The sequence below is a fragment of the Rutidosis leptorrhynchoides genome, chromosome 7, assembly GCF_046630445.1.
Source record: "Rutidosis leptorrhynchoides isolate AG116_Rl617_1_P2 chromosome 7, CSIRO_AGI_Rlap_v1, whole genome shotgun sequence".
Taxonomy (NCBI): Eukaryota; Viridiplantae; Streptophyta; class Magnoliopsida; order Asterales; family Asteraceae; genus Rutidosis; species Rutidosis leptorrhynchoides.
Genome location: NC_092339.1, coordinates 94,201,321 through 94,273,409, shown reverse-complemented (window position 1 = coordinate 94,273,409; position 72,089 = coordinate 94,201,321). Strand labels below are relative to the sequence as shown.

The 72,089-nt window shown below is 32.5% G+C and overlaps 1 protein-coding gene and 1 long non-coding RNA gene across 2 annotated transcripts; one reads left to right on the top strand and one right to left on the bottom strand.

Moving 5' to 3' along the window:
- The first annotated feature begins 52,958 nt into the window (after positions 1 to 52,958).
- Positions 52,959 to 62,550, top strand: LOC139856871 (vacuolar sorting protein 39-like). Its single transcript, XM_071845579.1, has 12 exons — positions 52,959 to 53,651; positions 53,733 to 53,944; positions 54,800 to 54,931; positions 55,051 to 55,194; positions 55,525 to 55,637; positions 55,962 to 56,394; positions 57,829 to 58,158; positions 58,569 to 58,790; positions 59,605 to 59,847; positions 60,326 to 60,769; positions 61,461 to 61,559; positions 62,008 to 62,550. The coding sequence occupies exons 1-12, from the start codon at positions 53,201 to 53,203 to the stop codon at positions 62,206 to 62,208; spliced, it is 3,024 nt and encodes a 1,007-aa protein (XP_071701680.1). The 5' UTR covers positions 52,959 to 53,200; the 3' UTR covers positions 62,209 to 62,550.
- Positions 62,551 to 63,459: 909 nt separating this feature from the next.
- On the bottom strand, positions 63,460 to 66,023 carry LOC139858346 (uncharacterized). Its single transcript, XR_011762904.1, has 2 exons — positions 65,628 to 66,023; positions 63,460 to 63,999 (listed from the first exon to the last, which is right to left on the bottom strand). It is a non-coding gene; the product is annotated as an uncharacterized lncRNA (long non-coding RNA).
- Positions 66,024 to 72,089: the final 6,066 nt, after the last annotated feature.

Here is a 72,089-nt window from a genome sequence, read left to right as displayed (position 1 = left end):
AAACAAAATTGGTTATCCTAGATCATTTCAACTACGGGATCAATTGGAAAAAAATGATATAAATCACATATTTCTAAGATAACATGATATTTTATATATATGTACTTATAATTCAATTTTATATGGTTCAGGATCACCCGTAAGCAACACGAGAAGATTAATCATAAGATCCCATGATTGTACGCAACACGTCATTTGACAACACCGGTACTTTATGTACGCAACACGTCATTTGACAACACCGGTACCATGGGTCAAGATTAATCTCGACCAATACATTTATGATGGGGTTTTACGGGAGTTTTATTTATTTCGTTGGGGGTTATATTTATTCATTGCGGGTATATTAAACATCTAAAAATGAACCATTAAAAATTGAATTACTAACATCGGAATGCTAACTACGGACTAAGGAAATATTCAAAATATTAAAAGTATAACAAGTATATATATATATAACGTTTGTTTTAAAATGAAAACATATTGATATATTATATATGGATAGGTTCGTGATATCAATCGGAAGACCGAGTCAAATTATTTATATCATCAAGACAAGAGTGAGTATATAGTCCCACTTTTAAACTCTAAATATTTCGGGATGAGAATACATGTATTTTATGTTTTACGATATGGACACAAGTAACTGAAAAATATGTTCTACGTTGAGTTGTACCACTGGCATACTTCCCTGTAGCTTGGTAACTAATATTTACAGCGGTATTGTAAACGCGAATCCTGTTGATAGATCTATCGGGCCTGACAACCCCAACCGGACTGGACGACCAGTATTCAACGGTTGCACAGTACTTCGTTTTGTGACTACACTTGGTACGGTGTAGTAAGATTTCATATTAAAGGGAATATGCGACGTGAAAATGTTAAGTATGGTTACCAAGTGCTCAACCACTTAGAATATTTTTATTGAAATGTTTATATACGAAATCTTGTGGTCTATATATATATATTGCTGCGCACTAAACCTATATCTCACCAACTTTATGTTGACGTTTTTAAACATGTTTATTCTCAGGTGATAATTAAAGCTTCCGCTGCATTATGTTGAATCTAAGCAGGATCATGCGTACTCATATTTGTGTCAAAAATAAAACTGCATATCCGAGGACGTGTGTTGTAAAATATGCTAGAAATCGTGTTGTTATTATCATTTGTAAAGTTTGTAAGTCGAAGATTATCGTTAAACGATAATCATCTTTTTATTGTCTAAAGCTTGTAACAAAAATAATGGTTTGGTTTGTAATGTATAATATATGCAGTTTTCCTTTTTAAAAATGTCGCATATAGAGGTCAATACCTCGCAATGAAATCATACGTTATCTAACACGTTCTTATGGTTAAGGACGGGTTATGACATTACGGTTTAGGATTTATGGCCCTCCAATCGTCACTATGTCCATTTAACGTTGTGCAGAAAATTCTGACCTACTCGCACTTAGACCGTGGCTCGGTCAAACGAAGACAAGTTTGCTTCTGGTAATTTTACCACAACTAAAGGACTCATATACGGAGCCATGGCCACTGGTCTCACCTTATTTCAATAGGTGTAGAGGCCGTGGTGACTGACCGAACTCAGCCTTTGTTTTGAACTACTTTTATAAACAAAACTTACTTTACGCCTTATGTTTGATGATGAATGATGATGACCTTTAAGACCTTATTTACATACTTTTAAACCTATTCGGACGATTTACTGACTTAGTACTATTTGACTTAGGTTGAGGACCCGTTTGGACAACCTTCATTACTTGCTTACTTTCCGAGTCATACTTTACCGCTACTTTATTATTGTGAGTTATAGCATTCCCTTTTTACTTTAACTATTTTGGGAACTGAGAATACATGCGGATTTTATGTTTTACATACTAGGCACGAGTACTTAAACTTTATATATGTGTGGGTTATACAACGGCATAAACATTCCCTTTAGCTCGGTAACGTTTAATCATTGGTTTTTGAACCGTGAACGCGAATCTTAGATATGGATCCATAGGGTTTGACATCCCCACTCGGGCTAGTCGCGCTAGCATTTAACGAGTGTTTAATACTTCGTAGACATACGCACTTGCCAAGTGTACTTTCAGGGGGTGATATATTATTAAACGTTAAGTTAGTTACCGAGTGCCCACGGTTGAGCATATACTTAAACATACGGATTTGGATTACTGTTTTGAAACGCTCTTTGTAGCACTGAAATCTCGTGGCCTACCTTACATACTGTTATACTTAAACTATAGCTCACCAACCTTTGTGTTGACATTTTTAAGCATGTTTTTCTCAGGTGCTTAAGGTTATTTGCTTCCGCTGTCGTGCTAGTCTTGCTGTAGACACCCGCTGCTATAGAGTTATCACCGCATGAACTGTTTAACTTGCATTCAAACTTTAATACTTTTGAACTGTGATTTGTAACAACCTATGGGTCACGCACTATTATATTTGCTTCCGTTCATTGAAGCATAATTTTGGATGTAAAACATTTGACGTTGTCTATGACGTCACCTTTTTATCATGAATGCAAACGTATTTTGAAATTGCATATAGTGTTTGACCTTGTAATGATCCTGTTGTTGATGATTCGTACACGATGGTTTTGTACGGGGCATCACAATAATGATAATAATAGTAATCAAAATAATTAGGTGTTACAAATATTTGTTTTAATTACACTAATAGTAATAATGATAGTTACTATAACATTATTAACGATAATACTAATAATTATCTTAATGATAATATAGTAATAATAATAATAACAATAACAATAACAATAACCATTTTTAAATAATGATATATATATATTAATAATGATAATAATAATAATAATAATAATACTAATAATAATAATAATAATTGGATAATAATAATAATACTAATTATAACTTTAACGATAATAACGATAGTAATAATAAAAAAATAACAATTTTTAATGATAAATCCCTTTTATTGATAAAGATAATAATAATGATAATAATAAGATAAAACTAGAACGACGATAAAAACGACGATAATAATAATCATTTTTAATAAAAATATCGAAAATTCAATTGATTATAACTTCTAACCCGTTCATCTAAACCATTCGATATTTAAAGGAAAAGTTCTTAATTTTTCGCTAGCTTTCTAAGGACATGCATATCTTATACCTTATCTCAACCGCAAGTGTAACTAATTCAAGATTCAACCTAACCTGTCTAAGGGCAATATCAAAAATACAAGCATGCATAATCCTAAATACTCGAGCACTAGTCAGGGATACACTATTAGTATGTAAAAGTTAAATTATGAGTACTCACGTATCAATATTGAGATTCAATATTGCAGGAAAGGTACGTAGACGCAACAGAAATGATAAACACTATATTGACCTCACGAGCATACCCATGAACCATACTCAATCACCTCCATAGATATAACCCATAATTTCCTTAATCCTATCCTACTCGAAAAACAATTTCGAAATCACTCGGACAGCACTCCGTCGTAATATTTTATGTATACTAATAATATCTTGAAATAATACGGAGTAAATATATATATGTAAATCGATTGAGAGAGTTTAGAGAAAAATATTTTCAAGTTTCTATGAAATAATGAAACCTATTGAATTCTATTTATAATAGATTTTTGAATTATTAAAGTGAATTATTAAAGTGAATTATTAAAGTATGAATTATTAAAGTAAATTATTAAAGTATGAATTATTAAAGTGAATTATTAAAATATGAATTATTAAAGTGAATTATTAAAGTTAAAGTAAAGTAAAAATAAAGTAAAGGTAAAGTTTAAGTATAGTAAAAGTATAAAACTATGTACGTATAATACGCGTATAAATATATATAATATTAATTTTGTCATAACCCGACCTTAACCATAAGGACGATTACAATAACATATGATTTCATCGCGAGGTATTGACCTCTATATGCGACATTTTTCAAAAACTGCATTCGTTTTTACAATACAAACCATAGCTTTTATTACAAATACAAGGTTTAAACAACTTAATAATGATTATCGTTTAGCGATAATCTTAGACTTACAAACTTTACATGTGATAATAACAATACGACTTCCAACATATTTTACATTACAAATCCTCCGATATGCAGTTTTATTTTTGACACAAATATGCATACTCAAGATCTTGCTTAAATTCAACATGTTGCAGCGGAAGCTTTTAGTTATCACCTGAAAATAAACATGCTTAAAACGTCAACATAAAGTTGGTGAGATATAGGTTTAATGCCGGCAGCGTTATAAATATAGACCACAAGATTTCATATATAAACGTTTTAATAAAAATATTCTAAGTTGTTGAGCACTTGATAACCATACTTAACATTTAATCAACGTTGCATATTCCCTTTATTATGAAATCTTACTACACCGTACCAAGTGTAGTCACCGAAACGAAGTACTGTGCAACCGTTGAATACTGTTCGTCCAGTCCGGTTGGGGTTGTCAGGCCCGATAGATCTATCAACAGGATTCGCGTTTACAATACCTCATGTAAATAGTAGTTACCAAGTTACAGGGAAGTATGCCAGTGGTACAACTCAACGTAGAATATATATATTTTTAATCACTTGTGTCCATAACGTAAATCATAAAATGCATGTATTCTCATCCCGAAATATTTAGAGTTTAAAAGTGGGACTATATACTCACTTTTGCCTTGAAGGTATTTATCACGACTTGGTCTCCGATAGATATCACGAACCTAACCATATATATAATATATCAATATATTTTCTTTTTAAGTAATCGTTACATATATATATATATATATATATATATATATATATATATATATATATATATATATATATATATATATATATATATATATATATACTTTTAATACTTTTAATATTTTCTTAGTCCGTAGTTAGCAGTCCGATGTTAGTGGTCCACAATTAGTTGCTTAAATAAAATAAATAAAGACCCCATCGTATTCGTATTGATCAGAATTAATCTCGACCCATGGTACCATGTTGTCAAGTGACGTGTTGCGTACATAAAGTACCGTGTTGTCAAATGACGTGTTGCGTACAATCATGAGGTCTTATGATTAATCTTCTCGTGTTGTTTACGGGTGGTCCTGAAATATATAAAATCAAATCATAAGTAAATATATATGAAATATCATATTAATTAGAAATATATGATTAATTTAATTTTTCTCCAAATATTTTCGTAGCTAAACTAGCTTCGGATACCCGATCTTGTTTTAGTCATAGTTTCTTCATTACAACTCCGTTTTTGTTGGTTCAACTTGCCACTTCCTTGGACCGAGTCAAATTTAAGAATATGAACTGAAAATACCTTAAGTTGTATTCGAAATCACAGGTTATAGGTTAAACTTTGGTGAAACTTATGAAAGTGATCATTTTCCATCATAAAAACAACATTTAATGATCATTTTTCTAAAAATACTTACACTTTGAGTTAAACCATGAAATTTTTATGTGTTAACATATTCATAAGAAATATCATTTTTCCAGAACATGAACTTCCAATTCAAAGCTTAAGATGGGTTTTAATTATCCAACCCAAAACAGCCTCCAATTGCACTCCGACGACGTAGATTCAGTTTTTAAGATGTTCTTTGTAAAACCAAGTTATATCTTGCTAAGTTAGCATATCATTATGATATATTACAGGTCTTGAAGTATTTTAAAAGTTAAGTTAGAAGGATCTATTTAGTTTGCAAACAAGTTTGAAATCATTCAAACTATGTTCTTGTTGTTAAAATTTTACAACACAAAATAAGATAGCTATATAAATATGAATCGAATAAGGTTATGAACAAGGTTACTACCTCAAGTTACTTGAACAAAGTTACTGTAAAAGATGAGAAAAATCTTAGAACCAAAAGAGTGGTGTAGTTGGATCAAAAGGTTGGAAGTAAACTTGTATTTTTGGAAGGATTATTGAAGTTTTCTTGTAAGGAATTTATTATGATGATTAAGGCTTGTTTTTGAAGCTAGATCTTCATGGTTATTTGCTGAGATTGTGAAGAACACTTAAGGTTCCTAAGAGTGTGTTTTTGGTTAGAGAAATTGTGTAGTAAAAATGAAATTGGAATGGAGTATAAATGGTGGTGAAAAGATGTATAAATTTGTAATATTGTGCAAAAGTCTTGTAATATGCCAAATTGATTAATCATGCATGCTAAGATCCAAAATTGGCTGACTCATGGCTACTAATAAAGTGATTGTGATGTGTATATACTAATAGTAAATACGTATAGGAGCTGGGTATGATACGAGTACATATACTCTAGGTATACATGTAGAAATTTTGAGGAAACGGAACGAGAATTCAAATATAGCTATATTTTGTAAATATACTTATATTGTTTTATGTATATAAGCCCTTTAAAAGTGATTAAATACATATTTATACGATACTTGTATAAGTATTATAGGTTAAAGGTATATATGTCAAATAACGTTACGTATAGTTATCATTTTGAAAACTTAAGTTAGTAGTCTCAAAGTATACTTATAACTTATTGTTATTAGTACACAATAAGATGTTAAACCATTCTTAGATCATGTTAAATATATATAAATACATATATATACACAAACGTATAATTATCGTTTATTATATAGTTCGTGATATCATCGGTCAAATTGGACGGTCAAACGTTGTGTAAAACTCTTTTTAAAAACATAAATCTCAACAATTTAGATTACTTATCATATTGGTAAGGTTTAATTTATGTAAATATTAATCTCATAGGTATAAAATGATTAGAAAAATCTGGGTCATTACAGTACCTACCCGTTAAATAAATTTCGTCCCGAAATTTTAAAATTGTACCTATTTTGCGTTCTCGGGAAACAAATGTGGGTACTTTCATTTCATCTGATCCTCTCGTTCTCAAGTAAACTCGGGACCCCTTCGAGCATTCCAACGAACCTTAACGGTCGGTATGTTGCTCTGCTTGAGTTGTTTAACTTCACGGTCCATGATTTCGACTGGTTCTTCTATGAATTGTAGTTTCTCGTCGACTTGGATTTCTTCAAGAGGAATGGTGAGATCTTCCTTTTCAAGACATTTCTTAAGGTTTGATACGTGAAATGTATTATGTACTCCGGCGAGTTGTTGCGGTAACTCGAGTCGATAAGCTACCATTCCAATACGTTCGAAGATCTTGAACGGGCCTACATACCTTGGGTTCAGTTTACCCCTTTTACCGAAACGTATTACACCTTTCCAATGTGACACCTTTAACATAACCATGTCACCGATCTGAAATTCTAATGGTTTCCTTCGAACATCGGCGTAGCTCTTTTGGCGACTACGGGCTGTTTTCAATCTCTCCTTGATTTGTACTATCTTCTCAGTCATTTCGTGTATGATCTCGGGACCAGTTAATTGTCGATCTCCTACTTCATTCCAACAGATAGGGGATCTACACTTCCTTCCATACAGTGCTTCGAATGGTTCAGCTTTAATGCTCGCATGATAACTGTTATTATACGAGAATTCTGCTAATGTAGATATTTATCCCATCCGTTTCCAAAATCGATCACACATGCCCTGAGCATGTCTTCAAGAGTCTGAATTGTTCTTTCACTCTACCCGTCATTTTGTGGATGATATGCGGTGCTCATATCCAAACGAGTTCCCAGGGCCTCCTGTAGTGATTTCCAAAACTTTGATGTAAATCTACTATCACGATCGGATATAATGGAAATAGGTATTCCATGCCTTGAAACAATTTCCTTTATGTATAATCGTAATAGTTTCTCCATTCTATCCGTTTCCTTTATAGGCAAGAAATGTGCATATTTGGTGAGATGATCAACTATTACCCAAATGGTGTCATAACCCCAGGCAGTCTTAGGTAACTTTGTGATGAAATCCATGGTAATACCGTCCCATTTCCATTCTGGGATTTCTGGTTGTTGAAGTAACCCTGACGGCTTCTGGTGTTCTGCTTTGACTTTGGAACAAGTTAAACATTCTCCAACATATATTGCAACATCTGTCTTCAAATTAGGCCACCAATAATGCGTCTTAAGATCTTGATACATCTTTCCAACTCCAAGATGTATCGAGTATCTTGTCTTATGTGCCTCATTCAATATCAACTTCCTTAATCCACCCAACTTCGGTACCCAAATACGGTTTGCAAAATATCGAATTCCGTCTTCCCGCATAACTAGTTGCTTCTCATACTTCTTCATTATTTCATTTCCTATGTTTTCTTTAGTAAGAGCTTCTCGTTGAGCCTCTTTGATTTGTGAGTTAAGATTCATGCGAATTTTTATGTTCATCGCTCGTACTCGAATTGGTTCCCGTTCTTTTCTGCTTAGAGCGTCGGCTACTACATTCGCTTTCCCGAGATGATAGCGAATCTCGCAATCGTAGTCGTTTATCAGCTCGACCCACCTACGTTGCCTCATGTTCAGCTGTTTCTGATCGAAGATATGTTGAAGGCTTTTATGATCGGTAAACACAGTGCATTTAACCCCATATAAGTAGTGTCTCCATATCTTCAATGCAAACACTACTGCTCCCAATTCTAAATCATGCGTCGTATAATTCCGCTCATGAATCTTCAATTGTCGGGATGCGTATGCTATAACTTTCTTCCGTTGCATAAGGACGCAACCAAAACCTTGTCGCCAAGCGTCACAATATATCTCAAAATCATCGTTCTCTTCAGGTAATGATAAAATAGGTGTTGTAGTCAACTTCTTCTTCAGTAATTGAAATGCACTCTCCTGCTCAGAAGTCCATTCGTACTTCTTCCCTTTTTGTGTTAACACTGTTAATGGTTTAGCTATTCGGGAAAAATCTTGAATAAACCTTCTATAATAACCAGCTAAACCCAAAAATTGGCGTATCTGCGTTGGTGTCTTAGGAGTCTCCCATTTTTCAATGGCCTCAATTTTAGCTGGATCAACCTGAATTCCTTTGCTACTAACAACGTGGCCAAGAAATTGCACTTCTTTCAACCAAAATGCACACTTAGAAAATTTGGCGTATAACTGTTCTTTTCTTAACAATTCTAATACCAACCTTAAATGCTGCTCATGCTCTTGTTCACTCTTGGAATAGATAAGAATATCGTCAATGAAAACGATAACAAACTTATCTAGATACGGACTACAAACTCGATTCATGAGGTCCATGAATACAGCTGGCGCATTAGTCAACCCAAACGGCATAACCAAAAATTCGTAATGACCATAACGTGTCCGAAAAGCAGTTTTCGGAATATCTTCTTCTTTGACACGTAATTGATGATAGCCCGATCTTAAGTCGATTTTCGAGTACACACATGATCCTTGCAGTTGATCAAATAAGTCGTCAATTCTCGGTAGTGGATACCGATTCTTGATAGTTAACTTATTTAATTCACGATAATCTATACACATCCTAAAAGATCCATCTTTCTTTTCGACGAATAAAATCGGAGCTCCCCACGGTGAAGTACTTGGTCGTATGAATCCACGGTCCAGTAATTCTTTTAACTGACTCTGAAGTTCTTTTAACTCAGACGGTGCAAGTCTATATGGAGCACGAGCCACTGGTGCAGCTCCTGGTACTAGATCTATTTGAAATTCTACAGATCTAAATGGAGGTAATCCCGGCAACTCTTCCGGAAAGACTTCAGGAAAATCTCTTGCCACAGGCACGCCATTGATGCTCTTCACTTTTTCCTTCATTTTGACTTTATTAACATGTGCTAAGATAGCATAACACCTTTTCTTCAAGCACTTTTGAGCTTTCAAACAACTAATGAGTTTTAGCTTTGAGTTACCCTTCTCTCCATAAATCATTACTGGCGTTTTATCCTTACGAGGAATGCGAATTGCCTTCTTGGCACACACAACTTCAGCTCCTATTTTGGACATCCAGTCCATGCCGACTATTACATCAAAACTTCCTAATTCTACGGGTATCAAATCAATCTTAAATATTTCTCCGGCTAAATTTATTTTACAATCACGGCAAATTTTATCGGTTTTTATTAGTTTACCATTAGCTAACTCAATCATGTACTTAGCATCTAGAGGTAATGATGAACAATTCAATTTAGCGTAAAAGTCTCTACTCACGTAACTTCTATCGGCACCAGTATCAAATATAATAGATGCGGATAAGTTATTAATGATAAACGTACCCGTAATAAGCTCTGGGTCTTCACACGCCTCTCTAGCATTAATAACAAATGCTCTTCCACGTGCAGATCCATTATTCTTCTCTGGATTTGGACACTGGCCCTTATAATGACCCTGTTTCCCACACCCATAACAGGTAACAGTGGCCAAGGCAATTCTATTTGCATTAGTGGCAGGAGTCTTGGTGCCATTTGTATTTGTAACAGGAATCCGACAATCTTCAGCAAGATGACCCCTTCGATTACAATTTTCGCACACCACATTACAATAACCAGAGTGATGTTTGTGGCATCTGTTACATAAAGGATTTCGTCCTTTGTAACCTGAGTTCGAACCGCTACCCGCACCTTGCGTGGTTTCTTGTTTCTTGTTGGATTGTTGATGATTACCTTCCCACTTTTTTTTGTTTCCCGATGTCTTGACATCGGTGTTCTTATCCAGAATAATCTGGTCCATCAACTCGTTCGCCATGGTGATGGCTTCGTGAATAGTCTTGGGTTTCGATGCTGTAACATTTGCTTTGACATTTTTAGGCAAACCATCTTTGTACAGTTCTATCTTCCGTTCTTCGGTTGGTACCAATTCGGGACATAGCAAAGCTAATTCCATGAATCACTGATTGTAGTTGGTGAGTTCAGTACCAACAACTTTCAGGCTTCGTAATTCAGCTTCCAACTTCCTAACCTCGTTCCTTGGACAATATTCATTGATTAGCATTGTTTTGAATTCTTCCCAAGGAGTATCATAAGCTACATCTCCTCCTACGGCCTTCACATAGTTTTTCCACCACGTAAGTGCACTATCTTGTAGGGTGCACGATGCATACTTGGTCATGTCCTTCTCAATACAACCACTAATTTTAAACACATACTCAATCTTTTTGATCCACCGGGTTAAACCGACCGGTCCTTCTGTTCCACTGAATGATGAGGGCTTGCAACCTTGAAAAGTTTTGTAAGTGCACCCCACACGAGGATTTGAGTTAACTGCAGCACCTCTTGCAGCCTCGACCCATAATATTTTGTCGTTCACTCGTTGATTGATGAGTTCCTGGATTTCTTGTTCCGTCATTCGGTTCAATCGCGCCATAATCTTCAATAAGAATGAAAAAATAATTATTCACATGGAATATTATAGATGTAGTATGTATTTACAGTACATCGTAGCTTATTAATAATATGAACCAGTTATTATTATAAAAGCCTTTTCTTCTTATTAGCGTTTTATAATTATATCTAGGGTAGTACCTACCCGTTAAAGTTCATACTTAATAGCTTAGTACAAAAATCAATTACTACCACCCAAATAATACTTAACCATGGAAAATTATTGCATTTCACACTTCACTATTTTACACATGCTTATCTTACATCAAACATTAAGCAAACCACACTAGTAATATTATACAAAACATTATATGATCCCATGGTTTAAAACAACAGTGCATCATTTAACCCAAAGCGTTTGTGTTCAAAGAAATTGCTTAAAGGTTATCCTGGTTGTCTCCCTGCGTTTTGGCTGAGGAACCGAAGAACTGGATGTCGGAATAGAACTAATAGGAATAGCGGGAATAGGTGTTGAAGTATCTGGTGGAGTTGGTGCCACAACATCCTCTCTAAACTCGGGATTTGGATTTTCCAATTCAGTAGCCTTTCGTTTCTTTCCTCGTTTGAACTTGTCTTTCGTAATTTCCTGTATTTCTTCCTCCTCAGGATCACTTTCCGGTTCCTCTTCAATTGATTCATCCGAAAATTTTGAGTCTTCCCCAAAGGTATCGTTTTTATCATCGGACAGGTTAATGACTGGAACACCATCTGAAAATTCTGGTTCGGAGTCGCTGAATGTGATAACAAGTTCTAAGCCAGACATCTATCACATAACAACTAGCACGTTAGTACCACATAATATTTACATATTAATTTTTTTTAACCAACAAGGATAAGCAATAGTTTTCGAAATCAAACACGGTCAAAGTCCAGACTCACTAATGCATCCTAATAAACTCGATAAGACACACTAATGCAAATTTTCTGGTTCTCTAAGACCAACGCACTGATACCACATGTCATAACCCGACCTTAACCATAAGGACGATTACAATAACATATGATTTCATCGCGAGGTATTGACCTCTATATGCGACATTTTTCAAAAACTGCATTCGTTTTTACAATACAAACCATAGCTTTTATTACAAATACAAGGTTTAAACAACTTAATAATGATTATCGTTTAGCGATAATCTTAGACTTACAAACTTTACATGTGATAATAACAATACGACTTCCAACATATTTTACATTACAAATCCTCCGATATGCAGTTTTATTTTTGACACAAATATGCATACTCAAGATCTTGCTTAAATTCAACATGTTGCAGCGGAAGCTTTTAGTTATCACCTAAGAATAAACATGCTTAAAACGTCAACATAAAGTTGGTGAGATATAGGTTTAATGCCGGCAGCGTTATAAATATAGACCACAAGATTTCATATATAAACGTTTTAATAAAAATATTCTAAGTTGTTGAGCACTTGATAACCATACTTAACATTTAATCAACGTTGCATATTCCCTTTATTATGAAATCTTACTACACCGTACCAAGTGTAGTCACCGAAACAAAGTACTGTGCAACCGTTGAATACTGGTCGTCCAGTCCGGTTGGGGTTGTCAGGCCCGATAGATCTATCAACAGGATTCGCGTTTACAATACCTCATGTAAATAGTAGTTACCAAGTTACAGGGAAGTATTCCAGTGGTACAACTCAACGTAGAATATATATTTTTAATCACTTGTGTCCATAACGTAAATCATAAAATGCATGTATTCTCATCCCGAAATATTTAGAGTTTAAAAGTGGGACTATATACTCACTTTTGCCTTGACGGTATTTATCACGACTTGGTCTCCGATAGATATCACGAATCTAACCATATATATAATATATCAACATATTTTATTTTTAAGTAATCGTTACATATATATATATATATATATATATATATATATATATATATATATATATATATATATATACTTTTAATACTTTTAATATTTTCTTAGTCCGTAGTTAGCAGTCCGATGTTAGTGGTCCACAATTAGTTGCTTAAATAAAATAAATAAAGACCCCATCGTATTCGTATTAATCAGAATTAATCTCGACCCATGGTACCATGTTGTCAAGTGACGTGTTGCGTACATAAAGTACCGTGTTGTCAAATGACGTGTTGCGTACAATCATGAGGTCTTATGATTAATCTTCTCGTGTTGTTTACGGGTGGTCCTGAAATATATAAAATCAAATCATAAGTAAATATATATGAAATATCATATTAATTAGAAATATATGATTAATTTAATTTTTCTCCAAATATTTTCGTAGCTAAACTAGCTTCGGATACCCGATCTTGTTTTAGTCGTAGTTTCTTCATTACAACTCCGTTTTTGTTGGTTCAACTTGCCACTTCCTTGGATCGAGTCAAATTTTAAGAATATGAACTGAAAATACCTTAAGTTGTATTCAAAATCACAGGTTATAGGTCAAACTTTGGTGAAACTTATGAAAGTGATCATTTTCCATCATAAAAAAAACATTTAATGATCATTTTTCTAAAAATACTTACACTTTGAGTTAAACCATGAAATTTTTATGTGTTAACATATTCATAAGAAATATCATTTTTCCAGAACATGAACTTCCAATTCAAAGCTTAAGATGGTTTTTAATTATCCAACCCAAAACAGCCCCCGGTTGCACTCCGACAACGTAGATTCAGTTTTTAAGATGTTCTTTGTAAAACCAAGTTATATCTTGTTAAGTTAGCATATCATTATGATATATTACAGGTCTTGAAGTGTTTTAAAAGTTAAGTTAGAAGGATCTATTTAGTTTACAAACAAGTTTGAAATCATTCAAACTATGTTCTTGTTGTTAAAATTTTACAACACAAAATAAGATAGCTATATAAATATGAATCGAATAAGGTTATGAACAAGGTTACTACCTCAAGTTACTTGGACAAAGTTACTGTAAAAGATGAGAAAAATCTTAGAACCAAAAGAGTGGTGGAGTTGGATCAAAAGGTTGGAAGTAAACTTGTATTTTTGGAAGGATTATTGAAGTTTTCTTGTAAGGAATTTATTATGATGATTAAGGCTTGTTTTTGAAGCTAGATCTTCATGGTTATTTTCTGAGATTGTGAAGAACACTTAAGGTTCCTAATAGTATGTTTTTGGTTAGAGAAAATGTGTAGTAAAAATGAAATTGGAATGGAGTATAAATGGTGGTGAAAAGATGTATAAATTTGTAATATTGTGCAAAAGTCTTGTAATATGCCAAATTGATTAATCATGCATGCTAAGATCCAAAATTGGCTGACTCATGGCTGCTAATAAAGTGATTGTGATGTGTATATACTAATAGTAAATACGTATAGGAGCTGGGTATGATACGAGTACATATACTCTAGGTATACATGTAGAAATTTTGAGGAAACGAAACGAGAATTCAAATATAGCTATCTTTTGTAAATATACTTATATTGTTTTATGTATATAAGCCCTTTAAAAGTGATTAAATACATATTTATACGATACTTGTATAAGTATTATAGGTTAAAGGTATATATGTCAAATAACGTTACGTATAGTTATCATTTTGAAAACTTAAGTTAGTAGTCTCAAAGTATACTTATAACTTATTGTTATTAGTACACAATAAGATGTTAAACCATTCTTAGATCATGTTAAATATATATAAATGCATATATATACACAAACGTATAATTATCGTTTGTTATATAGTTCGTAATATCATCGGTCAAATTGGACGGTCAAACGTTGTGTAAAACTCTTTTTAAAAACATAAATCTCAACAATTTAGATTACTTATCATGTTGGTAAGGTTTAATTTATGTAAATATTAATCTCATAGGTATAAAATGATCGGAAAAATCCGGGTCGTTACAAATTTAAATCGTTATATATATTTAATAAAATAAAATATAAATATCGTTATCTTTATCATACTAGTTAAGTAATGAGTTGTCAAAAGTGGTTCTAGATATTTATAAAAGTTATATACGTTTTAATAATAAAGTTCTTTTTAAACTGAAAACGTTTTTGTACGTTTGAAACTAAATAGATCAATCGAGTCTTTATGAGATTCAATCTTCCACTATCATTTGTCTAGTTCTCAATGATTGACAATTTGTTCTTATTTATAAATTACTTTACCATTTTTCGAATATTGTTAAAATGGAAAGATTTCTCAAATCAACGTGGGCCTTTCAACAGAGACTTGTAATCATAATTCAATATATCTGATAATTCAATCATTTGATCTTATCTTCTAATTCCATTGATAAACATTTTGAAATAGATACAATCATATAAAGTATTTAATCTAATATTTTGTTTACGTTTCAAGTTATAATATATATACACATATACATATATAATCATATTCGTTTAATGGTTCGTGAATCGTTGGAACTTGGTTGAAGTTGAATGAATGTATGAACATAGTTTAAAATTCTTGAAATTTAACTTAACAAATATTGCTTATCGTGTCGGAAACATATAAAGATTAAAGTTTAAATTTGGTTGGAAATTTCCGGTGTCAGAAACATATAAAGATTAAAGTTTAAATTTGGTTGGAAATTTTCGGGTTGTCACAGTACCTACCCGTTAAAGAAATTTCGTCCCGAAATTTGAGTGAAAAGGTCATGAATGATAATAAGTATGTTTTCATGATGCATACGGGCTGAAAATTAGAGTTTTATCATCAGCGAATAATTTGGATAAACAATCCATTTATATGAAGAGTACGAATGAAGCTAACCTAGAAGAGTGAAATGAGTAAGTGTAGATTCATCTTATCATTTGACGTAGATATGATTGATTCCCAGATTTCAAGGGATTTGAAGAAAATCTTCTTAATAAGATTTGACTCTCCGGTAATCAAGGGAATTAGGATTTGCTTTAAATGCGATCGTCCATTTTAATTGTTCTGTCGGAGATTTTCTTATAAATTCACCTCCTTCGTTTCCTTACAACTCACACCTTCTGTTGATGCATTTTATGCAAGTCCCTAGACATCTACCCACGTCCATTGCAGGTACAACAGTTTACAGGCCACCATGATTGCTCGTTATTATCCTATCCGTGATTGTATGTGGTTACAGGAACTGCAGGAACAAGATTTAGATGTTTTACTATGTTAGACTTAGTCAGACGTACGAGTGAAGCCTCACTAGTACGGATGACAGGCTCATACGCACGGTTGATGCTGAGCTAAGTCACAATTACAACCTAAATGAGAAGACACGAGTGAGTGATCACCCGTACGGCTGATGAAGCTAACTCGTACGTGTGATGAATGAATCGTATGGGTGAGTCAACAGCAGGGGTATATAAAGTCTTATGTTCTTCATTTTAGGTTAAGCCTCTCATTTGTTACACAGACTCAGATCTAGTGAGCTCCTTCGATTCTCTCTCAGTCCAAATCACCCAGGTGGTGAATAATAGCTATAGGTGTTGATCTAATCACACTTGTTTTAGTTATGGTTTGACTAAATTAATCAAATAAAAAACTTAACCTATTCACTAGAGGGTTTGATTCACTTATTCCGCCATTGTGTGAGTTAAATCTATTGATTTCTAAGTTCCTAGTCATGTTTCATCACCTTCTATTCTTTCCCCCTCAACTCATATTTTAAAGTATTCATCAATATGCTCCATCCAGTTCTGATTCTCGATATACTTCTAACTTTCATATCGGTCATTCTTCTTTTTCATCTACCGCCGGAAGAATCTATTTACTTCTACTATACTCTTGGGTTTATAGTGTTTCTAGTTCTCCCGTGTCTTTATATTGCTATATGCATCGATATATATGGTTTATAATTTCTGGTTTGTCGTTGGGCTTTATATGTTCCCTTATATTTCAAAGTCTCTGCTTCTGTCTTCTATAATCATTATCATTCACAGTTAATGCTCTCTTTTATTTGCTGCAATTTATACCCCAATTTCTATTTCGGAGTTTTGTCCTTTCGTTTCTTCTTCTTGCGATTAAGCACCGCTTGTAATGGTCCAGAATTCACAGATATGAATTTCGGAATGAACATTGTTAATGTTCTAGGAAGGAAATTGTGATGGCACGATCTTGACTTATCAAATTACTAGAATACCTTGGAAAAGGCCGAATCATCAAGAAATATTTTCTTGATATTTTAGAGGTTAAATAGAATACAAGAGTCGTATAACATGGCACATGATGATGTTATGATCTGTGAATCATCACGTTCCATTTAGAAACTCAGCATGACTTACTGTAATATAATCACATTGATCAAGTGTCATTATATTATACTAATTCATGCTTCAGTTCCCAACACTACTTCAAAATATTCCTATTTTAAACTTGAATGTTTCAGAATTTAGAAACTAAAATAGTTTCTTTTATGATGTAATACAGATAGCGCGAAGAGGTAAATGATTTCAAATAAGAAAAATTAAGAAAATATCTTCAGAAATATGGAGGATATTTATAATGAAAGATATGATGATATTTTAGAATTTCTAATATCAGAGGATGATGAAGAATATTGTCCGCAGGGGTTTAGAGTCAGGAGCAAGGTATTCGTTAATGACTTCAGCAGGTACTGAATCATTTTGATCCTTTAAAGTCAGGTTCAGTCTTTGTAATTTGTCCACAGCCTCCTTCCTACTTTGCTCAATCCGTTTTCTAGTTCCAAAACTTCTATTTTTCTGCGCTTTGCCAGCACACTTCATCATTATCATCCAGCTTTTACCGTTTAAAGTCGTTTATAGTTTTTGATGCTTCATCAGCATTTTTTCCATTTTCGGAGAACCAATTCGTAGTTCGGAGTGTTTTTCAGAAACTTCACATTCAAATTAAGTCCAGAAGATAGACGTTATATATACACATATAACTGTTGGCGTAGACATGCTGCGAGATTTCAAAATACTGATTGCTAATTCCCAATGATTCGTATGGAAATTCTTATTACAAGATGCGAATGAGTAAATGATGGGGTTTCAATGAATAATTATAATGACTTTTTGGAGAGGCTAAAGTCAAAGGGTAATGAAGTTGTTGGTATATCTGCTAATAATGTGGTGGAATATAAAAGGTTCCCTGGTAACGATGGTGTATATCTCAAGGTTATAATAAGGTTAGTCTGACTGAAAAGTCGAAGTTGACTTGCTGGAGCTGTGACAAAACTGGCTACTTTGAATAGGAGTCGCAAAGTTATTTTTGCTAATAAATGCCAAAGAATCTGATACGGATACGTTGTTTAAACTTTTACTTTGGTTTCAAGAGTTTTTCGGGTACATAACTGTGGGTAACATGTGGTTGGATCATCATCTCGATTGCTCATCATTCGAAGTGTCTTCAGAAATTTTCGAAGGGTTTGAACACAGATTGTAATCGTTAACATACATTTGATATTCTAACACAGTTTTGAAGTCAAAATATAGCTTGTGAAAGATGTAAGGATCTAAGAGTGATGATTTTGGTCATATCTCAAGTTGAATTTTGAGATTTCAAAATCAGAATATGTAATTAAATTTTGAATGAGTATGGTTGTTTTGATTTCTATAAAAGAATGTATATTGTTGTGAAAGTAGGGAGTATAATGGATGATTTGCTGAATCAGATTCGAAGAATGTAACATATTAATTGTGAATTTATATATCTCTCGGGTATTACCTACCCGTTAAAAAAATTTCACAATTAATATTTTGTACAAAAGAATTTTATTACAGTCTTTATGAAAATATATATATGTATATTTTCTTCAGATGTAACATAGATTTAATGAGTTAATGTTAAATTAAACTCATTTGATTTACGGTTAAAACTAGAATTGAATATTCCCTAAAGGCTTTAAAAAGTACATAACTTTTACGCAGTATTTCTTTAATGACATTGAAATTATGAATCAATACTTCGTTATTTGTTGATGTATGATGTTCGGTTCGTGGAATTCTTGTGAATTTCGCAAAGTACGAATGATGTTATCTGAAAAGTTTTGGGTACATCGATGATGAAAGTGTAAAATCAAATATATACTTGATTTATTATGAATTGGAATTTGTTGAATTGCGATAGAGATTGTAGTTAACGCTGGTTAAGTTGCGGCCGAAGGATGTACATTATTGTATATTTGTAATATGAATTAACCGAGTAGTTAAGATTCACACACAATAGCTTAGCACGGAAAAATTTATTTCAAAATATATATATATATATATATATATATATATATATATATATATATATATATATATATATATATATATATATATATATATATATGTATATAATATACATATAATTTCTTCAGAGGGAATGAGTTAATTCTTCATAACTCGTTGATACAATATACACGTTATTGATTCGTAATGATGTCCACAGTGATTCTTGAACTGACGGAGTTTGTGATGTTATCGGTGTTGTTGATTCGGATGTTGACTGTACTGACGATGCTGGTAACGCTGACGGTACGGTTGATGCTGTTGGTAAAGCAAGTTTAGCTTGTTAATCACACACCATTTTTGTCAGGGTTTCTACTCTTCCTTCTATCATTTTGATTCGCTTAACTGATTTATGGTTAGGGCTAGATTAGATAATCTCTAAGACTTTAGAGATTACATAATCGCCGCGGAATGTTTCTCCAATGAAGTTATGAATTAATACTTCGTCAGTTATTGTTGTTGGTACTCCTTGGTATCTATGGTGCGTATGACGTTGATGCTCGTGGGACAGATTGTGAAGTTGAGGTTTACGACGCGGTTGTGGTTGGAGGTGGTAATGGTACTGTTGGCATTGATGATGGTGGTACTGGTTATGCTGCTGATGCTGCTGCTGGTGTTTGTAATCTCTGCACTATATTCTCCAAAGCCACTACCCGAGCGCGGAGCTCGTTGACTTCTTCTATTACACCGGGGTGATTGTCGGTTCGGACGAGCGGATAAATAAAATCTAAAATTTGATGTAATATATAATCATGACGAGATACTCTGGAAATGAGCGAGAAAATGGTGTTTCGGACAGGTTCGCCGGTAAGTGCTTCAGGTTCTTCCTCAAGAGGGCAATGTGGTGGATGGAAGGGATCACCTTCTTCTTGTCTCCAATGATTGAGGAGGCTACGAACCCATCCCCAATTCATCCAGAATAGGGGATGAATGATTGGTTGATCTATTCCAGTCACACTGCTTTCGGAGCTTGAATGGGATTCCATTTCGGAATCTGAGTGACTTGAACTGATGACGAATTCCATTTTGTACGATTGGATAAATGATTTTTTTTCGATATGTCAGGCAAAGTTTAAAGTAACAGATACGATAAGATATGATTTAGCAGATATGCTAAGATATGAATTTTTGTCTATACACTATTCATGCAATCAATGCAGCAAGACGTGTCTTAGACTAAAAATGATAAGCAGATAATTTCCTGAGGATGATAAGTAGTTAATTTTCGACACAAAATGATAAGCAAAACTTTTGACATGCAGACACGGTCGAAGTCCAGACTCAATAATGCATCCTATCGACTTATCAGTTAGACAGACTAATACAGACCTGGTTCGCTAAGACCACCACTCTGATACCAACTGAAAAGACCCGTTCATATACATTATAAACGATTCACAATAGTTGATTACATTGCGAGGTATTTGACCTCTATATGATACATTTTACAAACATTGCATTCGTTTTTAAAAGACAAACTTTCTTTACATCGAAAATTGACAGACATGCATACCATTTCATAATATCCACTATCCAACTATAAATTGATTTAATAATAATCTTTGATGAACTCAATGACTCGAATGCAACGTTCTTCGAAATATGCTATGAAAGACTCCAAGTAATATCTTTAAAATGAGCAAATACACGGCGGAAGATTTCTTTAACACCTGAGAATAAACATGCTTTAAAGTGTCAACCAAAAGGTTGGTGAGTTTATTAGTTTATCATAATCATTTATTTCCATCATTTTAATAGACCACAAGAATTTCATTTCCAGTTCTCATAAATATACGTCCCATGCATAGAGACAAAAATAATCATTCATATGGTGAACACCTGGTAACCGACATTAACTAGATACATATAAGAATATCCCCTATCATTCCGGGATCCTCCTTCGGACATGATATAAATTTCGAAGTACTAAAGCATCCGGTACTTTGGATGGGGTTTGTTAGGCCCAATAGATCTATCTTTAGAATTCGCGTCAATTAGGGTGTATGTTCCCTAATTCTTAGATTACCAGACTTTAATAAAAAGGGGCATATTCGATTTCGATAATTCAACCATAGAATGTAGTTTCAATTACTTGTGTCTATTTCGTCAAACATTTATAAAAGTGCATGTATTCTCAGTACCAAAAATATAAAGGGTAAAAAGGCAAATGAAACTCACCATACTGTATTTCGTAGTAAAAATACATATAACGTCATTGAACAAGTGCAAGGTTGGCCTCGGATTCACGAACCTAAATTAATTATATATATTTATGTGTTGGTCAATATTTGTCTACCAAATTAGGTCAAGTCATAGTGTACCACAATCCTAATGCTCGAGACTAATATGCAAAAGTCAACAAAAGTAAATTTGACTCAAAATAATTTCCAAAAATCTATACATGATTAATATATAGTTTAAATATCGTCGTTTTATATTTTTAAATATTTTTAAATATTTTTAAAAGATTTATTAGAGTAAATAATATAATTTATTTATTAATAAATAAAATTTTATATTAAATTTATATAATAAAATATACTTTTATATATATTAAGTAATAAAATTTATAGGGTTCATTTAATATCATAAAGATAATATGATAGGTATTATTAAAGTAAGTTATTACACGTAGTAAAATATGTTTGTATCACATATTTATTTGATAAAATAATATCTATAATGATAGTAAGTAAAAGTTGTATTATTTTGTAATAATAATTATTATTATAAAAATATCAACATTTATAATTACTAAGATGACATTATGATAAAACGATAATTCTAATTATGATAACTTTAATATTTACGATAATTTTAATATTATATTTAAAATAATAATTCTATTTAAAATAATAATAATAATGATATTTTATAGTAACAATGACATTTCTATTAAAATGATAATTTTTGTTAAAATGATAGTTTTAATACTAACGATACTTTTAATAATAATAGTAATGATAAAAATAATAAGAACGATAATTTTATCTAAATTAATATCTTATAATATTTTAATTTCATCATGATACTCTTACTCATTATTTCCTAATCGTTTCGTTTAATAGCTTTTAATCGTCTTTTATATCGTGTTCATAATAATGATAATAATAGTAATCAAAATAATTAGGTGTTACAAATATTTGTTTTAATTACACTAATAGTAATAATGATAATGATAATTACTATAACATTATTAACGATAATACTAATAATTATCTTAATGATAATATAGTAATAATAATAATAACAATAACAATAACCATTTTTAAATAATGATATATATATTAATAATGATAATAATAATAATAATAATACTAATAATAATAATAATAATAATAATAATAATTGGATAATAATAATAATAATACTAATTATAACTTTAACGATAATAACGATAGTAATAATAAAAAAAAAATAACAATTTTTAATGATAAATCCCTTTTATTGATAAAGATAATAATAATGATAATAATAAGATAAAACTAGAACGACGATAAAAACGACGATAATAATAATCATTTTTAATAAAAATATCGAAAATTCAATTGATTATAACTTCTAATCCGTTCATCGAAACCATTCGATATCTAAAGGAAAAGTTCTTAATTTTTCGCTAGCTTTCCAAGGACATGCATATCTTATACCTTATCTCAACCGCAAGTGTAACTAATTCAAGATTCAACCTAACCTGTCTAAGGGCAATATCAAAAGTACAAGCATGCATAATACTAAATACTCGAGCACTAGTCAGGGATACACTATTAGTATGTAAAAGTTAAATTATGAGTACTCACGTATCAATATTGAGATTCAATATTGCAGGAAAGGTACGTAGGCGCAACGGAAATGATAAACACTATATTGACCTCACGAGCATACCCATGAACCATACTCAATCACCTCCATAACTATAACCCATAATTTCCTTAATCCTATCCTACTCGAAAAACAATTTCGAAATCACTCGGACAGCACTTCGTCGTAATATTTTATGTATACTAATAATATCTTGAAATAATACGGAGTAAATATATATATGTAAATCGATTGAGAGAGTTTAGAGAAAAATATTTTCAAGTTTTTATGAAATAATGAAACCTATTGAATTCTATTTATAATAGATTTTTGAATTATTAAAGTGAATTATTAAAGTGAATTATTAAAGTATGAATTATTAAAATAAATTATTAAAGTATAAATTATTAAAGTGAATTATTAAAGTATGAATTATTAAAGTGAATTATTAAAGTTAAAGTAAAGTAAAGGTAAAGTTTAAGTATAGTAAAAGTATAAAACTATGTACGTATAATACGCGTATAAATATATATAATATTAATTTAAATCGTTATATATATTTAATAAAATAAAATATAAATATCGTTATCTTTATCATATAGTTAAGTAATGAGCTGTCAAAAGTGGTTCTAGATATTTATAAAAGTTATATACGTTTTAATAATAAAGTTCTTTTTAAACTGAAAACGTTTTTGTACGTTTGAAACTAAATAGATCAATCGAGTCTTTATGAGATTCAATCTTCCACTATCCTTTGTCTAGTTCTCAATGATTGACAATTTGTTCTTATTTATAAATCACTTTACCATTTTCCAAATATTGTTAAAATGGAAAGATTTCTCAAATCAACGTGGGCCTTTCAACAGAGACTTGTAATCATAATTCAATATATCTGATAATTCAATCATTTGATCTTATCTTCTAATTCCATTGATAAATATTTTTAAATAGATACAATCATATAAAGTATTTAATCTAATATTTTATTTACATTTCAAGTTATAATATATATACACGTATACATATATAATCATATTCGTTTAATGGTTCGTGAATCGTTGGAACTTGGTTGAAGTTGAATGAATGTATGAACATAGTTTAAAATTCTTGAAATTTAACTTAACAAATATTGCTTATCGTGTCGGAAACATATAAAGATTAAAGTTTAAATTTGGTTGGAAATTTCCGGTGTCGGAAACATATAAAGATTAAAGTTTAAATTTGGTTGGAAATTTCCGGGTTGTCACAGTTTTTACAACTGCTTTATTAAATGCTTTTGAAATATATTTTTGAACTGCGAATACATGAAATGCTTTTATAAATGTTTGACGAGATAGACACAAGCAAAACATTCCTCGAATGAATTATTATGCAGACAGAAGTTCTGCAGATTATTGTTGAATTATGTGGACATGATAATTGCCACCATTGAATTATGTGAACATGATAATTACCACCAATTGATATGAATGTTATGTATCGAGAGAATGATTTTTATACACAGGTTATGTGTATGTTATTTTTGTGCACGAGATATGTGTACGGTTACTAAAATTTATGAAAGATGATTTCGTACACGAGAAAGGTGTACTGTATTTAAAAGATATCGCATGTACATTACAGGTAGGTATAGGATTCGGGCCCATTTGTACCATGCAGTATTTAAATCTTGTGGTCTATCAAAAGTACTGATTTTTATTGTTTACGATAAACCTATGAACTCACCAACCTTTTGGTTGACACTTTAAAGCATGTTTATTCTCAGGTATGAGAAATCTTCCGCTGTGTATTTGCTCATATTACATGGAGTCGTTCATGGCATATAGAGGTCAGAACCTCGCTATGGGACCAACTGTTGAAGACTTCGTCCAGATGGATTAGGACGGGTCACTACAGGTGGTATCAGAGCGGTGGTCTTAGCGAACCAGGTCTTGCATTAGTGTATCTAACTGATAGTTGTTTAGATGCATTAGTGAGTCTGGACTTCGACCGTGTCTGTATGTCAAAAGTTTTGCTTATCGTTTTGTGTCGAAAATCATCTACTTATCATCCTTAGGAAATTACCTGCTTATCATTCCTAGTCTAGACACATCTTACTGCATTGATTGCATGAATAGTGTATAGACAAATTCATATCTTAGCGTATCTGCTAATCCATATCTTAGCGTACCTGTTATTGTAAACTTTGCCTGTCATATTCCGTAGATTCCTCCGTAACTTATGGGGATTTGAGTATTATATATGCATATGTAAATTATGTATTGCAGAATACTAATCTACATCCTATAATCTATTTCTTATCGAAAATCCTTCATCTGATCGTACGAGATGAATCCCTCAACCAGTTCGAATTCCTCGGATTCCGACAGCTATTCCGATATGGAGTTTCACCTAAGCTCCGAAAGCGGTGTCACCAGAATGAATCAATCAATCAGCCATCCCCAATTCATCTGATGGGTTCGTAATCGACTTAATCAATGAAGAATAGAAGAAGGCGATCCTTTCCACCAACCGAATTCACCTCTTGGTGAAGAACCTGAAGCACTTACCGGCGAACCTGTTCGAGACACCATTTTTTTTCTCTCATTTTTCGAATAGCTCGTCACGATTATATACTATCTCAAATTCTAAACCTTATTCATTTGCTCGTTCCTACCGACAATCATCCTGGAATAATAAGTCAACGAGCTTCGCGCCCGAGTTGTAGCCTTGAAAAATATGGTGCAAAACGTACCAGCTTTAACAACATCACCGGCACCAACAGTACCACCAACAAAAATATATGCATCATCCGCCTCAACATCGCAATCTATACCTCGAGCATAATCTTCATCGGTTATCTTCGTTTTACGTATTGTTCTACATCAATTATCTTCGTTCTTCACGGCGATTATGTAATCTCTAAAGTTTTAGGGATTATTCATTCTAGTTCTAACGAAAAATCAAATGAGATTAATATCATATTAACTCATTAAATTCATGATTACATCTGAAGAAAATATATATGTATATATGTTTTCATAAAGATTGTAATTAAAAAAAAAAATTCTTTTGTACAAACTGTTAATGGTGAAAATATTTTAACGGGTAGGTAATACCCGAGGAATATTTAAACTTCACATTAATAAGTTACACTGTACATTCTTCGAATCTGATTCAACAGTCATTTACTATCCTACTTACATTCACAGGTACACGTATCCGTTCACCGCAGAATAACCATTTTCATTCAATTTCATATTTGGATTTTGTCCTATCAGAATCCAACAAGTGGCATAATGAAGAAAACATTGGACAAAATAAAATTTGTTAGAAACAAACAAATTAACTATGAGAAATTTTGTTAAGAATCCACGCTAACTGTTCCTAGCTAACTATTCATAGCTAACTGTTAATTCCGTATTACCTTTTATTTATCGCAATTTATTTATCGCAATTTTTATTCTCGCAATTTTATTTATCGTCATTTAATTTCTGTTATTTATTTTACGCACTTTAAATATCGGGACACGTATACAAGGTTTTGACATATCATATCGACGCATATATATATATTATTTGGAATAACCATAGACACTCTATATGCAGTAATGCTGGAGTTAGCTATACAGGGTTGAGGTTGATTCTATAATAATATATATACTTTGAGTTGTGATCGAGTCTGAGACGAATACGGGTCACGATACGTATTAATTAAATCGAATATTATATATTAAACTATATATGAATTATTGAATTGCTAACTGTGGACTATCAACTGTGGATTACCAACATCGAATAATTAAAATGAATTAAAATATTGACTATAACATATGAAACTAAACAATTCTTCAAGTTTGCCACTTGATTCATCTGAAACCTCATTTGTATCTTGACAATTACAATCTGCGTCCAAACCTTTCATGATTCTTGAAAACATCTCATTCGAGAGGATAAACCAACTGCACTTCATCTACGAAAGAAAAGATTGATGCATATAGTTATACACCTGAAAATACTCGGAATCTAAATAAACGTTTAACACATACCTGTGCTAGATCCTTTGGCATTGTTATTACCGAAAATAACATTGCAACTTTTTTTCAAATTAGCCAATTTTGTCACAGCTTCAACAAATCAACTCTGACTTCCATTCGAATTAGCCTTATTATAACCTCGATATATAAGTTTTCATGTCGTCATCGTTACCGGGGAACCGTTTATATTCCACCACATTAGCAGTAAAACTTACCAGCAACTTCAATGAATTTTGACTTTTTGAAAAATCATTATATTCATTGAAACCCTGTTCATATACTCATCCACATCTTGTAACGAGAATTGCCATACCAATTACCGAGAATCAGCAATCAATATTTCGAATCTAGTAGCATTTCTACATTAATAGTTATATGTATACATATAACAATTATATCATAGAATTACGATCTTCAATTCTGAAATTTTGAAAAGCACCCAGCCTATGAATTAATACATTGAACTTTGAAAAAGCTGAATGAAGCAGCAGAAACTGTAGGCAACCGTAAACGACCTTAATCGCTGGAAGTTTGATGATAAAGAATAGTATGTTGGAAAAACTCAGAAAAGTTGGAACTGTAAAATGGATTGAGCTAACCACGAAGGAGACTAAGGAAAAATACAAGGACCATACCCTATATTCAAAGAATCCAGGTAATTCTGGATCCGATGAAACCTTCAACGAATATCTTGCTCCGTACTCATGTTAAAAATCTTGCGGAAAATCTTTCTTCATCAACCATCGAACTTAGAAATTCCAAAATATCATCATAAATATCCTCGATATTTCTGAAGATATTTTCTTAAATATTCTCGTCCGATATTAATTATCTCTTCGTGCTATCAGTGTTACATCATATAAAAACTGTTAGTTTCTATATTCTGTAAACTTTCGAGCTTAAAATATGAATGTTATTGAAGTAATGTTGGGAACTGATGCATGAGTTAGTATAATATAATGACACTTGATCAACATGATTATATTACAGTAAGTCATGTTGAGTTTCGAATGAAACGTGATGATTCACAGACTTTAACATCATCATGTGCCATGTTACACGACTCTTGTATTCTATTTAAACCTCTAAAATATCAAGAAAATATTCCTTGATGATTCGGTCTTTTCCAGGGTATTCTAGTAATTTAATAAATCAAGATCATGCCATTACCATTCCCTTTTTAGAACATTAACAATGTTCATTCTGAAACTTATATCCACAAATTCTGGACCATTACAAGAGATGCCCAATCGCAAGAAGAAGAAACAAAGGGATAAAGCTCCGAAATAGAAAGTGGAGTATAAATCGCAGCAAATAGGAGGGAGTATTAACTGTGGATAATAATGATTATAGGAAACAGAAATAAGGACATTGAAATATAAGGGGAGATATAAAACCCAATAACAACACGGAAATTACAGACCGTGTATATCAATGTTTATCGCAATATAAAGACACGGGAGAATTAAAAACACTATAACCCCAAGGGCGAAGTAAAAGAAAACAGATTCCTCCTGTAGAAGTTGGAAAAGGAGAATGATTGTTGCAATAGTCAGGATGAGGACAAGGATCATAACGGGATTAAGCATTTTCAGAATCTTTTAGATGTATGAAACAAGAAGGAAAGTATAGGAATGGTGAGAATAATGGAACGGAAGAGCTTAATTTATAATGGAAATATCAGACAGTGTAATCGAGGCAGATCACCATATTTAATTATAGAGATCTTAATTTCCTTACTCGCCGAAGAATCAAATCTTTTAGATTTCGAAGATTTTCTTTAAATCCATTGAATTCCGGAATTCAACCCTCTACGTCAAACGTTAAGACGCACCTTATTTTCTAAATTCAAACGTGACTACGTCAGGAGTTAAGGAGAAACTTTATTTCCTCAATTCACACTTTTGTGATAGCTTCACTCGTACTCTTCGAGTAATCGAATTGTCTTATTCATATTACTCAATGATGATAAAACTCTATTTATCGACTCATATTTGTCATGAAAACATTTTTATTGTTAGCCATGATGACCCCACTCAAATTTCGGGACGAAATTTCTTTAACGGGTAGGTACTGTGACAACCCGGGAATTTCCGACCAAATTTAAACTTAATCTTTATATGTTTCCGACACGATAAGCAAAGTCTGTAAGATTGAGTCTCAAAATTATTGAAACTGGTTACATGAAATCATTTGACCTTCGACCAGTTCTGATGATTCACGAACAATTATTTGTAAATAGGTATGTATATATTTAAATATATATATATATATATATATATATATATATATATATATATATATATATATATATATATATATATATATATATATATATATATAATATATATATATATAATTTGAAATATAGTTTATGATGTATTTGTTAGAAATTAATTATGTAAAAATAATAATTAGTATTTAAAAACATACATATATATACATAAAGTATATTGAATAAGTATATATAGTTTCGAATTTATTTTGTAATCGTCACTAACACTCAATTGTCATTCGGTGGATATTAAACAAGTTAAATATGAAATTACATGATTTTAAAAATAAACGGTGATCCGAAAATAAGTTTTATGAATTATAATTTTGTTAAAAATATAATTAAAACCTCTTTGATTAGTTTTAGCATTAAGTATATTTTACTTAGGGTTGGGAGGTAATAATTAATTTAATTTTTATTTAAAAATTTTAAATAATTAATGATCGAATCATATACCATAATGACCGAAATAAATAAAGATAATTACTATGAAAGTTTAGGATTTTTTTAAGACTTTTTATCCACCACTGATTAACAATGGAGCACAAGATAATATCCGTATTAGAAACGTCGGTAGAATAAACTTGCTCCACTGTGCCTAATTGATAATTGCCTTACTATTTTAGATTGAAATCAATTCTCTGCAAGTTCTAATTATGTGACACCTACATTTTTATATGTTATTAAGTTATAATTTATTTTATTTATATCTTATATATTATAGATATACATGTGTACCATACATATAATTGATCAACCACTTGTACCATCAAATTATGATATTTAATGTAGTGACCCGAACTTTTCCATGTTTATATATATATTAATTGAGATTGATATTTACATGATTAAATGTTTCCAACATGTTAAGCAATCAAACTTGTTAAGACTTGATTAATTGAAATATGTTTCATATAGACAATTGACCACCCAAGTTGACCGGTGATTCACGAACGTTAAAACTTGTAAAAACTATATGATGACATATATATGGATATATATATAGTTAACATGATACTATGATAAGTAAATATATCATTAAGTATATTAACAATGAACTACATATGTAAAAACAAGACTACTAACTTAATGATTTTTAAACGAGACATATATGTAACGATTATCGTTGTAAAGACATTTAATGTATATATATCATATTAAGAGATATTCATACATGATAATATCATGATAATATAATAATTTAAAATCTCATTTGATATTATAAACATTGGGTTAACAACATTTAACAAGATCGTTAACCTAAAGGTTTCAAAACAACACTTACATGTAACGACTAACGATGACTTAACGACTCAGTTAAAATGTATATACATGTAGTGTTTTAATATGTATTTATACACTTTTGAAAGACTTGAATACACTTATCAAAATACTTCTACTTAACAAAAATGCTTACAATTACATCTTCGTTCAGTTTCATCAACAATTCTACTCGTATGCACCCGTATTCGTACTCGTACAATACACAGCTTTTAGATGTATGTACTATTGGTATATACACTCCAATGATCAGCTCTTAGTAGCCCATGTGAGTCACCTAACACATGTGGGAACCATCATTTGGCAACTAGCATGAAATATCTCATAAAATTACAAAAATATGAGTAATCATTCATGACTTATTTACATGAAAACAAAATTACATATCCTTTATATCTAATCCATACACCAACGACCAAAAACACCTACAAACACTTTCATTCTTCATTTTTCTTCATCTAATTGATCTCTCTCAAGTTCTATATTCAAGTTCTAAGTATTCTTCATAAATTCCAAAAGTTCTAGTTTCATAAAATCAAGAATACTTTCAAGTTTGCTAGCTCACTTCCAATCTTGTAAGGTGATCATCCAACCTCAAGAAATCTTTGTTTCTTACAGTAGGTTATCATTCTAATACAAGGTAATAATCATATTCAAACTTTGGTTCAATTTCTATAACTATAACAATCTTATTTCAAGTGATGATCTTACTTGAACTTGTTTTCGTGTCATGATTCTGCTTCAAGAACTTCGAGCCATCCAAGGATCCATTGAAGCTAGATCCATTTTTCTCTTTTCCAGTAGGTTTATCCAAGGAACTTAAGGTAGTAATGATGTTCATAACATCATTCGATTCATACATATAAAGCTATCTTATTCGAAGGTTTAAACTTGTAATCACTAGAACATAGTTTAGTTAATTCTAAACTTGTTCGCAAACAAAAGTTAATCCTTCTAACTTGAATTTTAAAATCAACTAAACACATGTTCTATATCTATATGATATGCTAACTTAATGATTTAATACCTGGAAACACGAAAAACACCGTAAAACCGGATTTACGCCGTCGTAGTAACACCGCGGGCTGTTTTGGGTTAGTTAATTAAAAACTATGATAAACTTTGATTTAAAAGTTGTTATTCTGAGAAAATGATTTTTATTATGAACATGAAACTATATCCAAAATTTATGGTTAAACTCAAAGTGGAAGTATGTTTTCTAAAATGGTCATCTAGACGTCGTTCTTTCGACTGAAATGACTACCTTTACAAAAACGACTTGTAACTTATTTTTCCGACTATAAACCTATACTTTTTCTGTTTAGATTCATAAAATAGATTTCAATATGAAACCATAGCAATTTGATTCACTCAAAACGGATTTAAAATGAAGAAGTTATGGGTAAAACAAGATTGGATAATTTTTCTCATTTTAGCTACGTGAAAATTGGTAACAAATCTATTCCAACCATAACTTAATCAACTTGTATTGTATATTATGTAATCTTGAGATACCATAGACACGTATACAATGTTTCGACCTATCATGTCGACACATCTATATATATTTCGGAACAACCATAGACACTCTATATGTGAATGTTGGAGTTAGCTATACAGGGTTGAGGTTGATTCCAAAATATATATAGTTTGAGTTGTGATCAATACTGAGATACGTATACACTGGGTCGTGGATTGATTCAAGATAATATTTATCGATTTATTTATGTACATCTAACTGTGGACAACTAGTTGTAGGTTACTAACGAGGACAGCTGACTTAATAAACTTAAAACATCAAAATATATTAAAAGTGTTGTAAATATATTTTAAACATACTTTGATATATATGTATATATTGTTATAGGTTCGTGAATCAACCAGTGGCCAAGTCTTACTTCCCGACGAAGTAAAAATCTGTGAAAGTGAGTTATAGTCCCACTTTTAAAATCTAATATTTTTGGGATGAGAATACATGCAGGTTTTATAAATGATTTACAAAATAGACACAAGTACGTGAAACTACATTCTATGGTTGAATTATCGAAATCGAATATGCCCCTTTTTATTAAGTCTGGTAATCTAAGAATTAGGGAACAGACACCCTAATTGACGCGAATCCTAAAGATAGATCTATTGGGCCTAACAAACCCCATCCAAAGTACCGGATGCTTTAGTACTTCGAAATTTATATCATATCCGAAGGGTGTCCCGGAATGATGGGGATATTCTTATATATATGCATCTTGTTAATGTCGGTTACCAGGTGTTCACCATATGAATGATTTTTATATCTATGTATGGGATGTGTATTGAAATATGAAATCCTGTGGTCTATTGTTACGATTTGATATATATAGGTTAAACCTATAACTCACCAACATTTTTGTTGACGTTTAAAGCATGTTTATTCTCAGGTGAATATTAAGAGCTTCCGCTGTTGCATACTAAAAAAAGGACAAGATTTGGAGTCCATGTTTGTATGATATTGTGTAAAAACTGCATTCAAGAAACTGATTTCGATGTAACATATTTGTATTGTAAACCATTATGTAATGGTCGTGTGTAAACAGGATATTTTAGATTATCATTATTTGATAATCTACGTAAAGCTTTTTAAACCTTTATTTATGAAATAAAGGTTATGGTTTGTTTTAAAAATGAATGCAGTCTTTGAAAAACGTCTCATATAGAGGTCAAAACCTCGCAACGAAATCAATTAATATGGAACGTTTTTAATCAATAAGAACGGGACATTTCAGTTGGTATCCGAGCGTTGGTCTTAGAGAACCAGAATTTTGCATTAGTGTGTCTTATCGAGTTTGTTAGGATGCATTAGTGAGTCTGGACTTCGACTGTGTTTACTTGAAAAATGATTGCTTAACAAATTTTGTTGGAAACTATATATTTTTAACATGTGAATATTATGTGATATATTAATCTCTTAACGCGTTTGATATTATGTGATAGATGTCTACCTCTAGAACAAGTCCCATCGACTCACCTAATAATAATGAAGAGTCAAATATAAATTGGAATGATTCGTGGACTGATTCACAAGTTCCCGAAGAGGAACCGGAAGAAGAGTCAGAATCGGAAGAAGAATCGGAACCGGAAGAAGAATCGGAACCGGATGAAGAAATAGAACCGGCGGGGGAAATAATAAAAAGGTTAAGTAAAAGAAAATCCTCAACCAACCGACCAAGGTTAATTATGGTCAATGGTGTTTCCGCCAAGGAAGCAAAATATTGGGAGGATTACCAATTCTCCGATGAATCGGATTCCGACGAGAATTCCGATGATGTTATAGAAATTACCCCAACCGAATTTAAAAAGGCAAAAGAAAATAATAAGGGAAAGGGCATAAAAATAGAAAAATCTAATTCCAACCCCGATGAACTTTATATGTATCGTCAACCCCCGAAGTCCTTAAGTTGTAACAATGACCCGGGAACCTCTAAACCACCAGGTTTTTCTAAACCAATGTGGATCACGACGGCTCGTATTAGGGGAACATCATATATCCCTAGAAACTTGGCAAAACGAACCAAAACCGAAGAAGAAGAAACAAGCGAGTCGGAATAAGATAGTTGTATTCGTGTGGTGTAATATATGTAATATAGTGTGCTTATGCTTTATGATATATGTAAAAATTGCTTGTATTAATAAGTATTTTTTTTTATGAATCTAACTCTTGTCTATTTTACAGTATAAAAACACAAAATGGATAGACAACCCAATATTTTAAGAGACCTACCCGGAGACATGATTGATGAAATCTTGTCTAGAGTCGGTCAGAATTCTTCGGCACAAGTATTTAAGGCGAGATCAGTTTGCAAGACATTCGAAGAACGTTCCAAGAATGCCTTGGTTTATAAAAGGCTTTCGTTCGAAAGATGGGGGATATCACATTGGGAAATCCATAAGTTACGATGTGTTTACTTTGACGCATATATTGCGGGGAACCCAAATGCTATTTTACGCAATGGGTTAAGAAATTATTTTGACTCAATATATCCGAATATTGGACTTCGTGATTTAGAAAAAGCGGCTAACATGCAACATAAAGAAGCATGTTATGCTTACGGATTAGTAATGTTCGCTTCTCACCAAAGTGAGAACAAGAACATCGGGCTACAACTATTAAACAAAACGTTCCCACAAGTGACGGAGTCGGTAATTGGGGTAAGAAATGAGGTTTTTAGATTGTTACGGGACTGTTGGACATTACGTAACCCTCGTCCCTTTGACGACGTTACAACAAGCTGTCTTATCAACGGCCATAACGGTTATGTTCCACAAGACCAAGGATGGGAAGTAGTCCTAGTAAAACCAGAATGCATGACTTGTTTCTGGACGTATGAATTACGTGTATTTATTGCCTTTGCTGAACGACTTGTGTACTAGCTAGAATTATCTTCACAACTATCTTGTATCAAAGTTATTGTGTGCTATATTTCATGCTTTATGTAAAATAAGCGGTATTGTAAGTTTGTAAAATATTGTATAAAAGTTTGAACGCGAAATATTATTATAATCAGTTTTTCATATAGAATTGTAGTAGTTGAATTGTATATTAGCTACTAAGTATGAACTTAACGGGTAGGTACTACCCGAATTTAAACTTATAAAACGCTAATATGAAGAAAAAGCTTTTATAAATGAGTTCATATTATGCTACGAAATACTATTAACTACTCTTAATATTCTGTATGATTAACTTGTTCCATTTGACTATTTTGAAGGAAATGGCACCGACTACTCGACACACCGTGAATATGAATGAAGAGGAATTCCGTACTTTTCTAGCTTCAAACATAGCCGCAGTACAGGCTGCGCTACATACCAACAATAACCTTGGATCTAGCAGTACAGGAAATCGTGTAGGATGCACCTACAAAGAATTCACTGCCTGCAAACCTTTGGATTTTGATGGAACCGAAGGACCGATCGGATTGAAACGGTGGACCGAGAAGGTCGAATCGGTGTTTGCCATAAGTAAGTGTACTGAAGAGGACAAAGTAAAGTACGCTACGCATACCTTCATAGGTTCTGCGTTAACATGGTGGAATACCTATCTAGAGCAAGTGGGACAAGACGATGCGTACGCACTACCGTGGTCAGCATTCAAGCACTTGATGAACGAGAAGTACCGTCCCAGAACCGAGGTCAATAAGCTCAAGACAGAACTTAGAGGGTTACGAACCCAAGGATTTGATATTACCACGTACGAAAGACGATTCACAGAATTGTGCCTATTGTGTCCGGGAGCATTCGAAGATGAGGAAGAGAAGATCGACGCGTTTGTGAAAGGATTGCCGGAAAGAATCCAAGAAGATATAAGTTCACACGAGCCCGCCTCCATACAACAGGCATGTAGAATGGCTCACAAACTAGTGAACCAGATTGAAGAAAGAATTAAAGAACAGACTGCTGAAGAGGCCAATGTGAAGCAAGTCAAAAGAAAGTGGGAGGAAAACGGTGATAAGAATCACCAATACAACAACAACAGCAATTACAACAATAATCGCAACAATTATCCCAACAATCGCAACATTAATCGCAACTACAACAAACGGCCCAACAACAACAAAACAACAATCATCCCAACAACAATAATAACCGCAACAACAACAACAATCAGAAGCAGCTATGCCAAAGGTGTGAAAAGTATCACTCGGGGTTCTGCACCAAATTTTGCAACAAGTGTAAAAGAAATGGTCATAGCGCGGCGAAGTGTGAGGTCTACGGACCAGGGGTTAATAGAATGAAAGGAACAAATGGTGTCGGAACGAGTAATGGCGGAGCAAGTAGTGTTAGAGCAAGTTAAGCCAATGTAGTTTGTTATAAATGTGGAAAACCGGGCCACATTATTAGAAATTGCCCGAACCAGGAGAACACGAATGGACAAGGCCGCGTAAGAGTTTTCAATATTAATGCGGCAGAGGCACAGGAAGACCCGGAGCTTGTTACGGGTACGTTTCTTATTGACAATAAATCTGCTTACGTTTTATTTGATTCGGGTGCGGATAGAAGCTATATGAGTAGAGATTTTTGTGCTAAATTAAGTTGTCCATTGACGCCTTTGGATAGTAAATTTTTACTCGAATTAGCAAATGGTAAATTAATTTCAGCAGATAATATATGTCGGAATCGAGAAATTAAACTGGTTAGCGAAACATTTAAGATTGATTTGATACCAGTAGAGTTAGGGAGTTTTGATGTGATAATCGGTATGGACTGGTTGAAAGAAGTGAAAGCATAGATCGTCTGTTACAAAAATGCAATTCGCATTATACGAGAAAAAGGAAAACCCTTAATGGTGTACGGAGAAAAGGGCAGCACGAAGCTACATCTTATTAGTAATTTGAAGGCACAAAAACTAATAAGAAAAGGTTGCTATGCTGTTCTAGCACACGTCGAGAAAGTACAAACTGAAGAAAAGAGCATCAATGATGTTCCCATTGCAAAAGAATTTCCCGATGTATTTCCGAAAGAATTACCGGGATTACCCCCACATCGATCCGTTGAATTTCAAATAGATCTTGTACCAGGAGCTGCACCAATAGCTCGTGCTCCTTACAGACTCGCACCCAGCGAGATGAAAGAACTGCAAAGCCAATTACAAGAACTTTTAGAGCGTGGTTTCATTTGACCAAGCACATCACCGTGGGGAGCTCCTGTTTTGTTTGTCAAGAAGAAAGATGGTACATTCAGGTTGTGTATCGACTACCGAGAGTTGAACAAACTTACCATCAAGAACCGCTACCCACTACCGAGAATCGACGACTTATTTGATCAACTACAAGGCTCGTCTGTTTATTCAAAGATTGGCTTACGTTCTGGGTATCATCAAATGCGGGTGAAAGAAGATGATATTCCAAAGACTGCTTTTAGAACACGTTACGGTCATTACGAGTTTATGGTCATGCCGTTTGGTTTAACTAATGCACCAGCTGTGTTCATGGACCTTATGAACCGAGTGTGTGGACCATACCTTGACAAGTTTGTCATTGTTTTCATTGATGACATACTTATTTACTCAAAGAATGACCAAGAACACGGTGAACATTTGAGAAAGGTGTTAGAAGTATTGAGGAAGGAAGAATTGTACGCTAAGTTTTCAAAGTGTGCATTTTGGTTGGAAGAAGTTCAATTCCTCGGTCACATAGTGAACAAAGAAGGTATTAAGGTGGATCCGGCAAAGATAGAAACTGTTGAAAAGTGGGAAACCCCGAAAACTCCGAAACACATACGCCAGTTTTTAGGACTAGCTGGTTACTACAGAAGGTTCATCCAAGACTTTTCCAGAATAGCAAAACCCTTGACTGCATTAACGCATAAAGGGAAGAAATTTGAATGGAATGATGAACAAGAGAAAGCGTTTCAGTTATTGAAGAAAAAGCTAACTACGGCACCTATATTGTCATTGCCTGAAGGGAATGATGATTTTGTAATTTATTGTGACGCATCAAAGCAAGGTCTTGGTTGTGTATTAATGCAACGAACGAAGGTGATTGCTTATGCGTCTAGACAATTGAAGATTCACGAACAAAATTATATGACGCATGATTTGGAATTAGGCGCGGTTGTTTTTGCATTAAAGACTTGGAGGCACTATTTATATGGGGTCAAAAGTATTATATATACCGACCACAAAAGTCTTCAACACATATTTAATCAGAAACAACTGAATATGAGGCAGCGTAGGTGGATTGAATTATTGAATGATTACGACTTTGAGATTCGTTACCACCCGGGGAAGGCAAATGTAGTAGCCGATGCCTTGAGCAGGAAGGACAGAGAACTCATTCGAGTAAAATCTATGAATATAATGATTCATAATAACCTTACTACTCAAATAAAGGAGGCGCAACAAGGAGTTTTAAAAGAGGGAAATTTAAAGGATGAAATACCCAAAGGATCGGAGAAGCATCTTAATATTCGGGAAGACGGAACCCGGTATAGGGCTGAAAGGATTTGGGTACCAAAATTTGGAGATATGAGAGAAATGGTACTTAGAGAAGCTCATAAAACCAGATACTTAATACATCCTGGAACGGGGAAGATGTACAAGGATCTCAAGAAACATTTTTGGTGGCCGGGTATGAAAGCCGATGTTGCTAAATACGTAGGAGAATGTTTGACGTGTTCTAAGGTTAAAGCTGAGCATCAGAAACCATCAGGTCTACTTCAACAATCCGAAATCCCGGAATGGAAATGGGAAAACATTACCATGGATTTCATCACTAAATTGCCAAGGACTGCAAGTGGTTTTGATACTATTTGGGTAATAGTTGATCGTCTCACCAAATCAGCACACTTCCTGCCAATAAGAGAAGATGACAAGATGGAGAAGTTAGCACGACTGTATTTGAAGGAAGTCGTCTCCAGACATGGAATACCAATCTCTATTATCTCTGATAGGGATGGCAGATTTATTTCAAGATTCTGGCAGACATTACAGCAAGCATTAGGAACTCGTCTAGACATGAGTACTGCCTATCATCCACAAACTGATGGGCAGAGCGAAAGGACGATACAAACGCTTGAAGACATGCTACGAGCATGTGTTATTGATTTCGGAAACAGTTGGGATCGACATCTACCGTTAGTAGAATTTTCCTACAACAACAGCTACCATTCAAGCATTGAGATGGCGCCGTTTGAAGCACTTTATGGTAGAAAGTGCAGGTCTCCGATTTGTTGGAGTGAAGTGGGGGATAGACAGATTACGGGTCCGGAGATTATACAAGAAACTACCGAGAAGATCATCCAAATTCAACAACGGTTGAAAACCGCCCAAAGTCGACAAAAGAGCTACGCTGACATTAAAAGAAAAGATATAGAATTTGAAATTGGAGAGATGGTCATGCTTAAAGTTGCACCTTGAAAAGGCGTTGTTCGATTTGGTAAACGAGGGAAATTAAATCCAAGGTATATTGGACCGTTCAAGATTATTGATCGTGTCGGACCAGTAGCTTACCGACTAGAGTTACCTCAACAACTCGCAGCTGTACATAACACTTTCCACGTCTCGAATTTGAAGAAATGTTTTGCTAAAGAAGATCTCACTATTCCGTTAGATGAAATCCAAATCAACGAAAAACTTCAATTCATCGAAGAACCCGTCGAAATAATGGATCGTGAGGTTAAAAGACTTAAGCAAAACAAGATACCAATTGTTAAGGTTCGATGGAATGCTCGTAGAGGACCCGAGTTCACCTGGGAGCGTGAAGAATAGATGAAGAAGAAATACCCGCATCTATTTCCAGAAGATTCGTTAACACCTTCAACAGCTTAAAATTTCGGGACGAAATTTATTTAACGGGTAGGTACTGTAGTGACCCGAACTTTTCCATGTTTATATATATTAATTGAGATTGATATTTACATGATTAAATGTTTCCAATATGTTAAGCAATCAAACTTGTTAAGACTTGATTAATTGAAATATGTTTCATATAGACAATTGACCACCCAAGTTGACCGGTGATTCACGAACGTTAAAACTTGTAAAAACTATATGATGACATATATATGGATATATATATATAGTTAACATGATACTATGATAAGTAAATATATCATTAAGTATATTAACAATGAACTACATATGTAAAAACAAGACTACTAACTTAATGATTTTTAAACGAGACATATATGTAACGACTATCGTTGTAAAGACATTTAATGTATATATATCATATTAAGAGATATTCATACATGATAATATCATGATAATATAATAATTTAAAATCTCATTTGATATTATAAACATTGGGTTAACAACATTTAACAAGATCGTTAACCTAAAGGTTTCAAAACAACACTTACATGTAACGACTAACGATGACTTAACGACTCAGTTAAAATGTATATACATGTAGTGTTTTAATATGTATTTATACACTTTTGAAAGACTTGAATACACTTATCAAAATACTTCTACTTAACAAAAATGCTTACAATTACATCCTCATTCAGTTTCATCAACAATTCTACTCGTATGCACCCGTATTCGTACTCGTACAATACACAGCTTTTAGATGTATGTACTATTGGTATATACACTCCAATGATCAGCTCTTAGCAGCCCATGTGAGTCACCTAACACATGTGGGAACCATCATTTGGCAACTAGCATGAAATATCTCATAAAATTACAAAAATATGAGTAATCATTCATGACTTATTTACATGAAAACAAAATTACATATCCTTTATATCTAATCCATACACCAACGACCAAAAACACCTAAAAACACTTTCATTCTTCAATTTTCTTCATCTAATTGATCTCTCTCAAGTTCTATCTTCAAGTTCTAAGTATTCTTCATAAATTCCAAAAGTTCTAGTTTCATAAAATCAAGAATACTTTCAAGTTTGCTAGCTCACTTCCAATCTTGTAAGGTGATCATCCAACCTCAAGAAATCTTTGTTTCTTACAGTAGGTTATCATTCTAATACAAGGTAATAATCATATTCAAACTTTGGTTCAATTTCTATAACTATAACAATCTTATTTCAAGTGATGATCTTACTTGAACTTGTTTTCGTGTCATGATTCTGCTTCAAGAACTTCGAGCCATCCAAGGATCCATTGAAGCTAGATCCATTTTTCTCTTTTCCAGTAGGTTTATCCAAGGAACTTAAGGTAGTAATGATGTTCATAACATCATTCGATTCATACATATAAAGCTATCTTATTCGAAGGTTTAAACTTGTAATCACTAGAACATAGTTTAGTTAATTCTAAACTTGTTCGCAAACAAAAGTTAATCCTTCTAACTTGACTTTTAAAATCAACTAAACACATGTTCTATATCTATATGATATGCTAACTTAATGATTTAAAACCTGGAAACACGAAAAACACCGTAAAACCGGATTTACGCCGTCGTAGTAACACCGCGGGCTGTTTTGGGTTAGTTAATTAAAAACTATGATAAACTTTGATTTAAAAGTTGTTATTCTGAGAAAATGATTTTTATTATGAACAGAAACTATATCCAAAATTTATGGTTAAACTCAAAGTGGAAGTATGTTTTCTAAAATGGTCATCTAGACGTCGTTCTTTCGACTGAAATGACTACCTTTACAAAAACGACTTGTAACTTATTTTTCCGACTATAAACCTATACTTTTTCTGTTTAGATTCATAAAATAGAGTTCAATATGAAACCATAGCAATTTGATTCACTCAAAACGGATTTAAAATGAAGAAGTTATGGGTAAAACAAGATTGGATAATTTTTCTCATTTTAGCTACGTGAAAATTGGTAACAAATCTATTCCAACCATAACTTAATCAACTTGTATTGTATATTATGTAATCTTGAGATACCATAGACACGTATACAATGTTTCGACCTATCATGTCGACACATCTATATATATTTCGGAACAACCATAGACACTCTATATGTGAATGTTGGAGTTAGCTATACAGGGTTGAGGTTGATTCCAAAATATATATAGTTTGAGTTGTGATCAATACTGAGATACGTATACACTGGGTCGTGGATTGATTCAAGATAATATTTATCGATTTATTTATGTACATCTAACTGTGGACAACTAGTTGTAGGTTACTAACGAGGACAGCTGACTTAATAAACTTAAAACATCAAAATATATTAAAAGTGTTGTAAATATATTTTAAACATACTTTGATATATATGTATATATTGTTATAGGTTCGTGAATCAACCAGTGGCCAAGTCTTACTTCCCGACGAAGTAAAAATCTGTGAAAGTGAGTTATAGTCCCACTTTTAAAATCTAATATTTTTGGGATGAGAATACATGCAGGTTTTATAAATGATTTACAAAATAGACACAAGTACGTGAAACTACATTCTATGGTTGAATTATCGAAATCGAATATGCCCCTTTTTATTAAGTCTGGTAATCTAAGAATTAGGGAACAGACACCCTAATTGACGCGAATCCTAAAGATAGATCTATTGGGCCTAACAAACCCCATCCAAAGTACCGGATGCTTTAGTACTTCGAAATTTATATCATATTCGAAGGGTGTCCCGGAATGATGGGGATATTCTTATATATATGCATCTTGTTAATGTCGGTTACCAGGTGTTCACCATATGAATGATTTTTATCTCTATGTATGGGATGTGTATTGAAATATGAAATCCTGTGGTCTATTGTTACGATTTGATATATATAGGTTAAACCTATAACTCACCAACATTTTTGTTGACGTTTAAAGCATGTTTATTCTCAGGTGAATATTAAGAGCTTCCGCTGTTGCATACTAAAAAAAGGACAAGATTTGGAGTCCATGTTTGTATGATATTGTGTAAAAACTGCATTCAAGAAACTGATTTCGATGTAACATATTTGTATTGTAAACCATTATGTAATGGTCGTGTGTAAACAGGATATTTTAGATTATCATTATTTGATAATCTACGTAAAGCTTTTTAAACCTTTATTTATGAAATAAAGGTTATGGTTTGTTTTAAAAATGAATGCAGTCTTTGAAAAACGTCTCATATAGAGGTCAAAACCTCGCAACGAAATCAATTAATATGGAACGTTTTTAATCAATAAGAACGGGACATTTCATTTAATACTGTTCTTGATTGGAGAACTTTTGAGAATTGACATACCCATTCACGGATGGTTATCATTTTACATCTTGTCATTTTCTTTTTTTTCTCACAAATAAGCATATAGTAATATATATGCATATAGACATATAAACTCCTACACACATACAACACCTTTCTATCTCTTCCTCCTTTTCTATATTTTTTTTTTTGTAAACTCACCATAATTATCATCAACTACATCTGCACTTGCTCGCTAATCACCATCGACCACCACCATCTCGTTATATTTTTTTTCCTATCTGTTTTTGTTTCTAATCGACATCTTAGTGAAACCACATAAAACCATCATCAATCATAACTATCATCGTTTACCGTTTCTTGTTCAAATAATACATCAAACAACCCCAACAAAAATTACTACTATATTACTATTGTTGCTGCTGTTATCGAGTAGGAATCACCACCATCAAATATTCACCTACAACAATCGTGTTTCTAGTTCCTATTTCTGTCGAGGAAAGCAGCCTGTGCTTCATATGTTTTCTGTCTCAGTCGCCAACTATGAACCACCACAAAACCCCACAACCTATTTACGGTGATTCTTTCTCTCTTCTTTTGAGCAATCGAAACCAACACCCATCTTCATGAACCAAACTACTACGAATCATTTATTATTTGAAATGTACAAACCGAGACCTTGCTTGTGTTATCACTATCCGTGCAACCCATAAGCACCTTTGAATCAAACCCACAACCGTCCTTACAAATCACCATCGAAATCACCCTATCACTACTATATGAACCGACCATCATCGGTTACCATAACCAAGGCAACCATCAACTTTAGTTCATCAAGAACTCAAAACAATTCTTATTATGTTCACACCCAAACCAATAACCATTAAAGAAACCATTTCGTTTATCTTGTTATTATGTTATCGAACAAACCATCACAGCTAGACTCATTTTTCTGTTTTAATAATGAAGCTACACGATGAGAATGGTGAATTGAACATGACGTGTTGTTTTGGCCGACATATACAAAAAGTATAACCCCACCACATCCACTAGAGGTTTTAAAGGTAGATAACAATTATTATTATCTTTGTTCTGTTCATGTACGAGGCCTATTAAAGTCATTTTGATCAACTTGCTAGTGGGCCAAAGTAAAATGTTGGACTGATATTATAATGGTGATGGTGTTAGCGAGTTAGGTTGACAAAAGTGGTGATCATGATCACGAGCAAAAACGATGGTGATGGTGAGGATGGAAGTCGAAGATAATACAGTGATATCGATGATGGTATACGAATGATATGAGGAAGATGATAATGATACATATGATCACACTTAATTATTTATTTGTTTATACAAAGTATTATTATGTATTAGCTGGAATACGTCTGTTATGATTATGATTAGATGGTCACGAAGATGATAAGCATGATTGTTATGTTAAAGATAATGATAATAGATGATTAATAGAGATAGCGAAAATAATGATGATATTTTATGATGGTGATGCGAGATTTATGATGATAACCGAGGATAATGATAGTTGATGATGATAATTCACGATGATGAAGTTGATTATGATTATGATTATGATTATGATTAGAGAATGATTATAATTAAGATTAATGATGATGTTTAGTTTTGATGATGATGAATAGTTATGAGTTTGATTGTAGAAGAAGGAGAAGACAGAATAGTAGGTTAAATAGATTCAGTGTGTAAAGTAAATCTGAAAAACATGGCAGCTGAGATGGTAAGGAGTGTTGGGTTTAAATGAGAGGTCTTGAGTTCGAACCTAGGCTACATCAGTTTATTCTTTTTATCATCAAATAACTGCTGTTGGGCCATTTTTCTTTTTATCATCAAATAACTGCTGTTGGGCCATTTAGGTTTAGGTGGATTTACATTATGGACTTGGTTGTTGGGCTTGTGTTTCAATTCTTCTAATTGGGCCGAATCAAGAGTTTATTAGGTATTATTATTATTATTATTATTATTATTATTATTATTATTATTATTATTATTATTATTATTATTATTATTATTATCATCATTATTATTATTATTATTATTATTATTATTATTATTATTATCATCATTATTATTTGTATCATTAAAATTATTATTTTTAACATTATTATTATAATTATTATATTATTATTATTATCATTATTTGTATTACTAATATTACTACTAGTATTATTATTAATATTACAACAAATATTCTTTATAAAAAAAATATGATTATTACATGTAATATAAACATAACTAATATCACAAACTACCATGTTTTAATATATTAACTGGTATATTATTATAACATTAATTAAATTATATATCATATATATAATATAACCTATTATACATATTAATATATTAATATAACTATATATAAGGATATTAATCACAATACATTATAAAATTTATAAACTTAGTTGATTAATATTATGTGTTAATATATAATTGATATAGGTTCGTGAATCCAAGGTCAACCTTGCATTGTCCAGTATCGTCATATGTATTTTTACTACAAAATACAATATGATGAGTTCATTTGCTCCCTTTTACTCTTTACATTTTTGGGACTGAGAATACATGCGCTGTTTTTACAACTGCTTTATTAAATGCTTTTGAAATATATTTTTGAACTGCGAATACATGAAATGCTTTTATAAATGTTTGACGAGATAGACACAAGCAAAACATTCCTCGAATGAATTATTATGCAGACAGAAGTTCTGCGGATTATTGTTGAATTATGTGGACATGATAATTGCCACCATTGAATTATGTGGACATGATAATTGCCACCATTGAATTATGTGGACATGATAATTGCCACCATTGAATTATGTGGACATGATAATTGCCACCATTGAATTATGTGGACATGATAATTACCACCAATTGATATGAATGTTATGTATCGAGAGAATGATTTTTATACACAGGTTATGTGTATGTTATTTTTGTGCACGAGATATGTGTACGGTTACTAAAATTTATGAAAGATGATTTCGTACACGAGAAAGGTGTACTGTATTTAAAAGATATCGCATGTACATTACAGGTGGGTATAGGATTCGGGCCCATTTGTACCATGCAGTATTTAGATCTTGTGGTCTATCAAAAGTACTGATTTTTATTGTTTACGATAAACCTATGAACTCACCAACCTTTTGGTTGACACTTTAAAGCATGTTTATTCTCAGGTATGAAAGAAATCTTCCGCTGTGCATTTGCTCATATTACATGGAGTCGTTCATGGCATATAGAGGTCAGAACCTCGCGATGGGACCAACTGTTGAAGACTTCGTCCAGATGGATTAGGACAGGTCACTACAATATGCCCCTTTTTAGTCTGGTAATCTAAGAATTAGGGAACAGACACCCTAATTGACGCGAATCCTAAAGATAGATCTATTGGGTTCAACAAACCCCATCCAAAGTACCGGATGCTTTAGTACTTCGAATTCATCATATCCGAAGCGAGTCCCGGAATGATAGGGGATATTCTATATGCATCTTGTTAAGGTCGGTTACCAGGTGTTCACCATATGAATGATTTTTATCTCTATGTATGGGATGTATATTGAAATATGAAATCTTGTGGTCTATTATTACGATTTGATAAATATATAGGTTAAACCTATAACTCACCAACATTTTTGTTGATGTTTAAAGCATGTTTATTCTCAGGTGATTATTAAGAGCTTCCGCTGTTGTATGTTAAAATATGGACAAGATTTGGTGTCAGCATGCTTGTATAATATTGTTTAAAACATCATTCGAGATTTATTTTGTTGTAAGATATTAATATTGTAAACCAATATGTATTGGTAGTGTGTAAGTGTGATATTTTTAGATTATCATTTCTGGATAATCTAGGCGGTGTCTTTTTAACCTTGTCGATAAAATAAAGGTTATGGTTTGTTTTTTTTAAACGAATGCAGTCTTTGAAAAACGTCTCATATGGAGGTCAAAACCTCGCAACGAAATCAATTAATATGAAACGTTTATAATCAAAATGAACGGGACATTTCAGTTGGTATCCGAGCGTTGGTCTTAGAGAACCAGAAATTTGCATTAGTGTGTCTTCTCGAGTTTGTTAGGATACATTAGTGAGTCTGGACTTCGATCGTGTTTTCTTTAAAAACGATTGCTTAACACTTTTGTTGGAAACTATATATTATTAACATGTAATTATTATGTGATATATTAACCTCTTAATGTGTTTGATATTGTGTGATAGATGTCTACCACTAGTACAAATTCCATTGACTCACCTAATCATAATAATGAAGAGTCGAATATATTTTGGGAAGATTCACAAATTCCCGAAGAGGAACAGGAAGAGGAGGAACCGGAAGAGGAGGAACCGGAAGAGGAAGAGGTTCCGGAGGAAGAAATATTGATACCTACTGTAAATCGATTAAATAAAAGAAAATCCTCAACCAACCGACCAAAGTCAATAATGGTCAATGGTGTTTCCATCGAAGAAGCAAAATATTGGGAAGATTACCAATTTTTCGATGAATCGGATCCTGATGAAGATTCCGATGATATTATAGAAATTACCTCGACCCAATTTAATAAAGCAAAAGAAAATAATAGGGGAAAAGGTATAAAAATAGAGAAACCTGATTCCAACCCCGATGAACTTTATATGTATCAGCAACATCCGTATTTCCTAAAATATAACAATAACCCGGGAACCTCTAAACCACCAGGTTTTTCTAAACCATTGTGGAAAACGACGGCTCGTATTAGAGGAACACCACATATCCCTAGAAAATTAGGAAAACGAACCAAGTCCGAAGAAGAAGAAACCAGTGATTCAGATTAGAGGGTTATAATCATGTTGTGTATTGTATGTATTGTAGTGTGCTGGTACTTTTATGTTCTATGTAAAAAATTGCTTGTATTGTTTGTTAATTATCTTTTACGAATATAATCCTTATCTATTTTACAGTATAAAAACACAAAATGGACGTTAAGGGTAGACAACCGAATATTTTAGAAGACCTACCAGAGGATATGATTGAGGAAATCTTGTCTATAGTCGGTCAGAATTCATCAACACATTTAGTTATGGCGAAATTAACTTGTCAAACATTTGAAAGGCTTTCCATAAATGCCTTAATTTATAAAAGGCTTTCCTTTGATAGGTGGGGTATATCACATTGGAGAGACCGTAAGTTACGCCGTATTTTCTTTAAAGCGTTAAATGCGGGGAACCCAAATGCAATTTTACGCTACGAGTTAAGAACATATTTTGACTCAACATATCCCAACATAGGATTTCGTGAGTTAGAAAGAGCTTCTAACATGCAACATAAAGAAGCATGTTATACTTACGGGTTAGTAATGTTCGATTCTTACCAAAGTGAGAAAAAGAACATCGGATTACAACTATTAAATGAAACATTCCCACAAGTGACGGATTCAGTAGTTGGGGTGAGAAACAAGGTTTTTAGATTATTACGGGGTTGTTAGACATTACGAAACCCTCGTTCTTTTGACAACATTACAACATGCTGCCTAGTCAATGGTCATAACGGTTACTTTCCACAAGACCAAGGATGGGAAGTCGTCTTAGTAAAACCAGAATGCATGACTTATTTCTGGACTTATGAATTACGTGTCTTTATTTCTTTTGCTGAACAACTTGCGTATTAACTAGAATTGCCTTTATAACTGCCGAGTAGCAAAGTTATTATGTGCTATATTTCATCCTATATGTATAATAGAGGTATTGTAAGTTTGTAAAATATTGTATAAAAATTTGAACGTGAAATATTATTAAAATCAGTTTTTTCATTCTTCTTTTTCATCTGCCACTAGAGGAGGTTATTTTCTTCTACTATTACCTTGGGGTTATAGTGTTTTTCATTCTCCCGTGTCTTTATATTGTTATACGCATTGATATACACAGTTTGTAATTTCGGGGTTTTTATCGGGCTTTTTATTCTCCATTATATTTCAGAGCTTCATGCTTTTGTTTTCTCTTCCCGACCTTAAGTCAAGCGGATAATGGTCCAGAATTCGTAGCTATACATTTCGGAATGAACATAGCTAATGTTCTAAGAAAGAAATTGTAATGGCACGATCTTGATTTGTCAAATTACCAGAATATCTGGAAAAGACCGAATCATCAAGAAAAAGATTTTCTTGATAGTTTAGAGGTTAAATAGAATGAAAGAGTTATGTAACATGGTTCATGATGAGGGTATGATCTGTGAACCTTTATCACATTTCATTAGAAACTCAACATGACTTACTGTAATATAATCACGTTGATCAAGTGTCATTATATTATACTAACTCATGCTTCAATTCCCAACACTACTTCAAAAACATCCATTTTTCGAAATTTTCAGGATTTAGAAACTAAAATAGTTTCTTTTATGATGTAATACAGATAGCGCAAAGAGATAAATGATTTCAGATAAGAATAGTTGTAAAAATATCTTCAGGAATATCGAAGATATTTATAATGAAAGATACGATGATATCTTAGAATTTCTAATATTGAAGGATGATGAAGAAGATTTTGTTCGTAACGATTTTGAGTCAGGAGCAAGGTATTCGTTAATAACTTCAGCAGACACTGAATCATTTGGATTCTTTGAAAGCAGGTTTAGTCTTTGTGATTTGTCCACAGCCTCCTTCATGGTTTGCTCAATTCGTTTTCCAGTACCAAATTTTCTCTTTTTTTCTGTGCTTTTCCAACACACTACTCTTTATCATCAAACTTTCGACTGTTAAAGTCGTTTATAGTTTTTGCTGCTTCATCAGCATTTTTCCAAAATTCGGAGAACTAGTTTCGCAGTTTGGGGTGTTTTTCAGAAACTTCACATTCGAAGTATGTAAGTCTATAAGATAGACATTATATGTATATATATAACTGTTGGCGTAGAATTGCTGCGAAATTCGAAATACTGATTGCTAATTCCCGGTAGTTGGTATGGCAATTACCATTACAAGATGTGGATGAGTACATGATAGGGTTTCAATGAGTATAATGATTTTTCGGAAGGTCAGGGATCAATGAAGTTGTTGGTAAATTTACTGCTAATGTGGTGGAACATGAAAGGTTCCCCAGTAACAAGAACGTATATGTCAAGGTTATAATAAGGCTAATCTGAAAAGTCGTAGTTGACTGGTTGGAAGTGTGGTAAAACTGGATACTTTGAACAGGGATTGCAAGATTATTTTCGGTAATAACAATGCTAAAGGATCTTTCACAGTTTTGAAGTCAAAGTATAGCTTTGAAAAATGTAGAGATCTAAGAATGATGTCACTTGTTAAATCTTGACTTGGATTCTGTTCTGTAACTGAATTTGAATAAGAATGGTTGTTCAGATTTCTATGAACGAATGTATAGCGTTGTGAAAGTAGTGGGTATAGTCAATAATTTTTGAATCAAAATTGAAGAATGTACAGTGTAACATATTAATTGTGAACTTATATATTTTTCGGGTATTACCTACCAGTTAAAAATTTCACAAGTAATATTTTGTACAGAAGAATTTTACTACAGTCTTTATGAAAATATATGTATGAATATTTTCTTCAGATGTAATACAGATTTAATGAGTTAATATCGTATTAAGCTCATTTAATTTTCGGCTGGATTAGGAATGAATAATCTCTAAAATATTAAAGATTTCATAATCTTCGCGGAGTATTTCACTAATGTAATTAATACTTCGTTATTCAGTTTTATTGATATTTCCTCAGTGAATCATGTTGGTGCTTATAGAACTCTTGCTAACTTCGCAAAGTACGAATGATGTTTTCTGGAAAGTTTCAAGTACATCGAAAATGAAAGTGTAAAATCAATCATGTATTTGAATAATACACTTGATTTATTATGAAATGGAATCTATTAAGTCGAAGCAGAGATTATAGTTAACGATTGTTAAGTCATTAACGAAGGATGTATAGCATATTAGTAACATGAACTAACCGAGTAGTACCTACCAGTTATGATTCACATGTAATAGCTTAGTACGAAAAGATTCATTTTGATTTCAAATTTCACATATATATATATATATATATATATAATATACATATAATTTCTTCAGGGGAAATGAGTTAATACTTCATAACTCGTTGATACAATATATGCGTTGTTGATTTGTGATGATGTTGGTGATTATGGAACTGGTGGAAATCGTGATGTTATAGGTGCTGCTAGTGCTGACGATGCTGATAGTACTGACGTGCTGGTGATGCTGACGGTACTGTTGATGCTGCTTGTATAACAAGTATAGCTTGTAAATCACGCACTATTCCTGTCAGGGTTTCACTTTATTATTTCTATCCGCCCACTACTAATTTACAATATATATTCTCTAGAACTTTTAGAAACTACATATTCTCTGTAGAATATTTCTTCGATGAAGTTATGAATCAATACTTCATCGTTTGTTGTTGTTGATATTCCTTGGTATCTATAGGGCGTATGACGTTGATGCTCGTGGGACAGATTGTGAAGTTGAGGTTTGTGGTGCGGTTGTTGTTGTTGGTGGTAATGGTACTGTTGGTGTTGTTGTCGGTGGTACTGTTGATGCCGGTGATGCTGCTGGTGCTTGTAACCTTTGCACCATATTCTCCAAAGCCACTACCCGAGCACGAAGCTCGTTGACTTCTTCTATTACACCGGGATGATTGTTGGTTCGAACGAGCGGATGAATAAGATTTAGAATTTGAGATAGTATATTATCGTAACGAGATACTTTAGAAATGAGAGAGAAAATGGTGTCTCGAACAGGTTCGCCGGTAAGTGCTTCAGGTTCTTCGCCAAGAGGGGAATGTGGTGGATGGAAGGGATCACCTTCTTCTTGTCTCCAATGATTAAGTAGGCTACAAACCCATCCCCAATTCATCCAGAATAGGTGATGGCTGATTGGTTGATCCATTCCGGTTACACTGTCTTCGAAATTCAGGTGAATATCTATATCGGAATAGCTATCGGAGTTTAAGGAATTTAAACTAGATACGTGATCCATCTTGTATAATTAGGGAGATAATTTTTGATATGAATTAGATTATAGAATTTAGTTTGGTATTCTTCAATACATAATTTACATATGTATATATAATAACAAATTCCATAAATCACGGAGAAATTTTCGGAAGATGTCAGGAAAAGTTTACAGTAACGGATACGCTAAGATATGAATTTTTGTCTATACACTATTTATGCAATAAATGTAGGAAAACGTGTCTAGACTTAAGAATGATAAGCATGTAATTTCCGACAAGAAATGATAAGCATGTAATTTCCGACAAGAAATGATAAGCAAAACTTTTGACATGCAGACACGGTCGAAGTCCAGACTCACTAATGGTGTGGTTGTGTTTGTTTAGTTTTAGGCGTCTTGGTTGTTTCGGTTCAGTATTGTAATTCGGGTTCACATTTAACTTTCGGTACTTGTTTAGTTAGCACAACTTGGCTTGGAAGTAGATAGCGGGTGGGTGTTATTGTTTCTGCTTTCGAGCCTAATTTTAATTTTTAAAACATTGTATCTTTGTTCGGTTTAATCATCTTGTCTTTATTGAGTATTTTAGGGGAGAAAAAAACACGATAAAGGCGTAAACCTCATCAAAGGAGTGGAGTTCAAAAGCGCGGGACGAGCTCAACGATAAACGAAGCGACTCGGGCTTCTGGTTCCAAATAGTCAACTAACCAATGCGACGTCGTTTAATCCAATAACCTTAACACCGTTCATTTCTCACATAGATCCCGTAAATACCACCGGAAAAAATGGTGCACAGTGCATACGATTCACTCGAATTACTGAACAACTGCCCTACGAAGATCGACGCCGTTGAATCCTACGGTTCAAACCTACTCATCGCTTGCTCCGATGGATCTCTACGAATCTTCGGTCCAGAATCATCATCATCATCCGCCGCCGATCGATCTCCTCCGTCCGATCGTCAATCTCAAACCCTAGAATTGAAAAAGGAACCCTACGTGCTTGAACGAACTGTTAATGGATTTTCAAGGAGACCTATGTTAGCTATGGAGGTTTTAGGATCCAGAGAGCTTTTGCTTTCACTCTCTGAATCAATCGCGTTTCATAAACTTCCTAATTTTGAGACATTAGCTGTGATTACGAAAGCTAAAGGTGCTAATGCCTACTCGTGGGACGATCGCCGAGGGTTTTTATGCTTCGCAAGGCAAAAACGAGTTTGCATTTTTAGACATGATGGTAATTCATCCCTAATTTTAATTAAAATTAGGTTTAATTGTGAAATCAATTAGTTATAAACAAGTTTACTTTGATGTATAGGAGGGCGAGGATTTGTTGAGGTGAAAGAATTTGGTGTGCCTGATTATGTGAAGTCAATGTCATGGTGTGGTGAGAACATATGCCTAGGGATAAGAAGAGAATATATGATACTGAATGCTACGAATGGTGCGTTATCGGAGGTTTTTCCGTCTGGGAGGATTGCACCACCATTGGTGGTGTCTCTTCCATCTGGAGAACTTCTTTTGGGGAAGGTATTGTTTGTTCTTTCTATATTACGGTTTATTTGCTGTTATCGGTGAAATTTGTAGTGAAAGTTTGATAGGATTGTAGAACATTTGTGTTGCATTGAGGGTCAATTTTAAGTTAGTTGAGACATATCCTAGCATGGAATTGATTATGCTTTGTTTTAATGGCTAATTGGTTATGCTTTTGATCAGTGAAGGTAAGGATTAGAGTATTACATACCAGCATTGTGCTTGCTTCTCCCGTATATCTTAGTTACATATGACTTTCTTTCAATAATTAATTTTGGCAACAAAAAAAAAACACATGAATAGGCTCTTATAAAGTTGGAGACCTATTGGATGATATAAATACAATTTTTTGCTTTGACTAGCTTTCGAAGATGCCAAACCTTGTTGGGTAATGGACAGTGGTGAATCTAGGATGAAAACACAATGGGTCCCGGGATTTCTTTCCGAAACTAATTATATTTAAAGAGTATTTTGGTGGTTGTTTACCTTCAGAAAATCACAAATCTTAAAAATATATGGGTTTCCGTTGACAAATTTAGTAGTGTACAATTTGAAGAGTACTTTGTAACTAGCGGTGGGACCCCACCCGTTATAACATAGATGCGCTCCTGGTAATGGATGAATGGAGGTGATTTACATTAAACAACGATTTGTGGGTTGTTGCAAACATGTGAATCTAAGAATGATTTTTATTTTCCAAGTTTAAATAATAGTAAGAAAGTAGAGAGTAGGTTTTCTTCCCTTCTCCAGGTGTCATTCTAATAGTAAAATATGTACGTGCTCTAATATCTAAACACATGAACTTAAAAGACACTCGTGTATGCTTTATCAACCTCATTTTGTGTGTTTCAGGATAATATTGGAGTGCTAGTGGACCAAAATGGCAAACTACTTCAAGAAGGCAGGATTTGTTGGTCTGAGGCCCCATCAGTAGTTGTCATTCAAAAGCCTTATGCTACAGCACTTTTACCAAGACACATTGAGGTATCCTAACATTTAATCGCATCAATATGAGTTTATATATATAAATATGAGTGTATCTATATAAATATAATGCTTGGATATGTAGCACTTACACATCATTGCCAACTCGAGGTTTGCAGATACGGTCTTTACGAGTACCTTACCCATTGATACAAACGGTTGTTCTTCGTGACGTTCGTCATATTCACCAAGGAAAGAATGCAGTAATTGTTGCCCTAAATAATTCCATTTATGGATTATTCCCTGTTCCTCTTGGTGCACAGGTTCGGTTTAAATCCAGCAAAATAGTTTGGATTGCGATCTTATATAGAATCAGTTACTTTGTATTATATATTTGAAATTTTATTCCAGATATGATAAATATGCATGGCATTTGGTATAGAAAATTACATTTTTTCATAAATATAAATTCACTTGAACAATATGCAAAGTTAAGATCATATGAGGCAGATACCCTCATGATCTTTACCGAGCAATCGAGTTGATTTACTGGTTCAAAGTTCTGAAACCTTTTATAACCACAGTTTTAAACCACAATGTATATATAGTTATATCTATTCAACTAACTGTCAACATATTGTGTGTTAGTGTAGATCGTTCAATTAACTGCTTCTGGAAATTTTGAAGAAGCCCTTGCATTATGTAAATTACTTCCACCAGAAGATTCAAGCCTTCGAGCATCAAAGGAGCAGTCAATTCATATAAGGTAAAATGTTGTGTGTAATTTCATTATGTACCCTTACTGAATGTACAAACTTACCTATTATGTTTGCATCTTATAGGTGCGTGTCATAGTTGTGCTCAATAGTTTTTTTTTTTTTTTTTTTTTTTTTTTTTTTTTTTTTTTAAATTTTTTTTTAAATTTTTTATTTATTTAATCCTTATCAATGATTCTATTTAGTTGGTAAAGTTATACTTGATGAGCTTTTATTGTCTTTGATTCTTATTATCCTGGTATAAAATCTACAAATATTAAATCATGTGAAACATTAAACATATTTGTTTAATAATACAATGTTTCCTATTACAGATATGCACACTATCTGTTTGATAATGGGAGTTATGAGGAGGCAATGGATCACTTTATTGCATCACAAGTAGAAATAACATACGTGCTCTCTTTATATCCATCAATTGTTATTCCAAAGTCAACTTCAATGGCTGAACCAGATAAATTTCTGGATGTGAGTGGGGACGCATATTTATCACGAGAGTCGTCTGGTTTATCAGATGAAATGGATTCATCATCACCTTCTCATCAAATGGAATATGATGAGAATTCAGTTCTTGAGTCCAAGAAAATGTCATATAACACATTAATGGCGTTGGTCAAGTTCTTACAGAAGAAAAGAAATGGTATAATTGGTAAGGCGGCTGCTGAGGGAACCGAGGAGGTTGTTTCAGATGCTGTTGGGCGAAGTTTTGTTGCTTATGAAAGTAACCGTGCCAAGAGATCAAACAAGGTAATTAGCAACTTTTTTTTTCAGATTAGTTAACAGTTGATTTTATGTATCGAATTTGTGTTAATATTCGAGGATCGACAATATTGGGCTGTTATATCGATTTGTTTTAGTTTTTTTTCTTCTTTCTGAATATGTATTATGAGAGTATGAGACCTTAAGAAGTCCAATAATATAGGAGGAAAACTAGAAAATCAGGCTCCTTAACTTGTGAGGGTTGGGAGGGGAGTATTTATCTGTAATATAATTAGAATTATAATAGCTTATTTGTTTAAGGGTGCGTTTGATAAAACTAAATGATTTAGCGCTGAATAGTTCAGAATCTGAATGATTCAAAGCCTCTGAATAAAGCTTGTTCTGAATGAAAATAAGCTGTTTGATAATCATTTTGAATTAGCAATATTAATTGGCTAAAATTACCTTAATAACGTGTTACATGAATAAAAAAAAAAATATTCAATATTCGTGTTGGTTAAGTGTTTGGCTATGATTTGAGGAGAATATCACTAAAAGTTTAGGCTCTTAATGGTTAAGAAAGTGTTTTAGCTCTGAATGGTTCAACACTGAATTCTGAACCATTCAGCACCATATGTCATTCAGATGCCAAAAACAAACGCAATTCAGATGCCAGAAACAAACGCATTGAATGCTGAATGGTTCAGCATTCAGCGCTGAATCATTCCATTAAGAGGCAAACAAACGCACCCTAAATTGATTATTGAAATAAAGTAAGAAGCGTTTTGTATCTGTGGTTAACTTATAAGTAAGGTCCTTATATGTAAATGTTGAATTTATTCCAACGATGTTTCACTATACGAAGGTAGTTGATTTGTTGGGTCAAAACGTGTAAGTTGGCAGGGACACGCTAACCCTGTGTGCCGTAGCACCCACCAATCCCACCCCGAAAGAGACCTGTGCCGGCAAAGTACCTCCTCCCAGTACCCACAGTGACGGCAAGGCGATTTTTACCCCAGCTAGCTAGACCCCCGAAACACTTCACAAATTTCCCCCCGGAGGGAGAAATAATTCCATGCGGGGCGCCCAGACTGAGAATCGAACTTGCGCCTTTCTTGGGTCAAAGCTTCCCCCACTGTGGGCCCAGGGATCAAAGGCATCGGGTACCACTGAGCTATAAGCTCGTTGGTTAGTTGATTTGTTAGATTTAGTATAATGGGCAATAGAAAGATTTAGGGAGTATTCAAATTTTTTTTTTCCTATCGATAATGCGATGTTAGATAATTAAGCTGAAGATACGCAGTAATATAAAATATTTAGGTGGTCTTGTTTTGATTGATATATTACCTTAGACTTTTAGTATATAATTATAAGTTCAAATCATGACCATTTATTTCCTAGCGACCATGATATCATATTTACCTTTTTTTTTTGTTGTAAATTTTTTTATCATTTGAAGTTGACTATCTATTATTTCTACAGGGAAGAGTCAACATATCCCTCGACTCTGGTGCTAGAGAGTTGGCATTAATACTGGACACTGCACTTCTCCAGGCCCTTCTTTTAACTGGACAGTCTATTGCTGTTTTAGATTTACTAAAAGGTCTCAATTATTGCGATGTCCAAATATGCGAGGAGATATTAGGAAATGGAAACCACTATTTATGTTTGTTAGAGCTTTACAAATACAACTCGTTGCATCGTGAAGCTCTTAAACTTCTTCATCGCTTGGTTGAGGAGTCAAAATCAGACGAACCTAAAATTCAGCTCTCCCAAAAGTTCACGCCCGAAATGATTATTGAATATCTTAAAGTAAGTTATTTTATTTAAACTTAATATGTCCTATTTACATAACTATCTTGACCCATTTACTGGCTGAATCAGCATATATTTATCTTTAAAGGGTCAAATAGGTATAACAATATATATAGTTAATGAATAAAATCTCCAAGTCAATCAACTAATAAGTTATATTGAAAAATCATTGTAATATTGAACACAGTTTTTTATATAAATATGTACAAAATGTTGGACAGAAAAGGTTTCGGGTCAATCCAACCCGACCTAAACGAAAAAGTACTCATTTAGATCCGAAATTGTTTAACCCGTTGACCAACTTACAAGTTTTTCCACTTCTAGTATCAATATTTACATGTTGTGCAATACTTGTGATTTGCTTAGAATAAGGGCATGTATTTCAGACATGTTATGTTGTTATGCAGCCTCTATGTGGGATTGACCCTATGATTGTCCTAGAATTCTCGATGCTTGTTCTCGAAAGTTGTCCCACACAAACCATCGAACTCTTCCTGTCGGGAAACATTGCTGCAGATTTGGTTAATTCGTATTTAAAACAGCATGCTCCCAGCATGCAATCTACATACTTAGAGTTGATGCTTTCAATGAACGAAAATGGCATCTCTGGCAACTTGCAGAATGAAATGGTATACCTTTATGTTCTTCACTAAGTTTTTTATTTATGTGTTCATGTTATGCTCGAAACAATGAGAACTCTGAAAAAATGTCTAATCTTTAACATGTATCGTTTACAATTAAAGTTGTGGGAAGTTAACCTATTTGCAATTATTACAAAATATCAAGCAAAATGGTATTAGTTTTGCTAATATTGCATTACTCCATCTGGTCCAAATAGATGCAAGGCTTTGTGTACCACAATCAGTATCACCTATATATTGTAGTGATTGTTAGTGGGTAATTTGACACCGAATATTAAATAAAATATTCTGTTTTTTCGGATAACCCAAATTTGAAAGTGCCGCGTGTTCTTTTGAGACTGAAGATGTACTAAAATATATAATCTTCAAAATTCACAACAAAAGGCATAATTTAGGGTATGTTTGGCAAAACTAGCTAGTAGCTTTTAGGTGGTAGCTGTTAGCTTTTTAGATATATTTTGGTGTTTGACAGAGACCTAGAGTAGCTGAATCTATTAAATAAATAGTAAATTGACATAAAGCTAAACGCTACTTTAGTAGCTTTTAGCTTTTTTTCCCTCTATCTAAAAGCTTTAAGCTCCTTTAACCAAACGTTTTTATTAAATATGAGCTTTTTCATAAAAGTTAAAAGCAAAACGCTCCTGAAAGCTCCGAGCCAAACATAACCTTATAGTGTCTTTGAGTATGTCACTATTGTAACGGGGAAAACTCTACTTATCTGACAACTAAAAATGTTTCTTTTGTTACACTTTGGCACCTTGCCTTTCAAAAAATAAATGAATAAATAATGTTTGTTTTGTAGATGCAAATATATCTGTCAGAAGTGCTTGAATGGTATGCTGATCTAACTGCTCAAAACAAATGGGATGAGAAAGCTTATACCCCAACAAGGAAAAAGCTTTTGTCTGCATTGGAGGGTATTTCAGGTTACGCACCAGAGCTTCTGTTGAAACGACTTCCAACTGATGCTCTGTTTGAGGAACGAGCACTTTTATTAGGGAAAATGAACCAACACGAACTTGCATTGTCCATATATATTCATAAGGTATCATATATCATAGAAACAGGTAGAAAGTTTAATCCATATACATGTGAACATGTCAATTTGAGTTAATATTTGTGTATTCAACAGGTAAAATAAATTAATTAACAAGACGAATAGTTAAAAGTTGCCCACAATGTGTTTTTACTGTATTATACATTTACACCCTTGAATAGAAGAGAGAGTGTATCCCTGCAGTGATATAACTATTGCAAAAATATATGAAATACCTTTTATGTTATATTAAAATTTTAAATCTGTGACGAGTGTTTTAAGAGTCAACCTACCATAAGAACCTCGTTTTGACCCAGTAACTAACCGCCTTTCTCATTTTGCTACATTTATAACTCATATATAGTTCAAATCTCCTGCAAAGTTTTGTTTTTTAATTAGTTTATATATTGAACTGATAAAGATTCTTTTGGGTTTTATATATGCTCTTCATTTTACTGATGTATGTGAAAATATGTTTGTATTCCAGCTTCATGTTCCAGACCTGGCACTGTCCTATTGTGACCGGGTGTACGATTCAGGACTTCATCAACAACCTGCAAAAGTTACTGGCAACATATACCTCACGTTACTCCAAATCTATTTGAATCCACAAAAAACAACTAAAAATATTGAAAAGAGAATAGATAAGTTAGTATCATCTCCTAATAACAAAGTTGGTTGGACATCTCTTAAAGGTAAAGGAAAAGGGTTCGGTAAGAAAATTGCAGATATTGAAGGTGCAGAAGATTCTAGATTTATTCCAAGTGGCACAGATAGTGGGAAAAGTGATGGTGATGGTGATTATGATGGGGATGAAGAAACGGTTTCCAATATCATGCTTGATGACGTCTTGAATGTTTTGAGCCAAAGGTGGGACCGGGTTAATGGATCACAAGCTTTAAAGCTCTTGCCCAAAGAGACTAAGCTACAGGTTCGATTAACCCTTTGCTTTCTGTTATGCTTAGAGATTCATTTTAGTCTCGAGTATGTTTGGAAAAATGGGTGGGTTGGGTAACGGTAAAAAGGGGAAACACTTTAATATAGGTCAAAACAACTTGTGTTAGGTTGATACATCCAAAAAGTTTGTTATATTGACAAGAGTAACCAATAGTCCTTGCGGTCGTCCCTGTGGTTTTAATGATATTACACCAATCGTCCTTATCTTTCAGAAATTACACTGATCATCCCTGGATTACCTGAAAGTGTATGTTGATGGTCCCTCTTATTAATGCACAATTTGATAAGAGTGGTTAATGTAATTGTTAACAATAACATCTTTTTTTTTTTTAGGTTAAAATAACTTAGAAGGTTTCATGAAGCAAGAATGGGTGATAATGAACGTTTTAGATCTACCTATGTGTGTGTGTGTCTTTAGTTATATTAATCTTATTAAACTCTTAATAACTTGGAAGGTTTCATGAAGCAAGTTTCTTATTGCTTGAAACGTATATTTTGAACGAGACAATAATGAACTATTAATCATAGAGCCCGTTCTTAATACATGACGAGACAATAATGAACTACTAATCTTATTAGATACTAGATTCTGTGTGTGTCTTTAGTCTTTGACATCACACAAGTATATTTTGTTTTGAGTATATTTTTGGTATTTTTATGGTCAGAACTTGCTTCCGTTTCTTGGACCTCTGCTCAAAAAGACGAGTGAAGCTCACCGGAACTTTTCAGTTATTAAGAGTCTGAGAGAATGTGGAAACCTCCAGGTATGTAACACGATCTTGAAAACGGGACTCCATTGCTCACTTTTGTGAAGTTCGTTCAAATAAGCATAGGCTGTTATTAATTACTCATTTTTTGCGAAGTTTATTTAAATTACATAATTGCCTATTATGATTATGATCACCAAAATAAGTTGATGTTATATATTTTAATCTTCAAGTTTCATCTATTATATTGGGGGAGTGATTCTCACACTCTTTTCTAATCCATTCACACTTTTGGGTTTAAATGTGACTAATTTATCCCTTAATAATTTACACCATCAACCCTCTAACTCTTTCTACTTAAGGGTATTATAGTTTTATTTAAATAAAAAGTGTGGATGGATAAAAAAGGGTGTGGGGGTGTGAGGATCACTCCCCCATTATCTTGAGTTTGATGATGGTAACCACAGGGAACTAATTGATGTCTTCAATTATATACAATCGACAGGCTAAAGATGAACTGTACAGCCAAAGAAAAGCATATGTGAAAATCACTGGGGATAGCATGTGTTCCCTTTGCAACAAGAAGATCGGAACCAGTGTTTTTGCTGTATATCCTAACGGAAACACAATTGTGCATTTTGTTTGCTTTCGGGACTCCCAAAATATGAAGGCCACCGGAAAAGGTTCCGCCCTTCGCAGAAGATAGAATATATATTTGGTAACATAAGATCAATACCTGCAAAACGAGCCTTCAAATACATATTGATTATATGCTGCCGAATTACCACCTCACAAATCTCAGGGTGATATTTACGATCTCTTTTCAACTGGCAATGTTGTATTTGCTCAATGAGGTAGTTATAGAGTTGCCCAGTTTTTTCTTCAGATTTAATTGCAAGAGCAGAAATGTAGTGTGTAAAGCTTGTCTTGTTGTAAAGTTGCCTTTTTGGTGAAGGTTAATTATAATTTATGAGTGAGAGTGACTGAGTCGTGGTGTGGAGGATTTGAATTTAATCAGTTTTCACGTCTATTTAAATTTGTATATTTCGAGGATTTGAATTTAATCAGTTTTCACGTCTATTTAAATTTGTATATTTCTAAAAAAAATGTATTAATATTATCTCTATTTATGTTAATATTACTCCGTACTAATTATTTATATTTTTATTGTTTGCATGATGAAGTCACACATTTGAGACGTGGTCAAAAAGAAAATTCACAATTTTGAGACTTGTATATTCTATCATTACAAGACCCTTCTATCTTTGATCAATACATAAATAGGGTGTGATCTTAGTCGCACAATTATCTTTTGGTATTGGTTTGGTTTTATTAATTGTTCGGTTTGGTTTAAAATTTTAGAATCAAAATTACCTTTTAATTGATATAAAAAAGAGAGCAAATGATCGTGATGCTATACTCACCAGGAGCTTAGGACAGCCAAGTATTAACTACACTTACTTTTGTGTTTGATTTGTGCAATGCCTTAAATGAAATTTAGGGCTTAGTTTCATCGTGATACTCACCAATGTAGCAAGCACACGTGGCAGACGTGCTGAAGTTCCGTTAATTGTAGTCTTTTGAGATCTTTTCAGTTTAAGTTTCTGTTTTTTCGAAAAAAAATAAAAAATAAGTACACTCCTAATAACGCAAGAACCATTATTGAATTATGGCAATGTGCATTATTAGCAAAGTCAACAATCATTAACACAAATAGGCTAATAAGTTAGCTTCTGTTTTGAATATATTGTCTGCAAAAACGTAATTGTATTGCAGTTTGGAAGACCCGTGGATATTTAATCAAGGATCACAAAGTGATAATTGAGGTTTCTACAGTTGTATACACAGGTTTGACCAGATAAAATTTGGGAGAATAGGAAAAACATTACTATCATTGGCATTCGAAAATTTGATGATTTTCATAAGGCAATTTAATCATCCATGCACCAAAGTACAGTTTACACAAAGCAGTGGCTGGAACATTATAATTTAGTGAAAACATTTTTAGTTTGTAACAATATAATTCCGAAGAAAAAAAAAAAAAAAAAAAAAACTCAACTCTACTAGCCATAATACCCAATAATATGGGCTTCAGATGAACAAGTCAAATTTACATGTGAAAGTAATGAAACTTTGTTTTGTACAAATAGATGTAAAAAGAAAACACAAGGACTCTAATCTAACAGGCTCTTTGTTAAGTTTTTAACAGTTCTTTCTGAACTTCTTCGAGGGGTAATTAATCCAGAAGATTAAATTTACCGGGTTTTACTTGTATAAGTAATTGTTGGATGATCACATGGACAAAGGCAATAGCAATCTTCTATCCTTTTTTCTTGCAATTGTCTGCCTCGAAATCCTTAAGCGTATAGGAATTAATATACCGAGGCAAATTATGGCAAAGGAGAGCCAGAAATGTCGGAAGTAGATGGTCATGTAAGATGATGTAACACACAAAACAAATAGTGTGGCCCACAGGATTGCCACAGCAACATCAGCCCTACATTGTTTATACAAATAGTGATTAGAATACTTCTATACAATATATCAATTGATGTGAACAAGATAAAAATAAAGAAGGGAAAAGAAATAAAAATATTGAAAAACAGGTATGACACTAACTGACTAACTGAAATGTCAACTTAGATCAGTTTCTACTACCCAACCATGTGCCATATACAAACTGTGGCCTTTTAAGTTAACAAATATAGATCTAAAGCATTTTTTCCAGTTTGATTAGCAAAAGAAAGAAAAAAGAAACTGCTTTGGTTTGATAAGGTTTTTGGAAAATCACCTAAAACTGAACAAAATAGGGCATGTTTTTATCATTCCCGGATCAGTTGTTTGGTCAATTAAATAAAAGATTAATTTTTCCCACCTCTGTCTCACACCTCATCTACCAATCTGAATACATTTTGTCCATTTAGATGTCACATTGACTTAGGTTGTATGCTGTTTTGTAGCACTCGCGCAACCAAATTTGTTTGTTGCTGCTTTGTATGTCCACAAAATAAAGTTCCACTACAAAAGAGTCTAAACACTTAATCAACAACTTCCCCTGTTTGCATGAGTAGGTGCCTCAACCACGCCCGCTTTCCTGAGTGGCCACTGAGTTGCCCTATGAAGCACACCACCCGGGTTCAATTCCTGGCTATGCCAAATTGTTCAGAAAGGGAGTGTGACCAGAGGGTGCGCATAATGCGCAATTCACCAGGTACCAGGTCTCGCGCTCAGGGGGCTTAATTACCCAAGGTTTTACCTTCTATGGGGGAGCCAATGTGCTTGTTCATGGGAGTTTCCTTACTACCAAAAAAAAAAAAAAAAAAAACAACGCGTAGGTGCCTCAATGCTTTTTCATTAGATTTCATAAAGAATTGTGCATTTTGTGCTTCTTTGGAAAGAACTTAAAACAACATTTAATTCAATCGAAAATTATGATATGACATCTACATTAGATAGCATTTCTCAATGATCCTAAGCATTTAAACTAGAACTCACAGTATCACATAGACATAATCTTACTCGATTGATATAACATACATCATCCCCACTCAGAATATGTTAATAATCACTACTTATTAAGAATGATTAACTCTTGCTAGTTGCTACTATTTTTTCAAAGGTAAGGCCCTAAAGTTGTAGCCTATGGGGATTGAACTTGGGTCTCCACAAAATATTCTCAAGTCTTAACCACCGGTAGCTAGTTTGATACTTCTCTGTAAACACGGTGTGATTGTATGTACTGTAATGTATCTTAGGATTTATAGCTAAGTCCCAAATTTAAGAAAACATCTCGAATAAAGCTCTCAATAAATAGTATCCCAACCACAATGTACACCATTTAACTAAGCAAAGTTCCATATTTTTTTCTTATAATTATTACAATTCGAAGTCATACTAACTAGTTCCAAGTAGTTGACAAAAACTAATCAGATTAAAAGAAGCAAGTGACAATTAAACGTAATAGAACTAATAATACAGATGAATGTAGAAACAACCTAACCATCTCAGTATGCAATTGTCTAATTACATCTAAATTTCAACAACTATAGTATAGGGCAAAAGATACATACATACAAATACAATATGAATATAAATGCTCAATTTAAGAGATAAAAAGTAGTATACCAGGTGGATAAATTAGGTTTAGGAGAGAAGATAACGAGAGGAGACCACTTGTGTTGAGATCGGATCTGGCTGTCTCTCAGTTGCTCTACCAGTTTTGAACGAGTTATCATAATAATACACCGATCGGAGATAAGATTCACTCTCTTATCTTCGAAAACCCTAAACCTGAATTGAAACCCTAAATCTCAAAATACGAATAAATCCTTAATAATTAATAACTGTCAGTTGAGGTCCTATTGGTGATCGATAGATAATCTACAACTGAATATGCGGTGGCCGGAGCGGCTTCAGAGATTCAGATATTGGACGGATAGTTTTGCTGGTGCCGGAAACCCAAGAATAACGGAGGGCAAAGTAAGAGCTTACTCAGTTCGATCTGCCAGCGTGTTAATTTACTTTTTTTTTTTTCCCTCTTTGTATGTTCAATAAACATAAAAATAAAAAAAATTGTAGCTGAAAACATATTCTAGTGTATTTGAACTAAACTAAATTCACCCGAAGTGTTTGAGAAAATAGGTAAAGATTGTTGTTGTAAATTAACTAAACTGTACATTAATCATAATTTTTTTAGTAATTATATTTATACCAAAAGGTAATAGTGTAATGTTAATAATAAATGTTAGAGCATACTTTTAAGCTTGTTGTGAAGTTTTATTTTTAAACTCTACTAGTGGGCAATGCCCGTGCGTTGCACGTAGTTAGTTACGTGTGTTGCACAGTTAACACATATTTTCGATACTCGTATTCTAAATTGCTAAAGGTTGGAGATGTACAACTTTACGTTTTAAAATCGAATTTGGTAAGATTCATTCGATCAAGGGAGTGGTACCTCATGTTTGAGGCATTTTATGTGATCACAATAAAATATGCTCTCATACATTGTAGTATTAACCCAACAATATAAAAGAGGAATATTTAAAAGCAAAGACTTATTATATGACAATTTTTGAGTTTTATAATACCTATACACTTTTATACTTTTATGTAGATTGTTAAAAGTTTTATTGTAAACATTATTTTTGTGTCTTTGGCTATGATCATTTTGATCTTGATCTATTTTGTCAGTTGATCTCTTTCAAAATCTCATTATTGCTTTACATGGCATGCAATGCGTGTCTATGAATGTGATACAAATCTCATCCGAGTATTTACATGCCATGTATGAAATTTAATAAATATATAAATTGTTTCATGAAGCTACAGTTGTTTACGCATGTCTATGATAAAAAGTAATGAGGAATCAACAATAGATATTTACCTTTTGTCATATGAAAAGTTAATGAAAATGAAGTTGCAAATGTGAACAAAATATATATCAATGTTTAGAGCAACCCAAGACACTAGGCTTATCAAGATTCTCGACATCTCGAACCATTACTAACCATATGCAAACCGACGACTAAGTTAATGGACATTATATATTTGTTGGCTCGTGTGGATCTCTAATAAAAATAAAAATAATTAATAGCATAAAAATCAACATGACGAGTGATTTTTTATCTATCATTTAAAATATCTATTTGATTCCAGGTTATATTCCATTTAAAAAACTTAATTAAAGATAAATTATTAAATATTAAAGAAAAAATTAATATACAAAATGAGTTATAAAATATTAGTTGTTGTGTGGATCTCTAATCCTAGTATTATTTTATCTTCTTAGTTTTATTTGTTGCTCCCTTTGCAACGAAGTGTAGATATATTGTTGTAATTGTTCATCCTTCGTGGTCGTGTTTTTAGTTTATCGGGTGGTTCATCCTTTGTAAGAATCCTCGAGCGTGTTGTATCTTTTCGTGTTTTAATATAATCCTTGCCTTTCAAAAAAAATTATATATTTGTTGTGAACATTTCAAATGTAACTCATGAATTAATAGTAGTGAAGATTCTTTTATTTTTGTGCATTTAATTTAGAATTTATTTTAATTCTTCACTTGCTTATCTTTGCATGAGAGATGGACTTATTCCTTTTAGTTATCTACAATAAAGTATTTTATCCAATGTTGTTATTCTTAAATATTTAGTTATGTTTTGTTAAACTTTTTTACTGTGATAATTATACTTCAAATATATACTATATTGAAGGTAAATCACAACTAATATTTTATAACTCATTTTATATATTAATTTTTTCTTTAATATTTAATAATTTATCTTTAATTATGTTTTTTAAATGGAATATAACCTGGAATCAAATAGACATTTTAAATGAAAGATAAAAAATCACTCGTCATGTTGACTTTTATGCTATTAATTATTTTTATTATTATTATTTTAATGCATTATTTTATCCGTTTTCTCTTTACAATCATAAAATTTATGTTACAATATATTTTTTTTTATCTTGTTTCGCCATTAACATGCATGCGTGTTGTGTTAATAAAACTCAATCTAAATGGAATGTAAAAAAATATTCAAATGAAAGGTCAATAATTAAACATGATTTAACAATGAAAATATGCACACAAATAATGTGTACACTGATAAATGTTGATTCTCATAAAGAGTTAAAAAATAGGATACGTTTAAATGATGAATTAAACATATCTCTAATGTTATTGTAATATATGAACAATTGAAAATGATTCTCCATTTGAATATTAAAATTATAATTACCACTAAATACCACCATTGAATTTCATAACAATTGCCCAAAATCATTCCACCTAAATGATAGTCACCTACAAAAAGTATCAGGGGCGGATCTGTACTCTATTCAGTGGTGGCACATGACACCACTGAATTATGCAATCTAGTGGAAAAAAATTTAGGCTTTCTACTAGTGACACCAGTGGAAATGTTGAGTGACCCACATGGACGACTACTTCAGGCATTAAAAAAAGAAGGCCATCAAAAATAAAGCTTGAATTTTTTTTATTTTTTTTTTCCGATAAAAATTGGGTAAGTTGCAGGGAAGGGAAGATGAGTAGAGAAGAAGGGGTGAAAGAAATAGGAAGGAGATAATCGATAAAGTGAGATAGATAGTAAAAAAAGTTAATTTAACTTGTACAGTACAAATAGGTTATGCTTCAATCTTATTTTTTGCACAATTTAACGAAAATCGAATCTGTTGACTTTTGAAGTATAAATTATTAATTTATTTTTCAAATTTAATTCCTTCCTTAACATTAGTTGCTAAGTTATTTAAAATTAAATAATAACTTTTTCCATTTTTTTTTATCTTAAATGAGGATAATATATATACTCCGTATATGTTTTAATTTATTTCAAACTATAAGTTTCTAAGTTATTATAGACGGAGTATATTTTTAAAAAAAGGTTAATTTATATTTATCTAAAACTTGGATCTTTTTCTATCATCAACTAACTTGGTATAGAATTATTTAATTTATTATAGCAGAATTAGTTATTGAAGGATTTCAGACCCTTTCCAGTCGAAGAGTAACAAAGATTTTTGACTCAACTAATAACTAATTAATACGGAGTATATCATTTTTAATCGTAAACGTGAAACTTAAATCGTTATTTTTAATCGTGATTTAAGATATTTGACTCAACTAACTATTTAAGTTAGAAAATGGCAGATGTGCTAAACATAGGTGGGTAAACAAGAAGAAGGGGAGAAGTGAACAAGCTAATAAAATCTTCATAGAATTTAAACTTTTTAGAAAAAATTTCGCCCCCTTTTTTCGAACTTTTAACAAGTGATACCACTAGCTTTTATTCCTAGATCCGCCACTGAAAAGTATCATATAAAAAATAATATAAACATATACATTAATCTAAATAATATACAGTTAATCATTGAAAAAAATACACAATTTGATAGAGAGATCTGGGTATAAAAATACCAAATAAAATGGACTTTTGTTTCATCTCGAAATCAAATGCTTACCATGATTTTTCAGCCAAAAACATAAATATGTCGATCAATTTTTATTTAATCATGTGAAGTCCATCCAACACTATTACTAAAGTCTACCCATTCACGTTCATACATTTTCAATGATTTTCAACTCTCTGCAACTCCTTTCCAAACATAATTAGCAACCTTCCATACGAATTTGATGTTGTGTGCTACGACTTATACCCCATATTATATAGTAAACATCTCCACAATCTCACATTATGAGATTTTATTATGTAACTTAAATTTAAATTTAATTTACTGTAACTGATTTTTAATGCCAATTATTAATGAAATGATAGTGAACCGATTGATTTATATTTTAGTAACTTATCATGGATAAAAATTAAATTAACTTTTTAAGCTCGTGAATTGAATTAAGACTCGATATAAATTAAAAAAATTTACATTTTTTGGATGACTAATCATAATTACACCCAAGAACTCAATAGAAATAAATAAATAAGAGTAAAGTAATTTTTCTTTTACTATTTTACCATTATTTAATATATAGGAGTAAATCAAATTTATGACACTTGGAGTCATTATATATATATATATATATATATATATATATATATATATATATATATATATATATATATATATATATATATATATATATATATATATATAATTTTAAGTAAACTCTACTTTTTTTTACCAAACAAAGCTTAAAATCATAATCTCTTTAGAATCATAAACTACTTTTATAAACTTCTATAAGCTCTATTTTAGTGTCATCTAAACACACCCATGTTTATTTTTAATTAACTTTAATTTTGATTAGGAATACAAATACAATGTAGAATTCTAGACTCGCTTCCCTTTTCCTCTTGTTACGACAATGATTCATTTTTGAGATTTTCCGTTACGTTTCGACTTGTGCTGCTTTTGTTCCTCCCGAACGCTACCTCTTTGTCGGGTCTGGATTCACGGTGATGTGGATCTACTAACGTACTGTGGCTCGTGAGATTCAATGATACTTTTATGTATCCATTTGTTAGTTTCAACCGCGACGGCCACATGCATACTTTGGTCTGGTTCACCCCTCTAAATTGTTTTATGTTGGTTTTTTATGGTTTTATGATTGCGAATTTTCGGTTTGTTAGGGTGACTCTTTGTTCAGTTTTATTTGCGGATTTGTGATCATCAGTGCTTTTTGGATGCAACCAGTTTTTTGGTTGTTTTCGGGCTTTCAAAGACGTTTCAGCGCATTTTCTAGTTGGGTTTTAGGGTAGTTTCAATTGTACATTCATGAGGTTGTGTTCAATAGGTTGTACTTATGCAATGTAGGGGATTGGAATTGCGTGTAGATTCACGTGTTGGTTCAAATAATTCGTATGATCTATCAATTATGTGACGACCCGGAAATTTCCGACCAAATTTAAACTTAATCTTATATGGTTTCGACACGATAAACAAAGTCTGGTATGTTAAGTCTCAAAATTTTTGAACTGATTTTATATATTAAATTATCCTGTGACTATTTCCAACGATTCACGAACAATTGTTTGTAAATAAATATATATATATATATATATATATATATATATATATGTATAAATAAAAATATAAGTAAATATAATGATTTGAAATAATAAAAACACAATTTAATCATTTGAATTAAAATGAATCTATATATATACATGTATATGAATTCTATATATAGTTAATATTATATATATAATGTAATACATATAAAATATGTAAATATTAAATATTCAATATATGTTATTATATATGTATCAAATATTACATAATTGATAATATATAATATTAATATAATAAATTTAATTACAAGAAAAATATAAATGTTATACTTATTACTTTCATTATCATTGTTAACATCAATATTATTATTAGGATTATCATATTTAGTATTATTATTATTAATAGACAATAATACAATTTATTATTATTATTATTATAATTAATAATATTATTATTATTATCATTACTCTTATTATTCTCAGTATTATTTTGATATCATTATTATTAATATTATTATTACTCCTATTATTATTAGTATTTTTATTAGTTATAATATTACTAACAAAATTAATATTAATATATTTATATATGTACATTAATAAAATTAAATGTTATAAATTATAGCAGATACATAATTGGATTCAGTTTCCTTTCACAATCAAACTTTAGTGAATTACATTTCCTATCTGATCGAATCTTTTATTACATTCATTTAATCGTACAAATCAATTGAAATTAAACAATCTGTATCTGTTGTATTCTTCTTCTTTTGTCTTATTTTTCTTCTTCTTCTGACTCAAATTGATTCTCTGTCGACCACCTTCTTCACTGCAAAATAATAAAAAAATAAAAATTTGTTAGCTGCCAATAACAGTTAAAGCGTACGAATCCGTTGCAAGTCTCTATCTATTTCTGTTTTCTTATTTCTTTCTCCTGCTCAAGATTCTTCGTCGACTTCAATTAAACACTACAAAACAAGTTAAATCGAATTTTGTTAGCCATCTTTATCTGTTGTTGATTTTCTTTATTTTCTTAATTGAAATTCACGTACTTCTTGTTTGCTATGGTTACCAGTCGAATTCATAATACAACAAAATCAGTTG

Coding starts and splice junctions, on each gene's coding strand:
- LOC139856871 (XM_071845579.1), top strand. CDS start 53,201: ATGGTGCACAGTGCATACGATTCACTCGAATTACTGAACAACTGCCCT. Junction 55,195..55,524: donor CTGTTCCTCTTGGTGCACAG/GTTCGGTTTAAA, acceptor GTGTTAGTGTAG/ATCGTTCAATTAACTGCTTC. Junction 60,770..61,460: donor CCAAAGAGACTAAGCTACAG/GTTCGATTAACC, acceptor TTTTATGGTCAG/AACTTGCTTCCGTTTCTTGG.